The sequence below is a fragment of the Micromys minutus genome, assembly GCF_963924665.1.
Source record: "Micromys minutus genome assembly, chromosome: 11".
Classification (NCBI taxonomy): Eukaryota; Metazoa; Chordata; class Mammalia; order Rodentia; family Muridae; genus Micromys; species Micromys minutus.
This window is the reverse complement of record NC_137980.1, coordinates 15376500-15448588: the sequence shown is the minus strand read 5'-3', so window position 1 is coordinate 15448588 and position 72089 is coordinate 15376500. Positions and strand designations below refer to the sequence as shown.

Below are 72089 nucleotides of genomic sequence, written 5' to 3'. Positions count from 1 at the left end.
CAAGTACTATTCACACATTCTGTGGCTGATCTCACAGACACCTTCACCTTGTGCATTTACCTGTCCAGTTTCTTCTTCCAGCTTCTCGTAAAGTTTGATGCTGTCATAATGGATTTTCTTCAAGTTTATCCCGGGGTGAAAGTAAGTTGTTAAACCTGCCTTAAAAGTGGGGAGGGAAGAAAACACGGAAGTAAGGTGACATCTGCACGTGGTTGGTAACGTCTCTCCTAAGCAGCATTGTCATGAAGAAGTATCAAGTGATGCAGGAAAGGACACACTGGTGGCCATTTGAGACCCCAGAGCAGATAGCTCATCACACAGTGTGCAAAACAGCCTCACCCATAGGAGCCGACTGAGAGCCAACCTACAGACATGTCCAGGGAAAGCCTAAAGGTCACTAGAAAAAGGGCAAAGGGACTGAGTTGGATTGAAGGTTTAGAATGCATGCTGTTGTTGTCTATGTCTTATTGGAAATGTGTGGGACCAGAAGTGGTGAGCTTTTGAATTTGGAAATCAACAAGATGGCACAGTGGGAAAAGATAGCCCGGCATCAGACCTGATGAGTTCTGTCCCAGGATTCCTGGAGCCCACTGCACAGTAAGAGAGAAGTGACTCCTGCACAATGGCCTCTCATATTTATGGCACGTGTTTGTGAGCAAGTGCATGAACACACATATACAAATAAATTAATTAATAAAATATAGATTTTGAATTTTAAGTTTTGGATATTTGTATATATATAATAAGACCTCATTATGAGAACCCTGGTGTATACAAAAAACTCCATTTGTTTCCTAGATATCTTGTGTATGCATTATATTACACAGTATTCCAAATAACTTTGAGCATGAAGCAGGATTTGTGTATTTTGGGCCATCAGAGGCCAGGTATGGAAGTTTCTACTCCTGTCTCTCCCATGCTCAAAAAGTTTCAAGAGTAAAGTTGGTGTTGGGATTCTGTAAACCTCACCTCACAGTTACCTGGCAACAGCCAGGTATACCCTACCCCACAGTTACCTGGCAACAGCCAGGTATGCTCCACCCCACAGTTACCTGGCAACAGCCAGGTATGCTCCACCCCACAGTGGCACCATGAAAGGGACTGCTTGCCCCCCTCTCTCTCTTGATCTCTTCCTTCTCTCTTACCCCCTTTGTCCCTCCTCTCCACATTCCCACTCCCCACTCCCTCTCCATGTGCTCACGGCCTCTACTTCTCTATCCCTCTTCTTTCTTCTCTCTCTCTGCCCCTACCACCCTCTTAACTCCCCTCCCCATACCCTGAATAAACTCTAATTATGTACTATACTGTCCTGTGGCTGGTCCCTCAGGGGGAAGGGATTCTCTACATGGGCTCAACAGAGGCATCCCCCTTGCCCCAATGCCTCACCACACCTCCATGGAGCACCTCCATGGAGCATACCCCCCCACTCTATCTTTTTCCTAACACTTGAAATGATGGAGTTGTAGATTAATGATGCCTAGTTTGTATTAGGAAATGTTGGGAGTGAAGCAAGGGATGAGGACTTGAGTTAGGAACCTGCGGGTATGCTTCCCAAAGCAGAAGTACTGTGGACCAGCCGGTGGGTGGGGTGGGATGGGGGGGTCCTTTACCTGATCCCCAGCTTTCTCTTGAATGAACAAACTCTTTGTCCCTTTCCCAAACTGCAATGTCTCACAACTAGAGCCTGGTAAACAGTTAATATGCTTATTCAAGCTTAACCTGTTCTGAAAGCATATAGGCACACATACACATATTTGCTGAATAAACACTGATTAGTTATTCTTTGGAAAAGATTGCTAAATATTAGAAATGTTGCAGCTCCTTCCATCAACTCTGACAGATGCAATGTAGCATCCAGACCAAGCATTCTAGGCAATTACACAAAGCAAGAGTCTTCTTAATTAGGTATCTGGGGTCTCATTTTTCAGGTAATTTATCTTGGGGAGCTCATCAGAACACAATCTGTTCAAACTCAAATCCATTTAGGAATATTTATAACTTTCTCCTGTGGGAATTTGACTCCTTGAAACTCAAAACTATTCCCATTAACGTTAGTCAACCACCATCTACAGACCAGAAGCCTGAGGCTTTCATCTAGACTTGTCCAAGCATCTAACACCCACATAAGCAGTGCTGCTGACAAAAATTCCACCCCACCCCCTAAGCCATCACGTAGCACAGCTCCTGCGACAGTAGAGAAAAAAATGCTTCCACCAACAGGAACTGCCTGCCAGGGCATTTGAATTATGGTAACTGCTTCTTTTCCTTTCATGTTTTTGATACTGTGTGTGTGTGTGTGTGTGTGTGTGAGTGAGTGAAATTTGCTCATTCAATCAGAGAGCATCTTTAGCCTTTGAGTATCTGCCACTGACCCTACTCCTGTCTTCAATACATCATCATCTGCCCATCCATTGAGGAAATGAATGCTCGTGAATACTGACCAGCATCTTACTAGAGCTTGCTTGCAGCTACAGAAGTGTAATCCTTGGACATATGGTGGGGAGCCTGCTGGCATGCAGGCAGACATGGTGGCTCAGAGTTCTACATCTGTATCCACAAGCAGCAGGAGAAGAGAGACACTGAGCTGGGCTTGAGCTTCTAAAACCTCAAATCCCACCCCCAGTGATATACTACCTCCAACAAGGCCACACCTCCTTCAACAAGGTCACACCTCCTCCAACAAGGCCACACCTCCTTCAACAAGGCCACACCTCCTTCAACAAGGCCACACCTCCTTCAACAAGGCCACACCTCCTACTCCCTCTCAAGTAGTGCCTCTCTCTAATGACCAAGCATTCAATGTCTGAGCCTATGAGGGCCATTTCTATTCAAACCACCATACCAGGCCTCCAGAAAGTTTCCAAGTTTCATTACCTACATCAATCTATTCTGTGCCCTCTGTTCCCCTGCCTGAGGGGCTAATGAATTCCTATCTGAAAGAACTACATGGATTCATCAAAGGCATTTAGCTCAGGGTACTTTGTTTAGGGAACACGTTCTTTTGGTAATACATGGTCAAGAAAATGGTTGATCCTCTTACTGAGAGAGAATACCCACATAGGAACCAGCCATGCTTCTCACTATTCCACATTGCCATGACAGTCAGGACCAGTGTGAATGATTTTTTGGGTTTTTTTGTTTGTTTGTTTGTTTTGTTTTGTTTTTTATTTTAGCCGTAATAGCTAGTTTCTCATGTGGGCTTTTGTTTTTGAATTCATGTTTAAAATTTAGAGCTATCTATACTGTGCCTCTACTGCATTCAAATTATTTGAATCTTTTTGCATACTGCTTATTGTTAATTAAGCACCTGTCTACTTTTGGATACGTAGAGCACACAGTGTCTTTCTCTACTGTGACTTCAACATGGATGTGGTAAATGAAAAGTTTGAGACAAGAGAAAACACTGGTCTTATCCTTCAGGTGCATGGGTAAATGCTAGGCCACAGAGCTAGGGATGTAGGAAGTTTAAAAAAAAAATGCTAAAGAGATGGTTCATTATCAGTTAGGGCTCACGAGGCTGGGAAGGCCAAAGAAGTCTTCATAGCAAGAGACCCTGCTTTGACTTGAAAAAAAGAAACTATCATTTGGTATAGAAGATAGTCTTAGGGTTTCCATTGCTGTGAAGAGATACCATGACCACAGCAACTCTTATAAAAGAAAACATTTATTTGGGGTTGGCTTACAGTTTAGAGTTTCAGTCCATTATCATCATAGCAGGGAGCAAGACAGCGTCCAGGCAGATACAATGTTGGAGAAGAAACAGAGTTCTACAACTTGATTGGAAGGCAGCCAGAAAGAGATTGCCTTTTGCAGGCAGTCGGGAGGAGGCTGGAATTCTGCACTGGGTGGAGCGACCTCAAAACCCATCCCCATAGTGACACACTTCCTCCAACAAGGCCACACCTCCTAATAGTGCCACTCCCTGTGGCCCAAGCATTCAAGCACATGAGTCTTTGGGGACCAAACCTATTCAAGCCATCGCAGAAGTATAGCCTTTCCAAGTGTGGTGTGTGGCTCAGGATGTAATTCCAGTACTAGGAAGTAGAAGATGGAAGATCAGGAGTTCAAAGTCATTTTTAGGGAGTTTAAGACCAGTCTGAGCTATATGAGACCATATCTCAAACAAATAATAGACAGACGGACACACACAGAGATACATGTGCATGCACACACAGTCGAATTCATATCTACAAGTAAGTTCAGTATTTGCAAATGTTTATGGACATAAATTTAAAATAACAAGAAAAGAAAGTTCTTCCCCACCATGTACTGACAATTAACATGTGTGGGAGGGGTCTGCAGGGGTTAGAGAAGCATCCAAGTGGGCTAAGTCATGAGGAGAGTATTGGATGCTGAGTTGTGGTGTGGTCCCTGAGTCTAATAATTCACCTGACTAGTAATCAGGGGCCTCTAGTACCTCAGAAATCTTAACTACTAACCTAAGCCATCCTTTATCCCAGTGGCTCCAAATCTTTTATTCATACATACTCTGATGTTTGCACATAACCACTAAACTATTCTTATCCCTTTATTTACACGTAGCATGTAAATATAGGTTACTACATTAATAGAAATTGTAGCGCATACTAAATGAGCTTGGAATGAGGGAAATATTTCAAGTAATCTTTGTCTTACGTATTGTGCCAGAGAGCTTTGGAATATTGAGCTCATGAATCCCAATTTTGCTAGTGTTCTGATTAACGTATTTCATTATTAAGTTGTGTGTACACTGGATTAACCTGGAAAAGTACAGCCTCATTCTAGGCTTGTTTTATGTCCAGGACTGCTTATTCATTTATCTGTTTGTTTATTTGTATATGTATGTATATACTTCTTTGTTTGTTCTTTTGTTTGAATTTCATTTTAAGCAGTCTCCGTGTATGGCCCAGGCTGGCAGACCAGGCTGGCCTGGAGTACAGAGATCTATCTGTCTGCTTCTGCAGCCCTGGTACTGGGATTAAAGGTGAGCACCACCAACAGTCTGCTGGCATTGAACTTTCAATTCCCCTGTGTATTGGTTTCTTTTCTCCTTGTTGTGAACAAACTCCTGGCAAGGAGGAAGGGTTTGTTTTACCTTCCTGCTTGAGTCTGTCAAGATGGGGAAGGTACCTGAGCAAGATGTGAAAGTAGTTACTAGGTTGTATCTGCCCTGGGGAAGCAGAGAGAGGAGTGTTGGGTCTTAGCTTTTCTTTCCCTTTTTATTCAGAGGGAGCCCAGAGCATGGCATTAACACAATGTAGCAACTCATTAACACAATGTAGCAACTCCCTCACAGATGTGCCCAGAGGGTTGTCTCCGAGATGGTTCTAAAGCCTGTCTGGTTGTCTCCTGCACTTGGCACTGTCTTCAAAAGCTAAGACAGCAGAAGACACCAGTCAGTTCTGCATAGAGCCACGTAGAAGCAGTGTTCTCTTGGGGTGTTCTCTGTGTTTTAAACTCCCTCCTCCATTCCAAGTACTTGCCACTGCACCCACTTATATGCAAAGGTTTCTGCTGACCCCTGACTCTCCGTTCTTGCTACAACTTAGAAAGTATCATGCCCTTTGTATTTTAGATAAACGGGAGCAAATCCTACTGGAATTCCGTATCAGGAAAAAAATTAATAGGCTAAAACTGGTATCTGTTACATAGGAGAGACATCCCCCCCACCCACACACAAGGAGATATTATTTAGTCTAGAAAACCTAACAATAATATCCGCATTTCTGTGATGTATTTTTAAATTAGTATTTTACTTTTACTTTATGTACATAAATATGTGTATGGTTTATGTATGTGGTTTACCCACCTGTATGTCTACGTGAGGTTGTCAGAACTGGAGTTAGAGAGAGCTGTAAGCTGCTCTGTAGGTGCTGGGAATTGAACTGTAGTTCTCCGGAAGAACAGCCAATGCTGTTAACTGCTGAGCCATCTCTCCATCCCCTATCCACATTTCTAAACACCCCTTTTAGCAAGCTCTCTTCCCAATAGGACTGCTTTGCAAGCCAGTTGCCCTGCCTTGTTAATGTGTCTCCTTTCCTTGGAAGGTGCAGGCCACACCTATTTTTTCTCTCCTGAGGGACCATACCTGGAGTCTTCCACAAGCATATCTTCCACATACACAATCTATCATTAAGCTGCACTCTCTGCCATGAAGGCTTCATGTAGCAATCAAAGAACTAAGATTAGCCCACTGTGCAGTGCTAGCTGGCCTGCCCCCAAGAACCTTGGCATATGACACAACATATCAATCATATCCGATGCTACTTGTGTTAGTAAAGTTTAATTCTTTCTCAGGTATGTAAATAAGTGCAGAGTTCTAGATTATCTCTAGATTATCTTCCAATACTCCAAATGGAGCATCTTGGATCTTCCATCCTTGTATCTTGAACGACTGCTGTGACATCATTCCCAGGGAAGAGGAGGACCCTGTCCTCCAGAACCATTTGTCTGTCAGGTACTGACAAAGGAGCTTTGTGGAAGGGAGCCGGACCTCGGTTCCACACGGAACATCCAGTCTCAGGCTATGTCCTCTTCCAGCTCTCCTTGCCTGTGCCTGTGAACATCATATCACAGAAAACATGTCCCAGCCCAGGACCTGCAGGGATGCTGCCTTTGTTCTCACAGTCACATTCAGCTGGTGTTCCACCTTTGCACACTCAATCTGTCCCTAACTATCTCTGGGCTGAAAATCCTTGGTTTGGGGAACTTTTTGATGTCATTCCTGATAGAGGAGGTTCGTGGACTTGTAAAAGCTTTCAGAATGAGTTCCGAGGACAGTTCCTGTCCTGTCCTTTATTCCAAGGGGCACAAACCACTCAGCTGCTGTTGTCTGACTCCACAGTGGTCCCCAAGGCTCTGGCTAAAAGCCTTGTCTACAGGGTAGAGGTACTTCCCCACTATTCTGATTTATCTTTGCACAGAAAAAAAAATTTTTTACAAAGTTAATTGTGCATAAGAGACTATCGTTTTAAAATCTCTGCCTGCTTTCCTTAAAAGAGTTCAGGTTAATACACACACACACACACAGACACATGTATGTATGTATGTATGTATGTATGTATGTATGTATGAGGCACATTTACTGAAATCTCTGGGAATTCTTAATCTACTCTAAAACATTTTAATGTGTAGCTGCCTGCTGAGACTTAGCAGTCAGGAGGTATAAGGCAATATAAGCACCCCTGGGGACCTACTTCCATTTGCTTTGATTAGTCCCTGCCTAAATGTTCTTCCCTGTTTAGCCCCAAAGCCCTTATACTCCTTGCCCCTCTTCCCACTCTATTCAGTGTCCCCTCTTAAGAGTTGTCTCCCAACTGCTTTTGCTGCATTCTGTGCTCCTTACAGAGTTTTCTTCAAGGCTCATGAGTATTTTCTGTCTGTGCCTAAGACCAACTCCAGGAGGAAAAGACTGCATTGTTTCCTTGTGTCCTTACTTTTGAGAAACTTTTTTTTTGTTTGTTTGGTTGGTTGGTTGGGTTTTTTTTTTAATGAAAATGGTCCCCATAGGCTTGTAAGCAGTGGCACTTTTGGGAGATGTAGCCTCGTTGGAGGAAGTACGTCACTAGGGGCAGACTTTGGGGTTTCAGAAGCCCAAGATAAGCCCAGAGTCACTTTTTCTTCCTGGTGCTTGTGGATCTGGATGTAGAATTCTCAGTTCCTTCTCCAGCACCATGTCTGCCTGCATGACCCCATGCTTTCCACCATGATGATAATGGACTAAACTTCTGAAACTGTAAGTCAGCTCCAAATAAATGCTTTCCTTTGTAGGAAAGGGTCGCCATGGTCACGCTGTCTCTTCATAGCAATAGCATTGGCTAAGACAGTGATCATGAAGCCCTAACATAATATAGACCCTTTGGTCGGGGGGTGATAACAAAATACGCACTGTGTGGACTAGTTCCTGTCAATTCGACAGAACATCTGAGAGGAAAAAACCTTGGTTAAGAAAATGCCTCCATAAGATAGGGCAAGCCTGAAAGGCGCTTTCTCATTTAGTGATTGACATGGGAGGGCAGTGACCATAGTCCTGGGTTCTATGAAAACAAAACAAAACAGGCTGAGCAAGCCACGAGCAGCAAGCCAGTAAGCAGCACTCCTCCATGGCCTCTGCATCAGCTTCTGTTTCCAGATTCCTGTCCTGCATGAGTTCCTGTCCTGCCTGCTTTTTCCACCATTCTATGGAACTGTGAGTGGAATAAACCCTTTCTTTCCCAAGTTGCTTTACCTGATGGTGTTTCATCACAGCAACAGTAACCTTAAGGCACACCCGAAGGAAAAGGTGGAGAAAGTAGGCTTGCTTTCAGAAAGGCAACATGAAGACTACATAGAAAATCTAGTTTGGGGAACTGAGGCTGGGCTTAGGGTACTGGGGCTTCTGCAGGTAGGAGAAAGGGGGAGGGACCAGTGAAAGGAGACACCTATGCTGGGAAGACTGGTATACACAGGTGATGGGAGGTATCCATCTTCCCTCCCATACTAAGGATAAGAAGTTAGGAGTAGGATGGAGAGGAGCCGGACTAGACTCTGTAGCTCCGGGAGCACGCATGGACTGATTGTGGACCTGTGAGACCGCAGCCAACCGAGCCTGAGTCTGGGCGGCACTGTTTTCGGGCATTCCTCCTTGACTACCATTTCTATCCACACACCTGGTCCATGCTGAGCACCAAGAGGCCCCGGGAGACAGTTCCTTTTCCTCTCCTAACCACAGGAAAGCTGATTACAGAAAGAGATAGCCAATGATGTCTGGATCTCCAGCGTGTGCATGTGAACGTGTACGTCCCTGTATGTGTACCCCTGTGGGCGTGCATGCATGCATGTGCGCATGCGTGTGTGTTGTGTCGTGTCGGCAATCCTCAAATCTTCCTTCCACGTTCCTCATTGAGTCAGGAGTAACCGCCTAGCATTATGGGACAATTGCCCATCCTTTATCTAAGCCGTTCTCCAGCACGCTGCTTCACGACAGCAATGACATACTGACTACCAGGTGGGACTCCATTACAAAAATACAAAGCAAAACCAGCTCAGAAAATGGAAATCAAAGAAACTTTCTGGAAGTTACAGGAGAAGAAAAATGGTAAAAAGCCAGGATCAAAACCCAGAATACACAAGTTTAACACAAAGGACATCCTGATAACCATTTCCCACTTCCTGGAAGCTTGCCAGTCAGAAACAGGACCCTTTCTGGTGAGTGGGGATCCCAGTATCCTGAAGAGCTCTCTATGGGGAGTTCTGAGTGGGAAGGACTGGTGCCCACTTTTGGGGTTTTTCTCCTTACTGCGTGCCAGGTAGAGCCAGCCGTGAGCTCCGACTTCTCCAGCAGAACCACGTCTCTCATCCCTGCCTTGGCCAGATGATAAGCCAGACTCACGCCCACACAGCCGCCTCCAATGATCACGGCCTCTGCTCTGTCCTTCCATTCTGGGGGAGAGGGTGCGCTTTCCTGTCTGGAAGACAGCATTTTTAACAGTGGTGACTCACTCAGAGATACCAGGTCCAGCTTGGGTCAGATTCTCTCCTCTGCCAGTCTCTGTGACACTCACAGGCTACAACTTCCGCTTAGAAACTTGGGGCGTCTGACCTGTAACTGGACGAGCTGCACTGATAGCAGCTAAGGGACTGTGCAGTGAGGGCAGCAGCTTCCTTCTCGATTTAGACTTTTTTCCCCCCTCATTTAAAAACACATTTTGGGGCTGCAGATCAGCTGGTAAAGAGGGTGCGAGTTTGACTCTTAAGAATTCACGCAAACAAAGTTGAGCAAATAGCTCCCACTGGTAATCTTAGCGCTGGTGTAGTGGAGACAAGGAGATCCTAGGTCTTGCTGGCCAGCCTTCCTGGCCTAATCAGTAAGAGACTCTATTCATAATAATAATAATAACAATAATAATAATGATGATGATAATAAACTATTTGATTTTCGTCTGTGAAAAATCACCTTCTCTCCAGTGCTTCTCAAGTCTTGGTTTCTTCAGTCATCAGTCTGCGGAATGGCCTTTCCTGCTGCGTTGTGAACTTTTAGAAGGCAGGGACAATATCATCTTCATCACTGAAGTCCGCTCCCTCCCACTGCCCACATCCAGGATGTACGTCCAGTGACTACACCAGAACATCTCATGTCTGCCCTACACGGGTCCCTAAAGAATGGCGTCCCAGCATTAGCACTGCTCTCGCTTGACGTCGCCACACTTCCTTTTCTATTTGTCAAGTGCTTCCTCTGTCCCTGCTGTGCAGGGGGCTAGGCGCACCGGGTCTTAGAGCACTGAAGCTTCCGGCAACCCCGGAAACAGGAAGTGAAACTGAATGCCGCCGCAATGAAGCCGTCTTAGGAGCATTCGTCAACAGGAAGGCATGATGGGAGCCCATGACGAAGAATGAAGCTGGCAACCGGGGGACATAGAGGCTCTCAGGCTGCAGGGGCAGTCAGCTCAGGGAGGGCTGGGCTCTGAAAGGCCACTGAGGCTGCATGCAGAGGGCCTCCTATATCTGGCTCCCCTTAACACTAAGGGCTCCCAGTAAATGCTGTGGAACATGACCCAAGAATGTGATTAATTGCCTGGTCCTTAGGTTGCCCTTCCCCCTCCCCCCACCCCAGTCACCAAGCTCTTCATCCCATTGGTGTCTAACATAGAAAGTCACCGTATAAATGAATAAGAATTCTGGGGAGATTCTCCATCAAATAGCCTGTGATATGGTCGGCGACACTAAATTGAAAAGCTATCATTTCAAGAATAAGGTATTTTTTGTGTGTGGTTGGTTGATTGGTTGGTTGGTTGGTTGGTTGGTTTTTTTCAAAGCAGAGTTTTCTCTGGGTAGCTCTGGCTCTCCTGGAACTTGCTCTGTAGACCAGGCTGGAGACCCACCTGCCTGTGCTTCCCAAGTGCTGAGAGTTATTAAAGGTATGTACCACCATTGCATGTTTAAGGGTACATTTTAAGATGGAATCTTCCCTAGAATTAACACACTGTGCCTGTCTTATTAGTCCTTATTTGGGAGAAGATAGTATGTTTATCTGACAAAGATGAAATTGTTGAGTGTCTTGATGTCTAAAGTCTAATCTGCCTTCATAATTTGTCAGACAAGAAACTCACATCTTCTGCACAGGCTTAACCAACATGGGGTGTGACAGTGTATTTAGACACACCGAAGGAAAAGTTGTACAACTTGTAGAAAGAACTTAGAATGATCTCAGTTTTGTTTTGCTTTTTGAGATAGGGTCTCACTGTATATCTTATATAGCCTACGTTGGCCTGGGGGTCCCTCCCCCGGGGTCTCCAGAGTACTGGTTTTTGCCACCACGGCCAGCTTGTCTTACAGTTCTTGGAAATGTCATCTGTGATTACTCTCAATATTTCAGAATATATGCAAATGTCATCTGCATATAAGCACACACACATAATAGCGAATAAAGATTTTAATATTATGTTGTATTTGTCTAGTCAGTTTTAAACAAATTAACCCAAGATCCACCTTTCTATTTCCTTCTGTATCAGGTGCAGTGTCCCAATTGTGATGCTTCATAGATTACAAATCTCTCTTGTGCACACACTCCCTCCCTTGGGTTTGCTCCTATGATACTGGCCAAGCAGAATTAGCATCCTATCTTTGTTGATGAGGGAACTGTGCTCAGGAGGCATAGATGTTTGGGCAAATATGGAGCCAGAACTGCAGTTCTGTGGGCCTTGTAGTAGCCATCTGGAATAAGCCCGCTTGCTACAGGCACCATGTCAAAAATCTGCCCGTGGAAGGATGGGAGGATGCAATCCAATAACTGTTCTTGCGGACCATAGAATGTAAAATACCGACCGAGTCAGCTCACTATCGTGTTTGTTGAGTGACTCTATGAACTGAAACCTCACCTTGCTACCACGGATGACGCCAGGAATGACGTCAGGACAGGAATTTCAAAGGTGCGTAGAGACAGACGCTACGGGAAAATGCCATCTCACACGAATGCAGTTTGACGATCCTACTCTAGGAACCCAGGAAGACATGAAAAACAATCACCCACCACAGGAACATTCGAATCTCACACGAACCTTGCTGTCTTTGGGGGAAATTGTTGCTGTCTTTTACTCTTTCAAATAACCTAATCCCTTCCCTAACAATTTTATTTCTTTTAAAAAAATTATATAACAAAACAAACACAGACTCCCATATCTGCCCAAACACATATGCATTAAAAATGTCAGATTCACGTTCTCTGCAGTAACAACCAACCAGAAACAGTCTAACTGTTAATGAGTAGGCTGCTGCAGTACATTATAGACTATCGATACCATGAAACACTATGCAGCCATTAAAAAGAGTACGGCAAATCGATATGCCCTGACATAAAATAATCTCGAGGACATATTAGCCATTAAGAACAAAACGGTGATAACCACCATCAAGGCACAAGTGCATCAGAGACAAGCATTCAAGTGCATCAGAGACAAGCGCTCAGCTGCTTGCACACTAGACTCTCGCAGACCTATACACACTGCCCACAGATGACTCGCCAGGGGGCTGGGGCCAGAGGAACAGTTTTACCAGGCAGTCAGCAGGTAATTCCCTGAGAACCCCAGCCCATTCCCGGGAGCCAGAAAGCCCGCCTGGCCCCTCTTCCTAGCCCGCAGGCGGCGGACACTCACCCTCCCCGGAGGCCGGCAGAGCTGGGGCGCCCCGGGGAGCCCCGCAGCGCGAGGCCCCGCAGTCGCAGCGCGCCCGGGCGGAGCATGGAGAGGTGGCAGCCGAGCACAAACAGATCCGGGCCTTAGGCGGGAGGTAGCTGGGGTGGGGTGTGGGTGGGAGATGGGGGTTGGGGGGAATGGGTCCTCCCACGGAGGGGCGGGCTCCGGCTTCTCAGCGCCTCCGGACTGGTGCCACCGGGGCCCCGCGCCTGCACAGTGACGGCGACATGGCACCCGCCGGAGTCCCACGAGCTAAGAAGGTGAGTGTCTGTCCGTGAAGCTGCCTTCTAACTTTCTTGGCGGAGTTCAAATCCCGCTTCAGCTACTAGACAAACCGTAAGGTCTTCTTAGCTGGGCAAGAGGGCTGGGTGGTCCAGAGCCTCAGTTTACCGGATTGCGGATGGATTAGCATTCTTGGAGCCCTTACCCAGCTCAGAGCTTCTGCGTTTGCTGGTATTCCCAGTTTGCAGGTGAGGAAACTGAAGCCCAGAGAGTCCGGCAACCTGCTCAGAGTCAGTGTTCACAGAAGAGGGATCTGAGATCAAGGTTCTTGGACTCAGGGGATCCTTCTTTTTCTTTCTTAAGGGAGCACAGGCAGCATGGGCGGTGGGGGAGGTCACCTGCAGGCGTTCCTGTCAGTTTCCCTCAGGTTTGCAACTGCACCAGCCTGGCCCTGGGGCTTCACACCGCCCCCCCCCCCATATGAAGCAAGGACGCCCGTGCAGTTCACACGGGGTGGGTATCGCAGGCCAGTATGTTGCCTTCAGCAGACGCGCAGATCTGGCCCTTCCCACAGCATTAAGGACTTCTTGTGGCCAAAGGGACAGTCAAACAACCAGAAAGGTGTGAACTTGAAAGAGGGGCCTCCCAGGACCCCCCACCCCCAACAGCCCACCTGGACACATAATTCAGAGTCCTGGGGACTTGCGCCTCTGCTTTCCGAAAGCTAAGAAACTGGGAACAGGGGTGACCTACTGATTAGTGATCTTCATAAAGTCCAGGTTCAATCACTAGCTAAGTTGTTAGTCAGCCATTAACAGCTTCGAGTGAGTGAGGACTGAGATGTCTCAGGTTCACCCTAACTGCAACAGAGATTACCCACACACTGGGGGAGACCAGTCAGGATCCTGAGAGACGCTCTCTAATGACAAAAGCTAAAACGTAGGAAGAGCGATTAATAAAAAGACTTCTTTGAAATGTGAGGAACACTGCTGCCTTCCTCCACCTGAGATTCTGTATGTCCATTTTTCACAATTCATTTTAAATTAATTTTATTATATTTACGTATGCACTTATTTATTGTGTATGTGTATGGGCATGCGTTCACTATGATACACCTGTACAGGTCACAGGACAATTTGCAGAAATTCATTTGCTCCTTCTACCAAATGGGACCCAAGGATTAAACTCTACCAGGGACTGAACTCAGTCGTAATGTTTGGCAGCCCTCACCTTTACTCAATAAATCATCTAGTAAGCCTTGTAATTCGCTTTTTAATTTTAACTTTATCTTTTACAAGAGATTTTTCTTTTCAGATAGGGTCTCTGTAGCCCCGAAGGACCTGTAACTCCCTATATATAGCAAGCCAGGTTCAAACTCACGGAGATCCACCTGCATCTGCCTCGAAGGCGCTGGGATTGAAGGCTGCGCCGGTCCTGACTAGTCACATTTTATGGGGCCGGTGTAATGACGCACACCTTTAATCCCAGCACTCAGGCAGCAGAGGCTGATAGATCTCTAAGTCTGAGGTTAACCTGATTTACCTCAGGCTACCCAGGGCTACTTAGTGAGACCCTGTCTCAAATAAACAAAAAAAAGAGGGGGGGTGGGGAGGAGAGTTTGAAAACATTCTGTCCCCATCCCTCTGGGGACTCTGCTCCTGAAATGGCACAATTATCACATGTTAGCCCCTGTTAATATATACCTGGAAGAGAAGGAGAGACCTATGTCTCCTTAGCTGACAGGCACAGGTCCACAGTACCTTTGACTGCTGTTGTGCAATTGGACAGCTGATGCCTCCACCCCATTCCTCAAACCACAGAAGCTGCCCTGCCAGAGAAGCTAGGCAGATAGATGGCGGCTGTTCTAGGCAAAATGACTGTGTCCACCACCTGCCTCGGGGCAAATGGGCTCCTCTGAGGATCAACAGTCTCATCCTGAGAGCAGATGGTGAACCCAGAGGTTTCCAGGTTGGTATAGTGAAAAGAGAGGTATAAGGGGCCCCAGGCCCTCTCTCTCAGCTCAACAGGTATATGGCCAAAACTAGAAATGAGTAAGAAAGAAGAGAGGACTGTCACAGGAGGATTCACGGCCTCTGCATTTGACTCTCCTTGTCCCTGACCCCTGAAGCTGTCATTAGAATTAGTGAAGTGCTGGAGCCAACAAGAAGAGGAAGCTACAGGCTGCCCTGGGTTCAAATATTCACAATCTAGTTATTTTGGTGACAATTAAGAAAAACAGACAATTTTAAATGTTGGCCAAGGGGCTAGGGAGGTGGTTCCGTGGTTAAGAGCCTCCGTTGCTCTTCCAGAGGACCTGGGTTCAGTTCCAGCTCCTATGCCCAGTGGCTCACAGCCTTCTGTAATCAGTTCCCAGAGATCTGCTACCCCTGGCCTTGTAGGTCACCATACCCATATGCCCACAAATACACATGCACACACAAGTAAAATGTAACTAATCCGTAGCTGCAACATAAGGGAAGCCTTAGCTACAAGATGACCCGACACCCAAGTGTCATAATGACATTCCAGTCAGAAGGGAAAAGAGAAACCAGGTGTCTTCCACTTGACTCATTGGCCAGTGGTGTGACAAGGTTATGTGCCAGCCAAGGAGCTTGTGAAATGGGGGAGTTGTAGATATTGTACCCCCAAGCCCTAATACATTGTCCGAGAAGAGCAGACATGAAAAACTAAAGTGACTGCCAGGTTTATCAGCACTTTCAGTAGAGTTTGACCCGGAAAGTGTTAGTTGAGAAAAAAAGTCCCCACTGCTCCTTGACTGCACAAAACAGGTATTTCGATTGGCCAGGAACCGTGCTGTAACGTCTTCCGAAACACTCTGAGACATAATTTCAGCAGAACACAAGGCTGCCATTCCTAAAATGACAAATGATGTTAAAACAAAGGGTGGGGGTGTGGAGGGAGCCTGGTGAGTCTCCATTCTCTTCCCCCAGGGTATTTTGGAACGTCTGGACTGTGGGGAAGTTGTGGTTGGGGACGGCAGCTTTCTCTTCACCCTGGAAAAGAGAGGCTTTGTGAAGGCGGGGCTTTGGACTCCAGAAGCAGTGGTAGAGCATCCAAGCGCAGGTGAGTGCCCACAGCAACGAGGGGTGTATGTGCACGTAGCAGTTGGCTTAAACGCTATGAGGGAAAATCCTCCTCTGTCTCACTGTCTTTCTGTCTCTCTCTGTGTCTGTCTGTCTCTCTCTTCTCAGATCTTGAACAAGCATTGTTTGGAATATACGGGTGGTTCCATTTTTATTCCTTGAATATTTCCCTTGTAGCTATTTGTAAGGATTTTCTTAAGCTGGCATAAAACCACCGATGGTTTTAGACTCATCCTGTGTTCCCAACCCCATCCATGAGGCAGACAGCCAGGCTGTGGGGACTGAACTGTGAAGAAAGGAACGACCCTCCCCTTCATCTTCCTGACTTGGAGAAAAATTAAAATGCAAGAGTCAGTGTAGAAACCCTTGCAATTGGCTGGTGGCATCACGTTGGTGCTTTAACTCTGCCTGGCTTTGTTAATTTTCCTAGAGTGGGGGAAAGAACGCCAAAGAACACGACAGGTGATCAGGACACACACTGGAGATGCAGCTTCTGAGTGATTTCTGCCTGGTTTCATTCATGTGGACATATGTAATGCAAAGCTGGGGTCCTTGCCTGGTTCTTCCCAGGGCCAGCTTGTGTGACGTTAGTCAAGTCCCTTGACCTCACTGAGAACCTGCTTCTTTGTCTGCCTCATGGGGCAGGGATGTGGGCCAGTTGGGAGGACAGATGGACTCCCCCATGACCCAAGTATCTTTAGAGCCCCATGGCTCTTCCTGCAGTTCCCCAGGTTACTCAGACGCTCGCTCGCCGTTGGTAGAGAACCAAGCAGCTTTTTTCCCTCTGGTGCTTCGTAGAAATTTTTCACTTTGTTCTTATGTTTGGACGATCTTTCAGCTAAACTGAAAATGAGGAGTTAGACGGGAGAGGGTGATGGGCAGGAAGAAAAGTAGTAGATGGGGGTTTCCTTTCCTTTTTTGTTGTTTTAGACAGGGTCTCAGACATCCTGGGCTGGTCTCAAGCTTGCTGTGTAGCTAAGATGACCTCTGCCTCCACCCGAGTGCTAAGATTCCAGCCATGAGCTCCCATACCTGCTTTACAGGGTACTAAGGATCAAACCTGGGGCTCTATGCATCTAAGGAAGTGCACTACCAACTGAGCTACATTCCCTACCCCAGAGGGGTGAGCCAAAGAGTAGGGGCAGCCAAGGCTGCTTACCTATGACTCTCCCATTCTCACTGTTGAACCAACCTGTTGTGGGTGTCATGCACAGGCATGCTGCCCTCTGTGTGAGCTTCTTTACTCCTCCCACATGGGTGATAATAGGCCAGCAGCACGCTTCACACATTGCTGTGTTAATAAACTCTAGACAAGGGGTGGGGGAACAGGGAGCCAGCCAGGTCTCAATCTCTGCATGGAACCTACTTGAGGCAGGTCAGTAGGACCCTGCCAACTGTTCCATAGTGTGGCTACACAGATCCAGCAATGGCATTAACCTGCTGCCTTATCACTTCTAGATTTGTAATCCGTTCTGGTAGGAAGGGAAGAGAAGGAGGGCGGGGGCTGCCACTGAGGGCATATGCTTCCGGAATCTAATTTGTAACTAATTTCCAACCGCTTGGTAGTTCGTCAGCTTCACACAGAATTCTTGAGAGCAGGAGCCGACGTCTTGCAGACATTCACCTTTTCTGCCACTGAAGACAAGATGGAAAGCAAGGTAACTGGGATGTGGGGAGGAAGCAGCTACAAGGAATGGAGTCTGCTCGTGCGTGGGAGGTGGTTAAAAATGGCCTCCTGTGTTGTGAGAACGTTGGTTTCTTCACAAAACATGGCAATCCCAGGTATGGGATTAAATGGAGCTGCTTCAGATTGTCCACAACAGCTGACTAGGTTCTGACTCCTGCTCTAGGAGGATCATGATTTTGCCAGCAGCAGATAGTCTGCTATTGTGTGACTTGGAATTCTGGGGGCCTTTTGAGAGGACATTTACATGCTAGGGCCCTGAAAGGTAAGCATGTTGTGGTAGTAGTTTGATTTTTGGTTGGCGTTTGGTTGTGGTTTGTTAATTTCTCATGCACAAAGAAGAAACAAGGAGAAGTTAAATATCCTGACAGTGAAGATGAAACTTGCCAAGGAACTCCACACCCCTAATCAGCAGAAGGTAGTCCAATAATAAATAATGCCACCCCCTTTCCCACTATCCATTTTTCTCTCCTACCTAGTGTTAGGGAGATTTGAAAGGGTGGAAAGGGGGTGGAAGAAAAAGAGAACCCATAAAGGAGCCAAAAGACTGGTTACACTCCTGTACTGAGCTTGTTACCAGATCACATCTGACTCTTGTGAATTCACATTCCACAGACATGTGTGTGAAACAGAGTATCATCAGTTTAGTTGGAAGAGGACAAGACCAGAGAGAACAGGCTGTTGGAAGGGTGATGAAGCCCTTCGGAGGTGTTTCGAGGAGAAAGAACATTTAACTAGATCATTTTTTGCCTTTTGCATTGTTCTTCCCCACCCCTTGTCTTTCTGGAGAAAGGGGGGAGGGGCTTGGGAATTTAGCACTGACTTACAAATGGCAAAACCCAATCTTAATACTCAACTTTGCTGTCTACCACCTGTGTGGCTTCATGTAAGACCATCCGGATCTTCATGGCACGTGGCACTCTGGAAAAAGATAGTTAGTAGTGCTATGCTCAGACCTGTCAGAAGAACAGATGGGATAAAGGATGGGAAACCGTGCGCAAAGCCAGCTGTTAATGATAAGTGACTATGGATGCCCATGTTCATTCAGGAAACCCACATATTGGTTCCCACTAAACGGGAAGCACGGGAACCACCAAGTGATTATCTATGCACTATCATTGTGGTGTTCTCTGTGCTAAGTAGAAAGATGATATAAAGGCTTGGACTCTCTTCTGAAGAGGCTCATGGTCTGTAAGAGAGGGATTAAAATTCAGTGTGGTGGGACTCAAGCATGGCTGAATGGCTAAGCGGACATATTGCTTTCCCAGACAATTCAAATTCAATTCCCAGTACCCACATGGCCATCTTACAATTGTCTGCAATGCCAGTTTCTGGGGATCTGATGTCCTCCTCTTCCAGTCTCCAAAGGCATCAGGTGCACATACAGCACACAGACATAAGAGTAGGCAAAATACCCATATTCCATATCATCAGAGAGGAAGAGGAAGAAGAAGAAGAACAGGAGGAGGAGAGCCACCACACCTCATAATTAGTCTAAATTTGTGTTCTAAAAATCCAGCATGGATATTAACAATAATGGGAATACGAAGTCACTGGTGAGGCTGAGAAGATGGCTCCGTCAATAAAGGACTTGCTGTAAAAGCACAAAGACTTTCAGATCCCCAGAACCCATGTAAAAGCCAGTGCCTTGGTGCGTATCTGTCTGCAACCCCCATCATCAGGGTTGAGGGTAGACAGAGGCAGGCAGATCCCTGAAGCTCTTTGGTCAGTCAAGCTCACTAAATCCATATGATCCAGACTTAGTGGGAGAACTGTCTCAAGAAAATAATGCAGAGGACAATGAAGAAGACACCCGGTGTTGACTTCTCTCTCTCTCTCTCTCTCTCTCTCTCTCTCTCTCTCTCTCTCTCTCACACACACACACACACACACACACACACACACACACACACACACACACACACGTCACTGGGAACAGAGGAAGCTATGTTCACTTCTCGAATGGCAGTTTGCAGGCCTGACTTGCTCCCTTGGTGACTTACTTTATAACACTATTTATAACACTAGGCTCATGTTTCTGTTCTTGCTCTCAGTGGGAAGCCGTGAATGCAGCTGCCTGTGACCTGGCCCAGGAGGTGGCTGATGGAAGGGATGCTTTGGTGGCAGGGGGCATCTGCCAGACATCACTGTACAAGTACCACAAGGATGAAACTAGAATTAAAAACATTTTTCGGCTACAGCTAGAAGTTTTTGCCATGAAAAAGGTGGACTTCCTGATTGCAGAGGTAAGAGTGCTCTTAGAGGAATTGGACCGGGCTGCCCTGTGCCTTTACTTCCTGTGTGTGGACGGTCAGAGGTTTAGGTTAACACACTACAGCTCTCTGACTGGACAGGAAGGACTCTCCCTTCTCTCCCTGATTTCCCAGTGCAGTTGTTGTTGCCTGGTATCAAGCCCTCAACTCAGGTTTTGGAACAACAACAACAAAAATAGCTGTCCAGCTACTTCTATTTCTCCAACACTCTGTGCGCTAGTACAAACCAGTTTAAGGCCTGGGATGGTCTGCGCCTCGCTATAGGTTCTAGGAAACTGCATTCCGAGAACTGTGCTCTCCAGTTGGGTAGGAACATGGTGCCACTGTTTTCACAGCCTGACCTGGTTGTCTTTTTCATTCCTCAATGGGAGTCTGTAGAACTTCTTTCAAGAGTAAAGAAAGAAACTTGGTGTGATGACACACACCTTTCATCCCAGCACTGGGGAGGTAGAGGCCAGCAGATCTCAGAGTTCAAAGCCAGCCTGGTCCACAGAGAACGTTTCTTGACAGCCAAGGACTATCCAAAGAAACTCTGCCTTAAACAAAATAACAAGAACAAACAAAAAGGCGAAGTCACAGGGAGGTTGCTGCTGGCTCCTGTCCAGTTCCTTTAGGTCACCTTTTTAAGGATGGCACCAAAGGAGGCTCCTGGGAAGCACCCCTACAGCTGCCATGAGTTCTCCAGACAAACCACGGTAGGCACCATCAGCAAGGACATCCACGGTGGCTCCATTTCATGCTCCATAGTCTAATTTTCTGGAAACATCTTTCTACTTTTCCTTTTGTGCTTCATGGGCCTCCTAGGAATCCTAACTAGAAGTGATATGAAAAACACTGTCAAGTATAATATATGATAAAAAAAATTTTCAGTGTTAACCCCAGTTTCATAAGATGATCCCCAAATCAATAACTAAAATGTTTATTCATAGGTTATTCTGTGGTGCAAGAGATAGCACATCGGCTTTCTTTGACAAAGGTGTTTGTTTCTTCAAATTTTTAAATTTAAATAGATAACTGTCTTTTAAAGCCAACTGTCTTAGTCAGGGTTTCTATTCCTGCGCAAAACATCATGACCAAGAAGCAAGTTGGGGAGGAAAGGGTTTATTCAGCTTACACTTCCACATTGCTGTTCATCACCAGAGGAAGTCAGGACAGGAACTCAAGCAGGTCAGGAAGCAGGAGCTGATGCAGAGGCCATGGAGGGATGTCACTTACTGGCTTGCTTCCCTTGGCTTGCTCAGCTTGCTTTCTTATAGAATCCAGGTCTACCAGCCCAGGGATGGCTCCACCCACAATGGGCGGGGCCAGGGATGGCTCCACCCACAATGGGCTGGGCCCTCCCCCCTTGATCACTAGTTGAGAAAATGCCTTACAGCTGGATCTCATGGAGGCATTTCCTCACCTGAGGCTCCTTCCTCTGTGATAACTCCAGCTTGTGTCAAGTTGACACAAAACCAGCCAGAACACCAACCTTTAAAATGGCATGATTTTGTTTTACTAACAGTCACAATGTCACCAAATACTGACACCCAAAAAAAGCTCCAGATATTCTGATTAAAGGACATTTACTCAGAAAGTTGTCATTCACATAATCTGCTGGAGACACACCTCTTCAAATGCTGTGTCACAGGCTATCTGCTTGGGCATTTTTGCAACAGTTCTACAGCATGTGGGATCTGTCACTCAGGAATCTACTTTAACTTGAGGCCAATTTTAAAAAGTGCCATCTCTTAGTATTTTGAGCATGTGGAAGAAGCCGTGTGGGCTGTGGAAGTCTTGAGAGAGGTGGGGACACCTGTGGCTGTGACCATGTGCATCGGCCCACAGGGGGACATGCACGACGTACCACCCGGAGAGTGTGCGGTGAAACTGGCGAGAGCAGGTAAATGGCCTGTGTCTAGATGGGCAGGGCAGTGGCTGCTTGGGAAGTGCAGAAAAATTCACTAATATTGCCCGAGAAATAAAAGAACGAAAAGGAAGAGTTGTGTTTATGAATCCTAGTGTAACTAATCTCTAAGCTGGCTTCTAAGACTGATTGATTGATTTGAAATGAGATTGAATCCTTTCTGATCATTGTAGCCTACACCGGTCATTGTTGAGTTGGCTACCGCCCTGCTCTCTGATGCTCTAATCACAGGCAGACACCACAACCAGCGTGGCTTCTAACTGTTGGAAAAAGAATGACCAAGCAGAGGAATGCTCCGTAAGTTGTAATGGTTCTTTCTTGCCTTGCACAGGGGCGAACATCATTGGGGTCAACTGCCGGTTTGGGCCCTGGACCAGCTTGCAGACCATGAAGCTCATGAAGGAGGGTCTCACGAATGCTGGCCTGCAAGCTCACCTTATGGTCCAGTGCTTGGGTTTCCACACACTGGACTGTGGCAAGGGAGGGTTTGTGGACCTCCCAGAATACCCCTTCGGTCAGTTTGGGTGCATATAAAGCCCCTTACATTTCTTATTGTGATTAAGTTAGTACAATTTTATAACATCAGGCCATGTAAGAAAAGAACTTTTAGTGTTAACCAAACAGAAGCTAGCTAAGGAATGCATAACCTTTCAAGCATTTATATTAATTTTCTTTCTGGGATGGGCATGTGGGGATGAGGTGAGGAGAAAACCCAGCCAGTCAAGAACCTGTCACTTGAAAAATGGGGCTGTACTGTCTATTCTTTCTTGTTTTTACCAAATACCTGACCAGATGCCACTTTAGGGAGAAAGGATTTATTGTGGCTCAGAGTCAGAGGGGATGCAGCTGATCACAGTGGGAAGGTATGGCCACAGAAGAGTGAGGTTGCTGGTCACAGGACCTCCATAGCCCGGAAACTGAATGAAACCAGGATCTGGGGTTGCCCAAGGTGATCCGTTTACTCCAGCGAGGATCTACCTCTGAAGATTTTACAACATGTCCCAATATTCCATAACTGGGACATTGTTTTCAAAGACATGAGCCCATGGGGGGAACATTTCACGTTAAATCACAGCAGAGGTGGTAACAGAAACATCAAAATCATTGTATTCTAGGCCTGGAGCCAAGGGTTGCCACCAGATGGGATATTCAAAAATATGCCAGAGAGGCCTACAACCTGGGGGTCAGGTACATTGGCGGCTGCTGCGGATTTGAGCCCTACCACATCAGGGCGATTGCGGAGGAGCTGGCCCCAGAGAGGGGATTTTTGCCACCAGCTTCAGAAAAACATGGCAGCTGGGGAAGTGGTTTGGACATGCACACCAAACCCTGGATCAGAGCAAGGTGGGCTGTTTTTAAGTTGTACTTGTAATTCCTCACTAACCCATTTTCTGTATTGCCATATATAAACGCATGCATGTACAAAGCATGAGAACTCAAGCAGGGCCAAGGTAAGACAGAAGGAAAGCAGCCAGGCTGCCACGCCCCATTCCCAGGGGAGGTCTGGTCAGCCCATCTAAAATCCCATCAACTGAGTGTCTACATACATTTAGAACCAGCAGTGTCGAGTGGTGACCTCTACCTTTAATCAAAGCTCTCATGAAACAAAGATATGCAGAGTCTCTGTGAGTTCGAGGCCAGCCTGGTCTTACATAAGCTCCAGACCAGCCACAGCTACCGAATGAGACCCTATCTCAAAACAAACAAGCAACCCCCCAAAAACTGATAGAGTTCCAAAGTCCAACATCAAGCTGTCAGTAGATGGAGTATTCAATGAAGGTTTTGATTCGTTTCAAGATACATTATATTTATTTATTTATTATCTATAAGTACACTGTAGCTGTCTTCAGACACACCAGAAAGGGGCATCAGATCTTATTGCAGATGGTTGTGAGCCACCATGTGGTTGCTAAGATTTGAACTCAGGACCTCTGGAGCATCTCTCTTGCCCTTTCTTTCTTTCTTTTGCCCAGGAACCCTGGATTCTTTTTTCCTTTGTCTTAAAAGAAAAAGTCATTTGTACTCTGTTCTTGGTTACTTTGTGGAAAAATTTTTTCTTGTCTCATTAGATTTAAAATTATCTAAACAACTTCTTGATTCACTAAAATTCTGAGTAGAGTTAGGAAGACTGTGTTGGATATTTCAGGATGAAATATTATAACAACAATAATAATAACAACAACAATGAGAGGAAGAAGGCCTATAAAAGAAATACATTGTTTCTGAAAGGTGGCCTGAAGCCTAGGGACCAGTAAGAGGATAAAACTATAGAAATATGTAACCATTTAGGCTTTTCTATGCCTGTCCTTGCCCTGAATAATGTCAGGAAGACTAAATTTATCCATGCCTAAGCCTTAAGCTAAGCTTGTTCCCAACTAGCTTGTGACTCATATAATCTGTTCTGCCATGTGGCTGGTTACCTCTCCTCAGTTTCTGAAGTCCAACTTTGTTTTGATGGCCATTTTGTCATCTCTGACCGTTTCCCATAGTTCCTCTCTCTGCCGATGTCCCCCTTATGATCCTGCCTTTTGTTATAGGATGCACATTTTTTTATTTTAACTGAGAGAAGGTGCCTTAGGTAGTCAAGGAAGAACGAAGATGTATCTTCACACAGGGTACAAAAACATCATTCCAACAGAAACAGGCCTAGGGAGATGGCTCAGTCAGTGATGATTTGCAATAAAAGTAGTGAGGGCCTGAGTTCAGACCCCCAAAACCCAGACAAAAGCCAAGCACAGGGGTGCACATCTGAAGTCTTGGTCTTGGTGCCTGGGAGACTGGCACCACTGGCCAGCTAACTAACTGAATTCATGAGCATGTTATCAAAGACCTTGTCTCAAAAAATAAAATACAAAATGACTGGGAAAGTCAGCTGGCCTCTGAGTGTGCACACACACATATACACATATGCACATGAACACACACATGTACACATACCACATGCACATGTGAAAAGCAACTGGCAGAAATATGCAGAGTTCTTCTGGCTATATGTTGAAACAGAAGTTCTGCCTTAGTCTATCTCTCTCTTTCTTCCTTCCTTCCTTTCTTCTTTCATTCATTCCTCTTCCTCTTTAACACACACACACACACACACATACACACTCATAAAAGGGGGGGTGTGTAAAATTGAGTTTGGATTTTTAACTTAATGGTGCATACTTTCCACACCCAGGGCTAGACGGGAACACTGGGAGAACCTGCTGCCAGCTTCAGGAAGACCTCTCTGTCCTTCCCTATCAAAGCCAGATGCATGATAAAGCAATGACAGAAAACTCAGAAGTGACAGAAGAGGAGGAGATGGCCTCAAGCCCCATCTGGAACCTTCCTCGCTGTCCTCAGCCTGCCCTGTTCTTCTGGCCTATGAGCATATATGAGCTGCGGTCCCTTCAGTTTGAGTGACACATCACTTCTGAGCATGCTCATCAGATGCAGTGGAGATGCAAAGGCACCAGACCCCACCCCCACCCACCCCTCACACACTTCCCCTCTGCCTAGTAATGCCACAGGGCTGCCATTTGAAATCATCAGGCATGGCCACAGTTGGCTCACAGGGTGAATTTGACATTCTCAATCAAAAATCAGCAAGAAGCGACCTTTGACCTCGATGAATAATTCTGGTGTCTAAGCTAGGTACTTGAGCGACAATCTCAGTAGAAGAGATGACAAAGCTGTTTTGAGCAATGGCAGGATGACTGAACAACCACGATGCTTTGCTTTCAAAGATGAATTTTGCTTTAAGGTCCTAGAATTTCTAAATACAACTTTATAATTGCGCATAGCTAGATTATAAACCACTGACGGCCGAGGACCATATAACACACTGCTTATATTTCTGTTTAGCATCATAGCAAACATAATCACCAATGCTCAGAGAAACACTTACTAACACTTACTAACTAAACCTCATGAACCTTGGACCATTTTAGAAGTCAGAGATCAAGTTCATCTTGTTCTAGCACTTTCTCCGTTCCTGTTTGTTTTGTACACTCTGCCCTACTTTTTTTTGCTACAATGTAGCAGCATGTAACAATGAGTAAGATTACAAATAATTTCCCTTTCCTAAAATTTGCTGTGGTTTAAATGCCGATTCTTCAGGAACAATGCTAATGAAGGTGCGTTGCTTGTCACCTTTTACGTCTATCACGTTCTGTCAAACTCTTTCCAATTCCCCCCTTCAAGTACTTTCTAGAATGTGAAGTATGGAGTTTAAGGAATTTTGATCCCCTTCCTTGAGACTGGACCAATCCTTCAGTCCTGACGCCACTGCTTCTATAATGCCAAGGATCTGGGATTCATCCACCAGTTCCACCTGGCGGAATGCGGTGGATGCAGTTAGAGAGTGAGTTGTCCATAATCATAGCAAGGCCTTGGAGTCCTCAAGGGTGACCAATCTAAGCCACCGATAGAATGCCCAACTTCCTTTGCAAACCTCTCCAGCCAGGACTCATTCTCCAGAGCATCCCGTAACCTCATCTCCTCTAAAGATCACCTGCTCCTTCCCAAGACACATCTCATTCTGAGAAAGGAACTCCACAGTAACCACACGTCCACTCACTATGGCCTTCACTTGGTCCAAACATCAGGCTTGGGAAATCCATAGAGCGAGCTACTATCCTTTCCACTCAGCAGCTCTTTCTACTCAACAACAGCCCTCAGAGGTCGGGGAGAGGTGATTCCGTGGTTAAGAGCAGCATGCTCTACCTTGGTTCCATTCCCAGCACCCTCAAGGTGGACCATGACAGTCTCTTAATTTGCTTGGGGGGGGGGTCTTATGTTCTTTTCTTGACTCTTCGGGCTCTTGCACACACATGGTGCACAAAGACTCACACACATAAATAATAATAATAATAAATCCCCCCCTTTTTTTAAAGATCGCTGTTAGGTTTCCTAGATCTCTTTTTTTCCAAACCAATGAGTTTAACAGTGTCATTTGTCATGCCATCTGTGTGACAGTCACTTAAGTTCCCTGTCAGCATTCTCTTCTCTGAAACAGTAGAAGCATCCTCACAGAGACAGTGTGAGGATTAAAAAGCTTTAAGCAGTGTCTGGCATTCGCTGCCCACTTACTGCGCAGTGTGTGTGTGAGCAGGGGAAGTCCCCTTGTCCTTATGCTGACTCCCCACAGATCAAAGCTCCTGCCTGTGTCAGCGCATGAGGTGGCCTTGCTGACTAGGTTAAGGTCATGTGAAGAGGGACGTGTAAGGCACTATTAGAAGGGAGAGTGAAAAGGCTACACAGGGCAAGGGCTGCCCCTTCTGGGGTCTGCACAACCCTTTCATTTAGTTCTGTAGCTTTAGGGATGGAAACGATGGAACAAGATGAAAATACAGCTGGCGTATAGTGGATGGTGAAGATGTGTTTTTACATCGAGGTCCATCAACCTATAAAAAAAGGAAAGTCCGCTGGGGCTTAAATGAGCTAAGAGTAGCTTAAGAAGGCATAAGGCCATATGTCAGCTTTCCAAGTTGGCAGCTGTGACCACTGCAGAATGTATTGTTCAGAATGGGGACATTCCAGGATAATAGTAAGAAAACGAAACTTAAACAGATGTTCAGAAGGAATAGGGGAAGATGAAGGTAACAAGGACTGGTGTGAGCAGCCTGTGCCCTGTGCTCCCTTCATGAAACACGCTGAGCCACTGAAAATCGGGTCAAGAAGACTGTTGAATGTGTGCTGTTTTGTTTGATGATGTGTAGCTGGAACGTTATCGATAGGACAAAAGTCACCTCACGTTGTTAAACATGCAGGTCTCGCTTTGGGTGTACAGTTTCAGAGGCCTTGCCTAAGAAGCTGGTGACATTAGAGTTGATAAGGCTCCCAAGAGATAAGCAGACACACCAAACTTACACACCAGTAAAGTTTAGGTACTTTGGGTGCTCGGGGTTGAACACGACTTTGCACATGCTAACTAGGCACTCTACTACTGAGCTATACCTCCAAGCCACAAATTAAATTAAAAAAAAAATGTTTTGAGACAGTGCCCGATTGTGAGGTCCTGGCCAACCTTGAACTGCTGAACAACCTTCTTCTGCTTCAACGTCCTGAGTCCTGAGATTACAGATATTCATGAACGCACCTGACTGCAAACATTCTTCTTCTTCTTCTTTTTTTTAAAGATTTATTTATTATATATAAGTACACTGTAGCGGTCTTAAGACACACCAGAAGAGGACATCAAATCCCATTAGAGATGGTTGTGAGCCACCATGTGCTTGCTGGGAATTGAACTCAGGACCTCTGGAAGAGCAGTCAGTGCTCTTAACTGCCAAGCCATCTCTCCAGCCCTGACTGCAAACATTCTTAAAGAATTGATTTTCTATGTGAAAAGGTGGAAAATCTTATACAGTGATTGAATCACAGTTTAAGAAACAATAGAACATATTAGGGGAAAGAATGTCAACTCCATTAAAAAAAGAAGAACTATCTCTCTGAACAGCATTTCCCCCTTGTTCCGGCAGTACTAGACAACCCATTTAGATAATTTAAAATAATAGAAAAGCAAAGATGAAATAGCTGTACAGAAAGAGTATCCAAAACACTCCTGTAGACCATAAGAGAGTCCAGTAATATGAGGATTAAGTTTCTGTACACAAAAGCCCTTGCTCTTTTATATACACTTGACAACTCTTTTGAAAGTATAATGGAAAATATTCATTTTCCATTTTAGCAAAATAATAACTGTCTAGAAATAAGACCCACCCACGGTCTGTAAGGACCACTGCAGGAGACCAGGGAGATGCTGCTGTGAGATGCTGAGTCTTCGACAAATGATGCACCTGCTCAAAGAAAGGTGCTGAGATGCTCTGAGCCGGTTAACACCTGTCCCAGGATCTCGAGGAAAATACCACCAGCATGGAGGAGAAAGAGGCAGGCAAACTCACGTTCATACCAACCACAGAGGTCAAGGTAAACTTAGAAAAAGAAGTGGTTGCCAAGCAATTACTGTTCTCAACAGAGTAACTACAGCCCTGGGCAGGGGTCTGAGGAGATGGCTCAGTGCTGCAGATAAGGGCACGTGTTGTTCTTCCCGAGGATCTTAGATTCAATTCCTGGCTCCCACATGGAGGCTCACAACTACATTTCCAGATGATGGGATGCCCTCTGGAGGCCTCTTTAAGCCCACGGCATGCAAGTGGTCCACAGACATGCATGCACAGAAAATATGTATATGTTTAAAGTAGAAATAATTTAAAAAGAATAAAATTTAAATAAAAAACACACAGGCTGCCTGTGTTTAAAAGCAGTGGGAGAGAAGCAACGCACAATAGAGGAGAATTTCAAATCTACGAGGGAAAATGGATTCGTTAGAAATGGGGACAATTAATCACCTGGTGCATGCATTCTCTCTCTGTGTGTCTCTGTGTCTCTGTCTCTCTCTCTATCTCTGTCTCTTTCTCTCTGTCTGTGTGTGTGTGTGTGTGTATAGATTTAAAATTGATCAAAGTTTTAACCAAAATTCCATGAAAAAAAAAACATAAAAGAAAAAAAAAAAAAACCTGTTACACCAAAATGTTTAAATCTGTGCACACACACATCCCTCCAGTCTACACAGTGGGTGGTGAAGGTAAATGGGGAAGTGCGGTGGGCATCAGCAAGTCCTCTCCCATGCATCTGAGGTATTTTAGGCCAACCTGTCTCCCACTCAGGCACACATTACAAGGGAGGCACAACATTCAGAGCTCCCTGGCCCATTGGGCACCGAAAGGTGATGTTAGAGGGAGCTGTACCCCGCTGGGACCCAGACAAAACCCTTAGATCAGCACTGGTCCTGTCATCGTCCTTTCTCCATGTTCAGGGGCAGCATAGGACCCTGTCACCTAGATGCTCCGGAAAACACAACACGCAGAGAAGAGACAGCATACCAGGCCCGGTACTGGATCTGCAGCCACTGATCCAGCACACAGTTCCTAACAGAACCTGTGTAATTTCTGACCCCTCCGCTAGTGTCCCTCCCACACAGCCTGACACTCCATGCTCAGAGCAATTAGTTTTCTTTTCTTTTTTTTTTTTTTAAGATTTATTTATTTATTTCATATATGTGGGTACACTGTAGCTGTCTTCAGACACACCAGAAGAGGGCATCGAATCCCATTACAGATGGTTGTGAGCCACCATGTGGTTGCTGGGAACTGAACTCAGAACCTCTGGAAGAGCATTTAGTACTCTTAACTGCTGAGCCATCTCTTCAGCCCAAAGGTTTTCTTTAAAGACAAACAAACAAAAAACTTTCAATGTATTTTTCCTATGAATATACCATCAAAGGCAATGAAAAACGAGATTATCTTTCCCTTAAACATACCCTATTAGAGGCATGAAAAAGGCTTACACTGTGTCTTTCTGGGGCCAGGAAAACAACAGGTGATGAATAATGTGTGTATAGTATTGTCTTAGTCAGGGTTTCTGTTCCTGCACAAACATCATGACCAAGAAGCAAGTTGGGGAGGAAAGGATTTAGCTTACATTTCCACATTGCTATTCATCACCAGAGGAAGTCAGGAATGGAACCCAAGCAGGTCAGGAAGCAGGAACTGATGCAGAGGCCATGGAGGGATGTTACTTACTGGCTTGCTTCCCCTGCCTTGCTCAGCCTGCTTTCTTATAGAGCCCAGGTCTACCAGCCCAGGGATGGCTCCACCCACAATGGACTGGGCCCCACCCCCTTGATCACTAGTTGAGAAAATGCCTTATAGCTGGATCTCATGGAGGCATTTCCTCAACTGAGGTTCCTTTCTCTGTGATAACTGCAGCTTGTGTCAAGTTGACACAAAACCAGCCAGTACAAGTATAGATACGAACTTGGAAGAATCCAAGAGTTTACATCCTGACAAGAATATCTGCATAGGTTTATAGACTAACAGAGAATTTGCTGAATCTACAAATTAGAGAGTAGATTACCTCAATCCACTAAACTCAGAAAAAGATAAGCAAAGTAGTGAGATGTTTTTTCCTACCTGTGTTGACAAGACCAAGAAGTTAAAGATTCATTATATTAATGAGGATGCAGGGGACCGACACTCTAGACATACTATGTAGAAATGTAAACTACTGTAAACTATTTGGAAAACAATTTGCCCATAACTACCAAAATTTCAAATTACACATCATTAGATGAAGAATTTCCTTAGTGAGCTATAACCCATATTTTCATATTTGTTCAAAGGCACATGTCTGGAAACCACCTAAATATCCAACAATAACATATATGGCAGTGAATTTCCAAACATTTACATATATTAAAGCAGAGTCTTTGAGGAGGATTCAAGGTTGGAGAGAGAGATGGCTGTGTAGGTGAAGGTACTCGCCAACAAGGCTGATGCTCTGAGTGTGATCCCCAGGACCCACATCCGAGGAAGAGAGAAAGGACCTACTGAGGTAAGTAGTCCTCTGACCACACCTATGTGCAAACATACCCATGTGTGTGCACACATATGGGGGGGGGCAAGGAAGAGAAGTGGGCATGCTAGATCAGCATGGTGTAAAATAGAAGAACATTCTAGATGTATTATGTATCCCTGTGTGAGTTTCGGACATTCCTGGAAGGAGCATCTCCCTTAGACGAAAGTCTAATGCTAGACAAGGACTCCCCTTCACCCATACCCCGTTTAGTCTGAATTTATTTATGAGGATAGGCATTACCTTCTCTAGGAACTTGGATCAACTTGGCTAGGTATGTAAAGAGTTCTGGTTGTGAGGAGGACAGACAGATATCATGAGCACTGTAACAGCACAGAACAGGAAGTCCACACCACCAAAAATGTACAACAACCAATAATACCAGGATGAAATCTAATTAAGCCAACTAAGAGGACATAAAAATCTTTTTGTCTGTTTTCCATTGCTATAACTGAGTAAGATGACTGGATATTTCTAAAGAATAAATGATCCGGGGGTTGGGAAGTCCCAGAGTATGGTGTCCAGGAATGATGAGGACCATCTTGCTGTCTCCCAGCATGGTAGAGGGCATTAGATGGGATGTCTAGCTAGTGTGTTGGTTGGTATTTGTCTTCTATTAGATCCACTAATGCTAATTTGAGGAGCCCACCTTCACGGTCTCCTGCATTCTGGATCCCATCTCAAAAGTCTTATGTAATGCATCTCTGAATGCGTAAGACTTTGGAGACTGTCTCCATAGGAGCTGTCAAGAAGGAAGCATTCAAAGGGAAGCACTGGGGCAGACCAAGATAAACACCACCAAAGGAAGCAATTCAGTAAAGCGTGTTTTTCAGGGAGGTTGGTTTCTTTTACATGCCAGTGTCAGGGGAGTGTTCATCTCTAGTCAGTCCCATATGCCTGTGAGGTTTCATAGCCACGATGCAAGCTTCCTCAGAGCAGGGACTGGACCTGTACTTTGCTGGTGCAGCAATTCCATTATTAACAGTGCAGTGTAGTAGTTATACACTGTGTACTATTTTGTTATTAGCATAACCAAGAGGATATTTGAGGGTTATGGGGAAGAAATCTGTAGGTTATGTGAAGGTCCTATGCCATCTTGTAAGAGGGAGTTGAACATCCCCAAGAGACAACCCCATAATGAGCTGATGTGCTATGTAGGGTCGGATGGGCATCTGTTTGGGAAATGATGCCGACCTAGGAGACGTCCCATGGGAACAACCACAGAAATTGGAACATGAGTAAGGAATCAAAAATAATTCCAGTAATGCAACAACATGGTCTTACCATTTTTGGAGAAAAAAAATTAAGACACATACTAAATGTTAAAATATTCTTTATAATTTACCTCAAGTATTTTAGCATACAAAGTGTCCTTTTCTTTTTCATGGAAGATCTATACACACACACACACACACACACACACACACACACACACACACAAAACTGATGATCAGTGAAACTAAGAAAAACTGGTTTGAGCCAGCTCTTTCCAGTTCTGCAGTGGTTATTTGTTGTCCCAGAGAGTTATCAAGAAGAGCAGATGGCCCTCAGATAAACCAACCTGTGAGGAGAAATGCAAACCAGCAAATAGTTGGCAGAGAACAGATCGAAGAACTAAAGGGAAACCTGGGGTGGAAGCTGCGAGGGGTGAAGGTCGACTGGAAAAACAATTCCTGCTTTGCCTCGGTCATAGCCGTGGCCTGACACCTTCTGCAAAAATCACAAACCAAGTTAGGCAACTCGTTTTGGCTGTACAGTCAGCTGCCTTGAAGACAAGCACATAACTGTTTAATCAATAATGAAAAAGAGGAGTTTTGGAAGAGCACACACACACACACACACACACACAGCTTCCTGACCTTGGGCTTTTTCTAGTGCCTTCAGGAGGTCAGGGAAAGCTGACTACAGAATCCTGGCCAGCACGTTTTAGACCTGACCTCTGTTATCTTGGTAGTGCAGCAAGACAGGTAGAGGAGCTTGGGAAAAGTGACAGAGCAACACCATATTGTGTGGCTGGGTGACAGTGACGTTGAGGATATTGTGTTAATCCCACTGCACGAGAGTAAGACTGCTACCACAAAGTATGAGCCAAATTGGAATCAAGCTTGATTCTTTTTTTTAAAGATTTATTTATTAATTATATTAATAAGTACACTGTATTAATAAGTCTTCAGACACACCAGACGAAGACATCAGACCTTATTACAGATGGTTGTGAGCCACCATGTGGTTGCTGGGAATTGAACTCAGGACCTCTGGAAGAGCAGTCAGTGCTCCTAACCACTGAACCATCTCTCCAGCCCCCAAGCTTGAGTCTTAATGAGGTACACCCATTGTATGGCCAACAACTGTCTCCTGAGTCAAGTTAAAGAGAGTAGCCCTGGGTCCATTCCTTGGGCCCCTTTTAAGGGGTAAAATCGCAAGCAAAGCAGGTTTACAGAAGAGCGCCAACGGGGCCATAGGGAAGTACAGAAACTGTCAAAATCAAAACAACAACAAAACCACACGTTTGCCAGGAAATTTGCAACTAGGGAGGGAAAGGGAATGTCAGGATGTTCTCAAAAAACAACTCAAGGTCATGGTTTGGGCCAGGTCAGGCTCCAGTAAACAGCCTTAAAAACAGCAACTCAGCTTTTTTAGTTAATGAACAATATAGCACAATGGCTCTTGCCTTCAAAATGGAGTCAGGCAGGTCCCTTACCTGCTAGTTGATGGGGTAGAGGGCATCAGGAGGGTCAGGCTGAAAGGCTGAACAAGAGGGATGGACAGAGGAAGAAGGCCCAGACAGAGTAGACAGGAAAACCTTACGGTAGAGGAAAGAGTTCAGACTTAAGATGAACAATTAAAAAACAAAAAACAAAAACAAAAACACAGGCCCCTCTAATAATACAACAGTACTACTTAAAATATGGCTAAAAAAGTATGAGGACTATTTTGTATGTTGGTGACTTTGGTTGGCTGTTCTATGCACGTGTGTGCATGCACCTTCATGTAGTATAAGCATGTTTGCCTGTGGGTGTGTGGAAAAGCCTGTGTCTAAGGCAGAGATCGATGTCTGATGTCTTCTACTGGAAAACAGGGACTCATGAGTCATAATGGCTGGTCAGTGAGTCCCAAAGATATATGTCTCCACACCTCACACGTGCAAACACACGTGTGTCACATCCTACCCCTGCTCCCAGCATTGGAAAAAAAAGACCCTTCCTTCCTCCCTCCCTTTCTTCCTTCTTCTTCCCTTCCTTCCTTCTTCTTTCCTTCCTTCCTTTCATTCCTTTCTTCTTTTTTTCTCCTCCTCTTTTTCCTCCATCTTGTTCCTCCTTCCTCCTCCTTCTTAATTCAACTCCTGGGTCTTGTGCGTTGCTACCAGGATAAGCCCTGAGCTTTCCAATGGAAGGCTCTTTTTTTTCTTTTCTTTTCTTTTTTTTTTTTTTTTTTTTTTTTAGCAGTTATGTGGTAGTGGGGGTGGGGGGCAGGGTAGGGGTTAGGGTGCCGTAGGGGCAGGTAGGAGGTATTGCTTAGCATCCTGAACAGTCCCTCTGAAAGTTCCGGCCCCTGTCAAAACTCAGCAGAGGAAATGGAGGGAAAACTGGCGTTTGCATTGTGAACTCAGTTTTGTATCTTTCAAAAGAGAAAGAGAGGAGTCTGGCCTCTTTCCTGGTTTCGCTGTGACCACTGGCACCCAGCTTTACACACAGAGGGAGGAGCATGAAGATTATAAGTGAGGCTCTCTAAGTGGCTAGGAATGCCTGCTATAGGGAGCTAAGGATCCCAAGGGATGCTCTGCTGGGAACAGGTCACTGCGCCTCTTAGCTCTGCCATCTCCAGCCAGGCCTCGGACAAGTGCCCTAGCTTTGGCAAGCTGCTTATCTCTCATCCTTAGGAAGAAGAACTGCACCAAACCCCTCGGCCATGGTGCAAACCAGGATGATTCCTTATTCATATAGGCACAACTGCTCACGACATCTTCCTAGATCCAATGTCAGATCTAAAGCAATGTGGGCTCTTAGAGACCTCACTGTGCCTAACGAAGTACAGGATTGTTTTCAGATCTGAGCACAAGATATTTTGAGCAAATAAATGACTGGTTTTTTTTTTTTTTCGTTTGTTGTTTTATTTTTTGCTTTTGTTTTTGTTGGTTTTGTTGTTGTTGTTGTTTTGCTTAGAAAGTAACGATTTATTTAGATCCTGGTGGCAAAGAGGATTACTCAAGAAATACACTTTATCCATCAGTGTCCTCAGTTGCTAGCGACAGAACTCTCTATAACTAGTTTAGGCCAGAGAAGGATTCTTAAAGTTCACTTGGAAGCCCATTGCTGCTGATGCTGGGTACCGTTTCCTTTTTAAACACTGGACATGAGTCCACCTCTACAGACTGTGTTCTCCTTGGCTCCCACTGGACCAGGCTCCTCCCACCTCACTCCACCCGTGGTTTGTTTCTCACTGGGTCTTAAATTTCTGCTTCTGGTTCCTAAGGCAAAGACCTAACACTTCCCAGATGTTAGGAAATCTGGGGAACGTGTGGATGGGGCCTTAGGAAGGTTGTACTCCCCCAAACTGTCCCAAGACACAAAAATCTGACAGACAGACCTCATGACCACATGGAGATTCAGAAATCAGAAATTCAGGCTGTGTGACACATGCCAGTAGTCCTAGCTCTTAGGAGGTAGAAGTCAGAGGATCAGAAATTTATCTATAAAAGGATGCTTGAGGCTAGCTTATGATACATGAATTCTATCCCACCCACTAAAAAAGTTCAAGAAATGATGGTACATTTTTGTAATCTCAGCATATTGGAAGCTGAGTCAGGAAATTCATAAATATCAGGCCAACTTGGGTTTCAGGCAAGATGAAACTGTCTCAAATTTTTCTTTCCAAACAACTAAAAATATCTCTATGACATTATTATATTAGCCTCTAGTCATTTATGAGATATATTATATTTAATATATAGTTGAGGTTATAAGCTAGGATTCAATTTAGAGATAATGACTACAATTTTTTTAAAAAGGAGGAAAATCCATTAAATTTCTCAGATATGTTAGGGACTATAGGATCTGATTTAAAGAGTGTCTACATTCAGTTATTGGACCTGCTTAATTTGTTTTTGTAGATTTTCTTTGAAATTAAATACTAAAATAGATATCTAGCATTTAAAATTCCAGTGGGGCTCTTTTTACTGGTTCAACTCCATTAATACTGATGTGAAAAAAACAGAGGCTCAAAGAGGTTGTCAAGGACTTACTCAAAGACAGTGTTGGAAGGCCTAGTCATTCCCTGTTTTTCCCAGAATCCTTTTCTCAGACCTCCCCAACACAGTCATCAGGCAGGATGCTTGGCTCAAATGGGCCCAAGCCTCACTCCCTTCAATATCTACCTAGAAAGGCTACTTTGGCTTGCTATGTTCTCTCCCCTCAGACCTGACAAAGGAGTAAAATCAAACCACTGCCACAAAAACCATAAAGCAAATATCTGACTCTTTTGTTTCTGCAGTATGTGGAAAAGCTGACAGGGCCAAACAGGAAGTCTGGCCTCCCACAATTCCCCCATGAGCTCATGACCCAAAGAGGCTCACTGCCTCTCAGCAGTGAGGCCCTGGGGACCAAAACTTAAATCACAATGGACCCTTGAGAGGCACTCAGAGCAGAACCAGATTGTGGTGGTCATTAATGTCATTCTCCAGGGTGCCAATGTCAAGGCCCAACCTCCTCCTCAAACCTCTCCTTGGCCCCACACTGGAGGCTAAGACCACAATGGAAGATGACTGAATTCCTAACCCACACTCGCACCTACTCCGGGTGAAGTAAGACAGAGCAGACAGGTCAGCATGTCCCAAGGAGACCACTGGCCTGAGTTTTAAGGGATGAACAAGAAAGCTGGACAAGAGACTGGTTCCATGTGGAAAAAGTCCGGAGCAACACAGTTTTAGCTTCTTGCCCAACACTGTAGAGTCTGAGGAGAGTGCACGGTTCCTATTATAATCTAACTTTGGTGACATTTTAAAAGCAGAGTAGCATCTCTAGCTCTCTGTCACACCCTGAGTTATAAAGGCAGGCATGGGAAACTCAACACAGAAAGCAAGACTAGAGTCTTGGCATCATATCAGAAGGAAATAATACCCACTATGTAAAGCCTTCTAGATGCATATATAACTTCTCTGGAGCTTTTCCAGAGCATAACAATCAGCGTCGGGCCAAAGAGAAGGGGAAGGGGAAAGGATGCCCTCAAAGGAGAAAGAGGAAAGAAGGTAATGGCCAGGCATGGGATAAGAGCCCTGTTGAGTAGAGACTGTTCCCATGCTAGGTACTTCCTGCCTAATGTCATTTGAATCATTCAGCAAGTGCTGTTGACAGCCAGGTGTGGGCTGTATTTTCATCTGACAATTATTATTTGCTTATATCTAAAGAATGGTGCTATGGTATATTAATAACCAATAAATGGAAAGTAAACACAAAAGTAAATGTATTGGAAATCCCACAAACCGAAATCTGTACATTAATATCTTATTTAGTGGGTAGAGCAGTTTCTTCTCTCATCTACATCTGGAAGCTTCCTTAAGTAGGGGCAAACAGAGGAGGGGGGTAAAGGAGGGGAGAGGGAGAGAGAGAGAGCCCAAACCCTGCTCCAAGAATATATCCACTTGTATAAATATTCCCTCAAAGCCTGTATGAGAATGTTTATGGTGGCCAAGTGGTAGTGGTGCATGCCTTTAATCCCAGCACTCAAGAGGCAGAGGCAGGCAGTTCTCTGTGAATTCAAGGCCAGCCTGCTGCTCCCAAAGAGGATTCTCTGAGATTATCACAGGGAAGGTCATGGAAGGTCACACAGCCCAAGTGGGGCCTCCCCCAAAAGCTCCCACAATAGGTGTGTGCTTTTGTGCCCAGCCAAGCTTCCTATACTTTTGAGGTTCAGCAGACAGTGGGCAAGGACAATATTGGCTCTTGAGAATGTATTGCTACTTTCATAACTTGGCAGAGGGCTGCATTCCTAGCAATAAAGAGATAACATACCAGTCTCTCTGAAAGCAACTCTTTACCTTGACACAGCTCTTATCAGCTCTCTCTTAAAACCCAGTCTTTAGACGCAGTGGACTAAGAAACAGAAATGAGAGTGGTGTGTGTGTGTATATGTGTGTGTGTATGTGTGTGTGTGTGTGTATGTGTGTGTGTATGTGTATGTGTGTATGTGTGTGTGTGTATGTGTGTGTGTGTGTATGTGTGTACATGACCTCTGGCATTCACACCCACATACAGCATGCACACCTATACATACAGTAACAAACATAGCACACATGTGTGTGAGTGTGCATACACACACACTTTCAGTAGAGGCTGAAAAGCACAAATCAGATGTATATAGACACTGGGCATGGTAGGGATGGCACACAGGAAGGGGTGAATGCCCTACACAAAGGAACCACATTTTCCTTTTCCATAAACATTGGCTTTGCCAAAAGAAACATGGACATTGGCTACACTTCCGTGTCACCAGTTTGCAAAGAGCTCTCTCTACACAGGTGTCAAATGTTATTAAACCCGGTGTTAAAACCACCTTCAATAGTTTAAAGCTCAGTGACTTGAGTTTTAATAAAATAATAATAATAATAATAGATCTGAGGCAAATTAGTTTCACATGTATTGCTTTATTTATTCAGTCATGCATTTATTTCTCTAAGAGGTGCTAGAGGTCAAATCCAGAGCTTCCTGCATGCAAGGCAAGCACTATACCACTGAGCTACCCCTCCGCCCCAACTGACTCCATTTTAAAGGAAATCATAAATGAACAGGAGATGAAGACCCCTGACATTTCCCATCTACATGTTGATTAAAAGGACATTGACATATTGAAGTGCAATATCATTTATTTCCTCATTGGGGAACACAAAAGAGGAGGTACCTTTTACCTCTAGCTCCAGGCACAGTGTCTCAGATCCTGCCTTAGAGGGCTTCATGTTTGTCAAGTGGCATTTAATAAATGCTCCTGAGGTTCTGGACAGAGCAACGCATAAACGGAAGCCAGAACAATAATCTCTCTTTTGAGGGTTAAATTTCTAGCATCACTCAGCAAACTGCGGTTTTTAGCATCCAACATGGAAATAACAGGTGGATGATGCTTCAATCGAGCCAGTTTAGAGGTGGAAGAAAACGGAGGACAACAAACTGAGGGGCGGAGGAGAGATAAAAGTCTTTCAACGGATGCCTATAAACTATGCGGGCAAAGTAGGAGTCGGTGAGCCTTCAAAGAACAAAGAATCTCCGCATTTGGAGAGGAATTTAATAAACATGCTTATTCTGAAATGGACATAGCATCCCCCCAGAAAGATGGTGGACTGACAGGACCGGTTACTTTCTGGGCTGGGAGAGATGGTTCCGCTGGAAGGAATACCTCCTGCTTTTCCAGAGGACCTGACTTGGATTCTCAGCACCTCCATCCAGATGTTAAAGCTCCAGGGGGTGTGACTTATTATTGGTTCTTCATGGTCACCTGCACTTGTGAGCACACATACATGCACATATACATAAAGTCTTTTTTTAAAAGATGGTTGTCTCCAGAGCAAGGACTTGAATTTGCAACAGCAGCTAGGACAGTCTTTATTTTTAATTGCCGTATGTTTATAATTTTATTAAGACTTTGTGATTTGTTTTCGATTGAAAGCTACTAGTTTTTGTTTGTTTGTGCATTGCCATTTTGTCTGCATTTATGTCTGTGTGAAGGTATCAGATCCCCTGGAACTGTTGCAGACAGCTGTGAGTTGCCATTGTAGATGCTGAGTATTGAACCCAAGGCCTCTGGAAGAACAGCCAGTGCTCATAACCACTGAGCTATCTTTGTAGCCCAGAGCTACTAGTTTAAAATCCTCACTGTTCTGCAGGGTCTGCGTAACTCTGTAAATCCATATAAGGCCCTCCAGTGTCTAGAAGACCACAGTGCACTTCACCAATACGGGTTATGACTGTTCTACCCTGCAAAGGCATTAGCTATTACCTACTTAGCTTCTCCAGGACACTAGAAGATGTGGACCCTGCCAAAGATGCCATTAATGTATACCTCGTTCTTCCTGACTCCCGATGGTGTATAGGGTTGTAGGATGGGGGCAGCAGGGAGGGGCAGTAAAACAGTCTGTCACCTGAACTAATTTCAATACATATTTTCTCCTTTTCCCACTTTTAAGTTTTGATGTATTTATCAGAGGGAAATAGACTTTTAAAAAAGTTTTCTCCTTGTATATCATTCAAACATCACTTTCAACTTTCACCAAGTCGTTATCTGCTGCTGTAATTCCTTCCGCCTGTGCGGGATTGAGACCAATGTTCCACGTGAGAATATCCTCCTGTGCTTATTTGGATAAAAGGTTCTGAACCCTCACTCTTTCATTGTCTTTAAGTATTTACTAGTATGTTGGACAGTTTTTGTAAGTGATATTTCTAGTGTTTTTAAACCATCATGTTATAGTTTTTTTTTTTTTATATATATTTAGGAAACGGTCATAAATCACCTACAGGTTAAAAACCATCAACAGACAGCCCTGGAGCCTGCTTCTGGTTCCTCTCAGGGTTGCTTTGCTCTTTTGTTTTTCATTGGAGATTTAAGGTCTTCAGGGTCTTTTCCATTTTGCCCTTTATTTGTTAGACTCTGCTTGTCAGATGGTATAGCACTCCTACTAGAAGCCACGTTACCAGGAACTGCAAAGCCTGCCTGTAAGAACAAACCCACTTCCTGAGGATTGGCGTCAAACGCTTCTGCAAAGTTCCTGTTACTTTAGGCAGATGTAGATCATGCAATTTACACTTTGGGAGAAGTTCTTGCCCGGCATCACATCTTCAGGCAATGATTGTGCATCTACAGCCTTTGTCAAATATTTGGGCACTCAGTGGAATTCTTAGGGGCCTGGCCTGGCAGCTTAAGCGGGTCATGGGTACTGATCAAGGTCAGAGGCCTGCTAGTGGCCAAAGGTCAGTGTGCCGACGAGCAAGCAGCGACCTCGGTATTTTTTTTCTTCTTATCTTACTTCGCGTTTCCACCCATCTAGGAGACCAATCTCTATATCTCCTACCGCAGGCCGCTTCCCAGCTAGCCCCTGGCCTGATTCAAAGACTGGTGGGCGTGCTTCCTGCCTGGGGCCATGGTGTTGGACCTGGTCAAGGCTGGGGAATCCTAGCTGCTGTATAAAGAGACCGGCGGCGGCCAGGCAGCACAGACATTGCTGGGGGCAGCCTCCCTTCAGTCTCAGCACCGCTCACTACTCCGGAAAGATGGCACCGGTTGCTGGCAAGAAGACCAAGAAGGTGAGTATACAGGGAGCCCGAGGGTGACCTCAATACACCAATCAGCTGGGTAGCCCCAATTTCAGCAAGCGCAGAGGAGTGCTTGGAGCCTGACTGTGGCCCAGCATCCTCCTAGTTGGCAGCCTCAGGTCAGAAGGGACACCCAGAACTTTTGTCTGACCTGGGGCTTCTCCTACATAGTGCATTCTGTATGGTCTCTGGCCCTCGTGCACTCCTGGCTCCACTTTGGACCTTGTCGTACCCTGAATCTGTGGAGTGATTGCCTTCTGGACACAAGGCACCCCCGCGGCCACTTCGGATGTCAGGGCGTCCCGTTCAGCCCATCAGATTCAGCCCTTTCGGACCAGAGAAATATCCCAGAGAAGCTGTTCACGGACCCTGGGGTGCAATTTCCCACAGTGGGAGGTGGCCCTGGCTGGTGGCTTGCGGGTATCGCTGCAGGAGGAGCAGGCAGCTGCAGAGCCCGCCTTACCGTCCCTGGCTCGCACCACCTCTCACCCAACACCCAGCTAGCTGCCACCAGGAAGACAGGACCGTGTGTGTGTGTGTGTGTGGGGGGGGGGTGATGTAGGTTTCATCTGCAGCTCCAATGGCCACAGAAAAATGCCTAACATACCCCAAAAATACAGTTTCAGAAACGAGTAAGACCCTGAGAAAGGGCTGCTCATAGAATTCTAAAGAACAAAATGCCCGCTGGACCCAGGAGCTCAGTCCAAATCTGACCTGTGTCAGGGAATGGAGGGATAGTCGGGGAAGGGGTAATACGCTTGGCTCTGATATCAAGCCCAGCCACAAGACTCCTGGAGTTGGCTAGGAGACAGATAGAGCCAGGCTGGCTGTAACCCTCAGCGCTCCTCTGCTGGGAACCCACCTGGTGTGCCCAGTTTGTAAAGGGACAAACTCCAATTCAAAAACAGATCCGGAGAAGAAAGCTAACCCTGTTAAAATGTAAACATCATACCCCAGAGGTTAGAGGTGCAGTGTGAGAAGGGTATGTGATCCAAGTAAGGCTTGATTTACTAAATGAAGTTCTTTGCAGACTACAAAGATGGCTCATCCTACACACACACACACACACACACACACACACACACAGACACACACACACACACACACACACACACACACACTGTGTGGTCTCGTTTGTAAAACCGTAGATTATAATCCATTTCCCAAACTCCAAACTCAAGCTTACAAACATCACCAGCTTCTCTACTAGGGTTTAATAGGACATGAAAATCCCAGCACTCAGGAAAGAGGCAAGAGCATAGGAGTTCAAGACCAGCCTAGGCTACACAGTGCTACAGTGTCTGAAAACACAATATAGTTGGGGGGAGCAAGATGCAGAAATCTTTAGAGAATGACCAAGAGCTGAGTGACATAGGGTTGCTTCCCCAGTACCCCTGTCTCCATGTAAATGTTAAAAAAAAAAAGGGGAAACAATATGCATCTATGTATTTATGTTATATATGACATATAGCTTTATATCACTATCACATGCATATACTTGTTAGTATATGCATATACTTTTGGTTTGAGATGTATTTAGACACACTGTAGTTATGATATATATATATATATATATATATATATATATATATATATATATATATATTTGGGTTTCAAAATTCACATGAGCAATTCTGTATCTTTGTAGGTGTTTATTAACTCACGGACCCCAGGCTTGGCATACATCCCCATGCAATTCCCATTTGCACAGTGAAATTGTGGATGGGTTCTCTCTGAGCACTTGCAGTCCTTGGGGTGAGGGTGGGGCTATGGAGGAGAAGAGTTAAAATGAAGGAGGCTCTGCAGAGATACCGAGGGGTTTTAGTGCAAAAGCCTGTGGATCCTCATGCTGTTTGTGCGGCCTGTGTTCTCTTCACGATTCTAAAGAGCCACTGGTTTGGCTAGGAAGTGGGATGTCACAAGCCTGCATATATTCCAGTGTATCCTCCAGAATGATTCACTTCCTTTTTCAGAGCTGTCTCAGCCTCCCCCACCTCTATTTGAAATCAATCCTAAAAGCCACTCAAGGCTCAGAGAGTCATTAGGACCTTGGATAAATTATGTAGAGACTCTGGGCTTTAATTTCCTGTTCCTACAATCAGAACAAGAACCTGAAAAATTGGGTATGTTTAATTTAAAGTTCGTGATTCTTAGAAACTGCAAAAACAGTTGTACTTGTAAATTACTTTTGGTTCTATAAAAAAAAAGTTCCTATTCTCAATTCAAAATTCATCTCTTGCACCTGAGCACAGTGGCAAATGTTATACTGCACTAAAATGGAGTAGCTATGGAAAGGGGCCTAGAAATCATCTCGTGAATGCTATGCCCGGCTCTCTCCCCTGTTCTTGGCACGGGGTACAGGGTATACATTCTTACAAACTCCTGGGTCCGTGACAGACCTGCTGTGGCCAGGAGTGCCAAGAACGGAAGCCCATAAGTGATTTGACCACCTCTTTTCTATCTGTACCAGGTGTCTCATGGCTTTTCAGTTTTCAAAAATACCGTGTTGCATTCTGTTACCCTAAACTCTTCGACAGTGTTGAGCCTCCCTCTGGGTTATTAAGGTAAAGAACGGCAGCTGTTGCCCTTTAAGAGCATGTGCTACCCATGATGCATCTCTTTTGCCTAGAGTGCAAAAGGCCCTGGGTTAAATTTCCTGCCCTTCTCAAAGAGGGAAAGGTTGGGCTCCGTCAGAGCGGCGGGGGCAGCAGTGACAATTCCGTGTGCTCTTTATAAGGAACTAGAGGAAAAGGATCTAAGGTTCCCACCCTCCCCAAAGGACAAACAATTAAGGAATTTGAAATCCTAATTGCCCTAATTTGCTCATTATTTACTGTACACGTGAGCTGAATTATTACATTACACAAATGGAAAATGTGGGTTTTATTTTTATTCTGCTTGGGTTGTATAACCCAGAACCTCAAGCCTGCTAGGCAAGAGCTCCATCACTGTGCTCTACCAGACAATACCTTGTCCTGTGCACTGAAAGACATCACATACCCACAAACCTACCACAAGCACATGAATGTACCAGTGTCTAGTAGCTGAGCATTCCACCATAATTAATGTATAAAATGCATATATACTTTCCTGATGCTGATGCAAAAACACACCACTTCAAAGGGATGAGCAGTTTGTTCAGGAGTCACTCTGAGTGTCTAGGGCTCAGGAACCAAATTCGGGTTACTCCAAATTTCATGTTCCTGTGTCAAAACAGTTTGATGATACAACCAGACAGCATTCGTAGCCCTTTGGCTGGTTGGAAGCTAGGGGTCTGTTGGAACATTCCAGAAGACTTACATGTACAGAGGAGGGCTATGTGCCATTGGGTTCAAACACACCCCAAGAAAATTTGGCTCTGGATTTGCAACATTTCAACCTCTCCATATCACCGAAGCTTTGATCAGCCAATCGGCCTCACAGAAGGTGGGAACGTTCACTCACACCAAGACTGCTAAAGAAATTATACTTCTCAAGAATATATATATACTTGTAAAATCACTAAAAATAGAATTCATCTTTGAAACTCAACTCCTTTCTCTTCTGTAACTTCAGGGGATCTTAGAACGCTTAAATGCCGGGGAAGTCGTGATTGGAGATGGGGGATTTGTCTTCGCGCTGGAAAAGAGGGGCTATGTCAAGGCTGGACCCTGGACCCCGGAAGCTGCAGTGGAGCACCCGGAGGCAGGTTGGTGCCTGCTCCATTCTAAACTATGATCATGTGTGCTGTGTTGAATGAACTGTGAGAACAAACCATGACACAGGTTGTCCATCCCTAGTGCTGCCCCTGGGCACTGCCATCCATCAATACAGACTCACAGCGCAGAACACAACAGCTCTCTCTGCCTGTCAGCCACCACCTGCCCCCTGCCCTTCACTTTGGATGAGTCTAGAACTTGGATCATTGTATTTCTCTCTGCCATTCTCCGCCTCACCAATCTACATGTCTTCAGTGTTCATACATACAGACAATCCACTTGGCAGTTTGCTAATGCCCACACCTCCTCTCCAGCGACCTTTCCCTTTTGTGCCTCAGCCATCCACCCTACAATTTGCCATCACTGAGAGATACCCCACTACGCTGTGAGGACAGCAAACTCCTTTGACACTCCCCTCCTGTCCTTCTGCTCCCTCTCTGTAATTCTCCTCCAGCTCATCGAGACACCCCCCCCCCGAGATCCCCCCCCCCCCGTGTCTGTCCTTCTCATACACTTTAGGATCCGTGGTTCCACATTCCACCCCTCCATTGTATATTTGACAAACTAGTCCAGTTCACCCTACTGTAGCCCAGGTCTGTTTGTAATCAGGAATCTACCTGCTCTATACATAGCCCATGAGCCTTAGCCCCAAAACACCAAACAGTGGTGACCAGGAAGGAATAACCACCACCTTTCTCAAGCAAGAAGGAAGCACAAGATTTACTTATTTATTCTATATAAGCACACTGTAGCTGTCTTCAGACACACCAGAAGAGGGTATCAGATTTCATTATAGATGGTTGTGAGGCACCATGTGGTTGCTGGGATTTGAACTCAGGACCTTTGGAAGGGCAGTCAGTGCACTTAACCACTGAGCTATCTCTACAGCCCAGAAGCACTTGTGACTGGAGAAATGTCTCTGTTGGTAAAGTGCTTCCTCCTCAAGTAGGAGGACCTGAATTCCACCCCCACACAGGCCACATATAAAAGCTGGGTGTGTGTAATTCCAGCACCGGAGAGGCAGTGGTGGGAGGATCCCTGGGGCTTGCTGTATAGCATGTCTAGCCAATCAGTGAGCTTCATGTTCAATGGGAGACCCTGACTCAAAAATCAAGGTAAATGAGAAATCCGCTCAGTATCAACCTCTGGAGCATGCACACTCACACACACACCCACAAGCACTCACACAGGCACATACGCAGGCACACACATAGCAGAGGAATGGACAACTTCTTTGGCCCAGAGCATTCTGGGAGGAATCTGGGTTCTCAGAGTTCTTGGGTGAATCTACCCATATGTTTTACCCCTGTCTTGAGGTCCCATTTCTCTCTAATCAGTGCCCCGACTACAGCATAGCAGGCCTGACTGGTTGATAAGTAGGCCTTTGGGAGCTTGGCTTCTGTGTAATTTTGTCCAGGGCAAGATCCTCCGCTCAGTCTGCTCTCTGGATGCAGGAGACGCGCCTCTACCCAAGCCTTCCCCACGCTCTGCCTCAAATGGGGATAACTTACCTGTAGTCGTTCATTCTCTTCCTCCAGTCCGTAGATGGTACCGGATATAGATATAACACGGTCCCAAACCCCATGCATTCACCTGAGAAACTGTTCCTTTCAGAGGCAGCCACCACAACCTTTTAACTGTGTCAGGGGCTTTCAGTGGGGGAGGGTGGGATACTCATTCGTGGCACGGAAACAAGGCTCCGTATTATTACCCTTATTGCTATTGTTTTTTTATTCTGTTGCTTTGAGCTGGTTTGGGTACATGAAGCATGCGCCCTGGCTTTACTCTTCTGGGAGGTGCACGCTTTTCAAGAATGAAAGGAAACTCCGTGACAATGAATCACTTGGTCTATTCTTGTCTGCCACAGACTGAAATCCCATATGGTATCTGACTCTGTCAGCACCCCTCTATCATGCCCAGATGACTCAGCGTGAGCCAGGAAAGACATATCTGTAGCACATAGTTCCTGGGACCATCCTTACAGGATGGTGGCTGTGTTTGCCTTTTGGGGGAAGGAGATATATAACATTGATTCTGAGGGCTAGGGATGTAGCTGAGTATTTGACAATTTGCCTGACTACCCAAGGCCCTGGGTTCAGTCTTTCCCAGTGTGCAAAAAGAACAAAGTGCTCATGTTCTGAACGGAGGGGTGATTGGTTGTGTGCATATTTTCTGCACATAAAACAATGTATCTATCTATAGGTGTTTTGTTGTTTTTTTTTTTTTTTTTTTTTTTTTTTTTCTAAGTTTGAGCAGTAGCTAGAAATGGCAGAGGCCCTGACAAGCTGAACCTGATCAGAAACATTTCTTGGGAACCGAGCAAGACCTGGATTTTCAGTGCTGGGGGCAGAACTGAGAAAGAGATGGATGGATGTTGCTAGGGGCCCAGGATCCCAAGCAAACAAAGTGGAGATCGAATGTGGGCGTGCAGGTTGCTTCGAGAGAGGCATGTTGCACAGTACTCGAGGTGGACCCTAAAGCCGGCCCCCTTAATCAAATGATACTCCATCCCGGCTCCCATACTGGGGATTGAACTCAGTGCCTCACACATGCTAGGCTTGTGCTTTAGCACTAAGCTACTTCTTCAGCCCAAGATTACGGTTTATTTATTTGCTTAGTTTTGAAAGCCTAGGCTGACCTGAGATTCAGGACCCTCCTGCTGAGCCTCCTGCTGGCATCACGGAACCGCACACCCAAGCCTCACTTTACCTTTTTAAAAAACAATTATTTATTTCATATACATGAGTACACTGTAGCTGTCTTCAGACACACAGGAAGAGGGCATCAGATCTCATCATAGATGGTTGTGAGACACCATGTGGTTGCTGGGATTTGAACTCAGGACCTCTGGAAGAGCAGTCAGTGCTCGTAACTGCGGAGCCATCTCTCTTGCCTTCTCTTTCTTTCTTTCTTTCTTTCTTTCTTTCTCTTTCTTCCTTCCTTCCTTCCTCCCTTCCTTTCCTTTTTAACATCAATATATATGACCTACTGACACTAATACTTTGGTGTTACTTGGGGTCACATTTGGCTCCAGAGTGGTATTTCTGCCAACATATATTCCACTGGAGAACTATCTTCGAATCTGTAGAACTGTTAGTTCTCAACCTGTGGGTCTTGACCCCTTTAGAAGGTCAAATGACCCTCTCAGAGGGGTCACCTGACACCATTGAAAAACACAGATATTTACATTATGATTCATAAAATCGACAACAAAAATAATGTTATGGTTGGGGAGGTACCACATCATGAGGAACTATATCAAAGGCTGAGAACCACTGTTGTGGAATGTGCTTTGGAATTTCAAAAACATGGATTTCTCAGCTGGGTATGGTGGTATATGCCTTTAATCCCAGCACTTGGGAGGCAGGTGGATTTTTGTGAGTTCTAGGCCAGTATAGTAAATTCTAGGACTGAATAATAAGGGGGGGGGCGGTGGGGAGAGAGAGAGAGAGAGAATGAATGAATGAATAAATGAATGAATGAATGAATGAATGAATGAATGAATGAATGAAAAAGCAAATTAGTTCAAAGTAAAGAGATATATATCATCAGTTATTTTGGATCATTGCCCCCTAGGAAAACCTATGAAAACATAGATTTTCTGTATTGTAGAAGGTTTTCCTGGACCGTCTGGAACTCCACCCACAGATGACCTTGGACTCTCTGATTATAAATCAAGCCATCCTGGAGCTGGGTCACAGTCTGCATTCCTACAGCCACTCTGTCCTCCCCACCCCCAACAGCTCTGTGTTTGCATGACAGTCAGGAACTAGCCTTGAGTTGTTTTTATTTGATTCCTGTGCTAATTAAAGTGAGCTTTGAAGCTTAGGAGTGGGTTTTAAGCTCTTTTCCCACTGAGAGCAAAAGTTTCCACCGTTAAAAGAGGCGAAAATCCTGAAAGAGCTGGCTTCACGTTTGGGAAGCTATTTTCTAAAATACAGAAGCTTTTTTTTTCTCTTGGTAGTCCATCTAAAAACAAAAACACAGGTTTCTGTCTGAGTTCTAGGCATTCCATAGGAGCATAAATACAGCTCCAGCCTTAGGCTTTATCTCCAGGGTCCCCGCTATTTTCCTGGTCTCTGACATAGCTTCCCTCAGCTGCGTTTTATAGAAGCCTCTGACATCTCGGAACACACTTCAGAGCTCAGCAGGATGGCTGGCTCCTTCCTTTGCCTGGTTCATTCCACGAACAAACAAACACCAGGTTTCTCCTTTTATATGGGGAGTGTTTCCCATCTCTCTCAGCACTGACAGCTCTCAGTGAGGCTGAAAACAAGAACCAACCAGGGAACCTTCAAATGGACAAAAACAGGAAACAAAAAGTGATGCTTGAATCCCACCCCAAACCAGCCAGAATATCTGTGGCGTTGACCCTCCCTCAAACCCATCACTTTTTAAAAAGTGTGCAGGGGACTTGATGAGCACCTTAGGAATAGAGGCAAAACTTTAGAGCAGAGTAATGCTCTTCTAATTGAGTATCTATCCAACCATGAAACCACTTGTCATTCATCCAAAGCCTTATAGTTACAGTGTTCCAATTTTTATTTTATTGAATTTCCTCCCCTCCCCCTCCCCCTCCCTCCTCTCTAGGAGGCCAGGTGAAGTCATCAGAATCCCTGGAACATAGTGACAGGTGGTTGTAAGCTTCCTAGCATGGGTACTGGGAACCAAATACAGGTCCTTTGTAAGGTCAGCTAGTGCTCTTAACCACTGAGCTATCCCTGACCAACACCCAGATTTATCTCTTAATGCTGGATGTATTGATTTACCACAGTAATCCCAGCACTTGAGAAGTAGAGGCAAGAGGATCCGTTTGAGGCCATCCTTGGCTATATAACAAATGTGAGGCTAGCTTAGGCTATAGGCAACCTGCCTTAGTTACTTTTCTATTACTGTGACACTTCCTCCAACAAAGCCACACCTTTTAATCCTTCCTAAATAGTTCCACCGAAAATTAGATTTTCAAGCATGATACTGTGGGGGGGGGCATTCTCAGTCAAACTTTCATAAGACACTTTCTCAAAAAAAAACAAAAGAAACAAACAAACAAAAAAACAAGCAAATAGAAACCTCTTTCAAAAAAACACTAGGTTGGAGGTTGGGGGAAGGATTGTGAGAGGTGATGGAAGGGGACAGTGAGCAGGATGTAAAGTGAATACATTAAATAACAAAAAAACCCACTGGATTAGTCCCAGCTATCACCTAGGATCCAGAGCTCCATCTGTGGGGCACCAGGCTAGGAGGCCACTTATCCTCTGCTCTAAGCCCTCCATTTCCACTGTATCTACTGCCACTTCTCCAACATCTCTTCGCTGTCCCATGTAGATTCCCGTCATTCCTCCAAATGCCAAACAAGATGCTGCTTTGTGTTTACTAAGGCTGTTCCCACCACAGGAACTCTTTCTCACCTCCACCCAGTGAAAACCTGGAATTCTTCAACTTGCAGCCCAGTGACTTCTCTTCCCATGGTAGAGCATCTCATGCAGAACCCATCCACACGGCAGTTGGTCGGGTGTCCTTGGGTAGATCATGAGATTTCCCAAGGACGAGACAACAGATAGTTCCCCCTCCTGCTAGTGCCTTCCATGGTGAGCAAACTAAACCAAGAACACAGGGGCCAGTACAACACTGTGAGCCCCCTTCTCCCTAATCACCTAGCTATCTAGCCATGACAGCATTAAGGAAGGCTCCAGGAGACCCAGATGTCCCCCTCCTTAGGCCCTGACATGCAAATGACAAGCTCTGGACCTGCCATCTTGATGTTTGTTTACCCTGGAGCCTCCAGGTTGGTGACTGAGTGAAATCTTACAGCCTTGCTTGTGCGCTCTCTCAGTTCGCCAGCTTCATCGGGAGTTCCTCAGAGCTGGGTCGAACGTCATGCAGACCTTCACTTTCTATGCCAGTGAAGACAAGCTGGAAAACAGGGGGAACTACGTGGCAGAGAAGATATCTGTGAGTACCACCCACCAGGACCACTACGGCTGAAGGGCGGCACAGACCACTCACAGTTCCCACAGAGGAGCCAGGGCTTTGTTCTGTTACCAGAGTGAGAGACTCAGGTTTGAGCTGCATGTTAAGATTAACCGGCAGGCATTGGTGAAGCAGATTAAAGGTGGGTGCAGTGTGCTCTGTCTCACATTGCTAAGCAAAGTGGCATCGTCACAAGTACATACATCTCCCTTCCTTTTTTGAGAAGAGCTCTTAGTATGCAGCCTGGCTGACCTGGAACTCACCGAGGTCTGCCTGCCCCTGCCTCCCCAGTGGTGGCATCAACCGCAGCAAGCCAAGCAATTCAGCTGCGGTCGCTCCTAACACTGCCAAATCATTTGTCCGTCAGGAGGAGATTCGGTCATATCTAAAATGGATTGGGAGTTCTACAATCCCAAGTCTAGATGACCTATGGTGCTGGGTGTGCTCGATTTTTTGTTTTTGTTTGTTTTGTTTTGTTTGTGGGTTTGGGGATGGTAGTGGATTTGTTTTGCTTTGTTTTTTAAAGGTGGGGGAGGGCTTATTGTTGTCTGCAAAGTAAAGGGTAGAACCTAGTACCTCACACATGCTAAGCAAGAGCCCTCCCCACAAGCTATCCCTCATATTAGGCGGGCTTGTTGGCCCCGCGTGCTCCTAGCCACTCAAGAGACTGAGGTAAGAACATCCTTGAGCCCAGGAGTTAAAGGCAGCAGAATGTGACTCTATCTGAGCCAAAAGACAAGCTGGCCTGGGCTGTGCATGCTGTGATCTCAGCACTTGGGAGATGAAGGCAGGAAAGTTGGGAGTTCAAGTACAACCTGGGCTAAATGAGACTCCATTTCAAAACAAACGCAAACAGAAATGCCATCCTCTAGGCCTGCTCAATCTTCAATGTCTAAATGATTAGAATGCTCCTTGCCAGACAGGTATTTATCATGGGAGAAATGCACAGTAGTCATGAGTTTGGTTGTCATCCAAATGGAGGTTTAGTCACCATAATTATTAGTCAAGTACGGATGTAAAGTGCAGGTTGGTGTTAGAAAATTCCAGATTAGTGTGTAGAAACCATTATCCTCTCACAGACTGTTGACCATGTACTGCCTCCTAGATATTACTCCTGCATCAATGGCTGTTTTCATGGTTGACCTGTAGCTTTACAAACTGCTAGACTCGATCACCCACTGACCCACATAACCCTTGCTTCCTAGGATAAAAACCATGACTTTAAAGATAAAATTGAAAGGCATGTACCTAATAATTTGCCTTTCCAGTTTCACATTGTAAATTTGGACATGCCCCCCCCCCCCCACTTACCCACTTTAGGGGCAGAAGGTCAACGAAGCTGCTTGTGACATTGCTCGGCAAGTGGCTGATGAAGGGGACGCTCTGGTGGCAGGAGGCGTGAGCCAGACACCTTCATACCTTAGCTGCAAGAGTGAGATGGAAGTCAAAAAAATATTTCACCAGCAGCTCGAGGTCTTCATGAAGAAGAATGTGGACTTCCTCATTGCAGAGGTGAGCAAGGAGGGACCAATCAGGTCCTTATCCTCATGAGGCCAACATGGGGTGCTGTTCAAATCTCAACAAGGCGCAATGATATCTATGTAGCTTTTGAGATTTATTTTCCCATCTAAGACTTCTACAAACTTTGACTTGGTTCATCCAGCACAGCGGTTTTTGAACCTTTTGTCTTCTAGTCACACTAAGAAAATTGTCGCTCCCTTCTTTTCTGGGTCAAACATACTTAGGACTGAGATAGTACTAGACAGTCTCTCAGATTATAATAGAATGGTATTCTTGTTGTTTTGTGGGAAACATGACTGAAGTGTTCTTCCCTTCGCTGATTTCAGTATTTTGAACATGTCGAAGAGGCCGTGTGGGCAGTAGAAGCCTTAAAAACATCCGGTAAGCCCATCGCAGCTACCATGTGCATTGGGCCTGAAGGAGATCTGCACGGCGTGTCTCCTGGAGAGTGTGCAGTGCGTCTGGTGAAAGCAGGTACTGAGATATTTCTAGCAGTTTGCCGCCAGTGACACTTTTAAAGTAACAGAAACGAAACTGCACACTGTTCTGGGCATCCATTCACAGTCTGATATATAGCAAGAAAATAGACATGGAACACCCACAAATTTCCTTTGTAAACAGGTGGAGGGTTATACATGTTCATGTGTGTGAATGGCAGGGGGTGTGTGGCATCTGTGTGCACATGTGGAGGTCTGAGGTAAACATCAGGGGTCTCCCTCAAGCTCTTCACCTTACTTCTTAGGACAGGGTCTCTCACTGAACCTAGAGCTCACTGATTAGCTAGACTGGCTTGATCCCTGAGCCCCTGGAATCCACTTGTCTGTCTTGACCACACATCACTAGGGCTAGATGTGTGTGTGGTCACGCCCAGTTTTCTGTGTGGGAGTTCAGGATCTGGACTTAGGACCCACTAGGCTATCTCTTCATAAATGGATGGTTTTAAGGAACAGGAAAATATCATTCTTGAGTTCCTCAGCCACATATGTATGGAAGCCTTTTGAAAAGGGTAGTTAGACATAACTGAAGGTTTAATGCCTAGAAACAAGAAGAAGGTTTGGGTGAGACAACAGAAATGTTAGAAGAAACTGTGTTTTATTTAAACACATCTCAGGTCGAAGCTCTTTAAACATTAACAACTTGGAAGTTAGTTGTCTCTTTGCCAAAGTTTTTCCTTTCTCCCAGTGGCTAGCTTGCTTCATGTAATTGGTATAATAAATCAAAAGAAACTTTGATATGAAATACTGACCACCTAATGTATCTTTTTATCCAATTTCTGCTCCTGACATTGGGTTTCATTTCAATTAGGGCAAAGTCACAGGCTGTTTTCTAAACTGTCGCATTTTAAATCTAAGTTATAACTCAGTGTCAGGGGAAGAGGGAACACATTCAATGAACTAGAGATAGGCTGTTGTTTTAATTTATGGTTCTTACCCATCTCCTGATTTTCCATAAACAATCTTTTTTATACTTGCCATTAACAGTAACAAATATTTGTATTTAGGAAGAAAATTGTAGAATTCTAACTTTTACGAGAACTATAAAACCAGAGGGGATAAGTTAGCTGTCTTCAGGAAGATCCTTGGGGACTCCATCATTGCTGTGGTAACCGGCAGGTGGGCTGGGCCTGCAGGTAGCCCTTTCCCGTCATTCTGCTGGCCTTTTGTATCCTGTGCTCCAATTATAGCCTTCAAAGGTAGCCTCATCTACATCATTTGTCTGTTTAAAATCACCCTCACTGGATTAACATCCATGAAGGTGAAGACTAGGTCTTCTTGGTTCAGCCCTGAGCGTTCATTCTGTGGCTAAAACAGTGCCTAGTACATCACAGATCCTTAAAACATCTGTCTAATAAACCCAGCCCATCTTGCAATGCTGAACCCAAATTCTACCTCCATGGATCTGATATGAGCATCCCTGGCCCCTAAAACTTACACTATTCAACACTAGTTACTACTCAGAATATCTTCAGTTGGCATTTTTCCATCTGTGAAAATATTGATAGGTCAGGTGTATTTAGATGACACCACACTAAACTTACTTGTGCATGGGTCTCCACTGTAGACATAGCAGGGTCTTTGGCTTGTTCTTGTATCTCATTAATATCCAAGAAGGAGGTGTGATGAGTAGCCACTACCTAGTATAATTCATCATAAAACCTTATGTTCATGAGCCAAACCTTGGGAAGCCCTAAACTAAAATATAAAGTCTGTGATGTCAGAGACCAAATTCTATTTATATTTTCTCTTATAAGGAACCTTACATCTAGAAAGGATCTAGTAAATATAATATAATCAATTAATCAGTATAATTAAAATTAAGCAAGGAAAGAGAAGCTATGGTTGTTCCCCATTCAAAATCAAAGTCAAAAGGTCAAGATCCAGGTGAAAATGGGTGTGGTCCACACCTGAAACGCCAGTGCTGAGGAGGCTGAGGCAGGGGGATCCATTAAGGTTTGAGACCAGCTTGGGCTACAGGGTGAGACTTAGTCCCACAAAAACTCTCAAGTGAAGACAGTGGATAAACGGAGGTAGGATCTCTCATAGAACCTATAGCTTATCAGTTAGGTTAGGCTGGCTGGCCAGCAAGCTGCTGGGAGTGGCCTGTCTCCATCATACCTCGGCAGACGTCCAGTGCAGTGCTCACAGGCTTGCAAGGTGATACCAGCGGTTTGGCACCGGCACTGGGATCTGAACTCAGATCTTCTTGCTTTCACAGCTCACAGAGCTGTCTCCCCCAACTCTTTTCTCTTTGAGTTCAAAAAGAAGAAAGGAACGCTCTATTTGGGAACCCTCTCTTTTTGAGCCGGTAAAACTATTGGCAGCATCCTGTTCCTTCGGATCTACTGGATGGCAAAATTTCCAAAGCCATACCTAAGCAATTGTCACAATTGGTTATCCTGTTTCCAGACACCGTTAAGGGCATAATGACTATAAACATCTTTTTTTTTTTTTTAATGAGGCATTTAAACGATGTTTTGTCTCATTAAATCAAACATCACAACAACAGATTTCAGAATACAGTAAGGTGACAGCTCTGTGCTGCTTCTGGTCTGGTAGGCTGTCAGGCCAATGAGCATTTTGTCCACATGATTGAGAGGTGTTAAAATAGTCACCTCAAGTTAAAGACGTTTCCTGAGTTTTTTTTTTTTTTTTTTTTTTTTTAACCACTAATGCTAATCACAGAATTCTTTTTTGATAACCGATTAAAACAAAAACCAAACCAAACAAAACAAAAAACACCTTTCCCTAAACGACTTTCTGCTGCAGTGCCCTCTGTGAGCTTATTGAATGAGCCTGGAGAAAGGGCACATTTATTCTGGCCTCTGACGCCGTACAATCCAGCAGCTGGGAGCATTGAAAAATCACTATGCTTGTCACATCATGTCACACGATGAGAAACCGACTTCTGAAACTTACAGGAGGGGGGGAAAGCCTCTAATAATGATTAAAAAGATGGACAGCCCTAGGTGCCCAAGTGACACTTCAATTATACCAGACTCTCCCAAGCACTTTTCTCAGAGAACGCTCCCTGGCTGCTCTGGAGCCGCTCTTGCTCACAGGTGACAGGTTCTGTGAAGACCAAACGCTGCCCTGGAGAAGGAGACGGGAGGATGGACCCCCGCCAGCGTCTGTGGTCTCCTGCACACTAACGCGTCCCCCTCTCTTCCAGGCGCCTCCATTGTCGGTGTGAACTGTCACTTCGACCCCAGCACCAGCTTACAGACAGTGAAGCTCATGAAGGAGGGTTTGGAAGCTGCTCGGCTGAAAGCTTACTTGATGAGTCAGCCCCTGGCCTACCACACCCCTGACTGTGGCAAACAGGGATTTATTGATCTCCCAGAATTCCCCTTTGGTAAGAGAGACCTTTTTATAAATTGTCTCAATATCTTCGCTTGAGAAATTTCAAATGAATTTATACGGCCAGAGAGCTTTTGTCTTGAAAGAGCAGTACATGTAACCTCCTGTCCCCTAGTATCTGTCCCTGCAGACAGAGCCCCCTTTATTGGGAAATGGAAGGACAAACAGAACCACTAGGGAACAACAACCACAAATTTAAGTGTGGAACCAGAAGGGACAACCAGTGACTTGTACCTTAGAAGTGACAAAAAGCTGTTCTCTGCCATGAATGCGTCTGTAGAAAGACCTTCCTGGTTCTGCCTCTGTTGCTGAAGTTAGTTTAGAAAAAAAAAAAAAAAAAAAAAAAAAAACACCTTTCATCCTTATTTCTTTTAATTACAAAAATAAGGTTGAATTAATTACTTCCAAAGCCCTACTCCTGATTTAGAATTTTTATGTTAATTTGGTGCATGTGCACATGTGCGTGTTTACATGTATTTATGTATTTATCTGTGGAGGCCACAGGAGGGCATCAAATATCCTGCCCTCTCACTTCCTACCTTTCTAATTATGTATGTGTATGCGTGTGTGTGCACACACACACACACACACACACACACACACAGAAACACACGTGAGTGCAGGCACAGGCAGAGTCCCGATCTGGAGCTGAAGCTATAAACTGTTATTTATGAGCTGCCCAACATGGTCCCAAGCCAGGCCCTCATGCCCGAGCAGCAAGTGATCTTATTCCCTTAGCTATCTCTCCAGCCTTTTGTTTTATTGATTTTTCATTTTGCATAAAAAGAACTCAGACATAATATTATTTATTCCAGGCCTAGAGCCCAGAGTTGCCACCAGATGGGATATTCAAAAATATGCCAGAGAGGCCTACAACCTGGGGGTCAGGTACATTGGTGGCTGCTGCGGATTTGAGCCCTACCACATCAGGGCGATTGCAGAGGAGCTGGCCCCAGAGAGGGGATTTTTGCCACCAGCTTCAGAAAAACATGGCAGCTGGGGAAGTGGTTTGGACATGCACACCAAACCCTGGATCAGAGCAAGGTCAGTACCTACCCACTCCTGCTGCCCTTCCACCATGTCCAAGCAAGGCCCTTAAATGTCCCTTAGTCCCTGGTAAAGAGGATTGCTCAACTCCTCCTCCACAGCCTCTCCCTGAGCTACCTGTAAAGCATCTTCCCAGGTGACTTATGGAGAAGGCTTAAGATAGACTGCAACTTAAACTCATGCAAAGGTGAGTCTGTGGTCCAGTGAAGTACAGTCCACGAGGTGTCCACTACTGCTGAATTTAAAGAATGACACTGAGTGTGCTGGCACAGGCCTTGAGACCCAGCACGAGGGAAGCCGGGGCAGGGGGACTCTGAGTTTGAGGCCGGCCTGCTCTACAGAGTGAGTTCCAACCTTGCCTCAAAAATAAAATAAAATAAAATAAAATAACAAACTAAGAGTTGAGTCTAACTTAGGCCTGGGGCAGTTCAGTAGGAGAGTGGCTTCATGACACATATTGAAGCTTGAAAAATAAGCTCCCGGCCACATTTTGAAAAATCAGAAATTGAGTATAGCTTTGAATTAATAATTAATATGAATGCTAAGTGTTTTGCGTCACATTTTTCAGAGCTGGGAATGGGGTTGTGGCATGACGGGCAAGATCTTCCCTCAGAGCTCACATTCCAAGGGAGGAGGCAAACAAGGGAACAAGTCTGGTTCCAACTGTTAGGAACCTCTGATTTCGAAGAGAGTCTCACAGCGGGGAATGGCTCAGAAAATCATGACGTGATATTCCACACTTGTATTCCCAGCACTTAGGGGGTGGGAAGGAGAAAATGGAGCTGGAGGCCAGCCTTGGCTACAGAGTGAGTTCTAGTCCAGCATGGTCTACATGGGACATATACATTGAATAAAAAGGGAGGAAGCTTGAGAGAGAGGAAGGAATGACTCTGCCAACTAAGACAGCATCTCAGAAAAGGCTCTTGAAAGCTGGGTTTTGAAGGCTGAATAGGATCCCACCAGGTAGAAACGAAGGACAGGAACCCCAGTCCCCACAGAGTTAGCCTAAAAGACAGAGAAATAAATGAGGACGCTCCAATGACATGGTTCAAGTACAGAGAGATGCGCAGCAGTCTAGGCTCTGACCTAACCGTCCGCCGCAGCAAAAAGCAGAAGGGCGCTTATGAAGAATGCTTACAGAAGCTGCGACCAGAGCTGAGGTCTGCAGGTTGAGTTACATTGCCAGACAAAAGGGCAGCCTGGTGGGAGGCACTAAGAGTTAGGGGAAGGGAGGGAGAGGGGGAGGAAGGAGATGAGGAGGGAGGGAGAGCAGGGTATAAGTCTGAGAATGAAGAAGGTTTCAGAGAAAGCAGACTCCAGGACTAGCAGGGGTAGGTCCACTATCATCCGTGTGCTCACTGATGCCGTTCCCAAGGCGATGGGGAACCTATGGCAGGGCGGGATTTTCAGGAGTTCAGCAGAGGTGATGGCCAGTGTATACTTTCTAGCCCGGCTACCGGATCTGATGAGGGCTAAAGCAGGAGGAGAAGACAGCAGTAGGACAGGGGCAGACGGAGGCCAGCCCCAGCCACAGGGCCAACCTGTCCCCAGACAAGCTTAGATGTGGGTGCAGAGAGAGAGAGTGGCAGATGAACATGGGGTGTGAGCAATGTATGTCATACACACACAGCAAACACACACACATGCACACAGGGTGTCATGGTGAACACACACACATACATTCTAACAGAAGTTCTCTATGTAGCCATGACTGTCGTGGTCTGTAGACCAGGCTGGCCTCAAACTCACAGATCTCTGCCTCCCAAGTGCTGGGATAAAGTGTGCACCACCACCCAGCAATACAAGATTTTAAAATGTGGCCAGGACACCAGGAGAGAAAGGTTATACACTAGGTATAAGAAATCCTGACTCTAAATTTTAGACTTTTAATCTCTATTCTTGAGTTTAAAAAAAAAAAGACCTAAAGGTTTAAGGGGTAAAATGCCTTAGTCTGGACTCACAAGCACATATTCAAAGCCACACCTCCAGAGACTAACAAAGGCTCCGAGGGTGTTCTGGAGATCCTGGTGTGTACCACGGGTGGATTGTGGATCCTGATGTGTGTTTTATTTCCACAGGGCCAGAAAAGAATACTGGCAGAACCTTCGAATAGCTTCCGGCAGGCCGTACAACCCTTCGATGTCCAAGCCAGATGCTTGGGGAGTGACCAAAGGAGCAGCTGAGCTGATGCAGCAGAAGGAAGCCACCACCGAGCAGCAGCTGAGAGCGCTCTTCGACAAACAGAAGTTCAAGTCTGCACAGTAGCCACAGGGCAATGGTTTGGAGTGAATTCTTCCATGTCTGGGCTGCAGTGTGTACCCAGAAGGAGAAGGTGGCTCTAAGTCAGTGTTGTTTGGGTTAATACCAGCTCACACCTATGATCGGCGCTAGTTAGACAAAATGGAATCACAAATAGCATGTTACAGTTACACAGCTGTTTTAGAAATTTACTAAGAAGCAAAGAAAGGAGAAGTCCACAGTAAATCCTAAACAGATCTAAGTACCTGCCATGTGACAGGCATACAGAAGTCACTGCAGCAAAGAGAAAGTCACCCGGATGTCAACCCCATTTCAGGTGGGAGGACAGGACACAAACCACCATAAGTGACATAGTAACTACTCAGGGACCATATACATGACACAGCAACCAAGGTCATCTAAGGTGCCTCTGGCACTGGGTCCCAAGATCTTTTGAGCATGACCCTTAGAGAGATACATTGTATGCACCAGCCCTGTAAAACTTAACATGTAACCACAGAGGAAACAACTGATCCATCCTGTAATTTTCTGTTCTGTCTGCTTCCATTCCATCTCATTAATTAAAAAAAAAAAAGATATGCTGGTTGAAAACCTTTAAGACAAGTTTGTTTTTTCTGTTTTGCTTTGTTTTGTTTTGTTTTGTGGCCCATTAATGGTCGTGATTATTGCTGTGGTAAATGTATTTTTATAAAAAAGCAGGCATATGGGACTAGTTGTTAAACTCCAGACCACAGAATCCTGACAATCCCAGAATTCTCTCTATTCCAGACTTGATTTGACCACTAAGAAACACAGGCATGGTGGGGTGGGGCTGGGAGGGACTGGAGTGGATAGTTATTCTCTTTATGCTGGTCAGAACTGGACCCACAGAAGTGCTTCAGTGAACTAGCTGGCTTTATCACTTTGGTAGCTTAAGAAAAACAAAACAAAACAAAAAACACATTTGCATTTGACAGGAGTTTCTTGAGCAGTGGTTGTCAACCTGTGGGTCACGACCCTCTGGAGATTCGAATGATCCTTTCTTTCACTGGGGTTGCAGATTAGATGCCCTGCATACCAGATATTTACAATTCAATTCATAACAGCACCAAGATCACAGTTATGAAGTAGGGGCTAACTCATTTTATGGTTGGCGGGCACCAAACATGAGGAACTGTATTAAAGGGTTGCAGCGTTGGAAAGGTTGGGAATCTTTGTGCTAGAGGAGCAGAACAGAATGAATCTATATTAAGAGGGGTTTTATTAAAGTGGTCTATCTATTACAGCGATTTTCAAGCTGTGGTCTGGCTAGTCCAGCAATGCCTGTCTGCAAGGCTGGATATCTCATCTGGGTTTTGGTACTCATTAAAATCCTAAAAAAGTACAATTCCAGTGAACCTGTCCGTGAGAGTGAGGACAAGCAGGCCCAAAGTGAAAGCTTCCTTCTTCCACATCCTTTTATATAGACTTCTACAGGAATGCGCCATCCATATTTAGGGTGGACCTTCCAACCTCAAATGATCCAGATTTAGGATGGGTTTTCCCCGCTTGAAATGATCCAATCAAGAAAAGTCCTTCACAGGTGTGCACGGCTGCTTGGGTTTCAATTGGTTCCAGACGTAAAGCTAACAACTAGGATTGGTCATCTTAGTGGTTTATGCTTTTCTTCACAGCACTCAAGGCACTGAGATTGTGAGTTCAAGACCAGCCTGGTCCCCTTAGCAAGTTCCAAGCCAGCTAGGGCTACATAGTGAGAGCCTGTCTCAAAAAAAAAAAAAAAAAAAAGTAAATAAAAGAAAAAAATTTAAAGGACAGGGCTGGAGAGATGGCTTGGTGTTTAAGAGCATGTGCTTCTCTTCCAGAGGACCGGACTTAGCCATGCGTGGGCAGGTGTAAGGCCATATACCTGAGCATTGGCACCTTTATTGGGGCCATAGCCCTAAAGAAAATTGATTCTCCCAGAGAAGGCATCCATTGCCAATATCTCTTCAGCTAGGGGTGAGACTTCAAGAGTCCCTCCCATACCCATGCTAAGGGTTTTGGCTGGATTGATCTTGTGCCGTCTTCCACATGTGGTTACAACTACTGTAAGAGAATGTGTGCCATCGCCTGTTGTGTCCAGAAACCACTGCTGTGCTAACTAGTTTTGTGTGAACGTGGTACAAGCTAGTCCTTTGGGAAGAGAGACCCTTGACTGAAAAAGTGCCCCCACCAGATTGGCCTATTGGTAAAATTGCCCGAGGGGCATTTTTTTTCATTGATTATTGATGTGGAAGGCCCAGCCCATTGTATGTTTTGCCAATCCTGGACAGGTGGTCATGGTACCTATAAGAAAGAAAACTGAGCAAGCCAGTCAGCAGGGTTCTAACATGGCTTCTGCATCAGTTCCTGCCTCTAGGTTCCTGCCTTGAGTTCCTGTCCTGACTTCCCTGGATGAAGGACTAAGCAGGATGAAAGGGACCCTTTCCTTTCCAGATTATTTTTGAGCATGGCTTTTTATCGCAACAGTAGAAATCCTAACTAAGACACAGTGGTTCATCCACTACCTCTGGCTGTTACAATCTTTCCACACCCTCTTGCCTGATACCTGAGCCTTAGGGAGTGAGCTATGTTCCTCCGGACTGAATACTCCACAGTCTAACCAGAAAGTGATTGGTTACTTTCACAACATTCATGCCACGTTTGCAGGAGGGATGGGGGTGGGGTGCGGGGAGGGGGGAGACTGACTGAGGACACCTGGCCTTGCCAGGCCAGTTTGTTACTGTAGTTCAAAACTGTAACCTTTTCAGCTGTGAAAAGGAAGCAGCTGTCTTTGCATGCTCCAGCCTTTGGCCCTGCACCAAGGACATCCTACCAGCAATTACCACTCAGTGGACCTTCAAAAGACCTCATGAAGTTGAGAGGGGAAAGGGGAGGCAGGGATAAGGTAGAAGTTGGGAGGGAGTGGGGATGGATTTAATTAAAATACACTATGTGCATAAAATGTTCCAACAATAAAATAGACACATGAGAGAAATGAGACTGTTTTGATCATACTTGACTCACTGTGGCTCTGTGATTCTAGTCCTGTACAAAATCTCTATACCTCAATTTCTCCAGCTATAAAAATAAAACTGCAGCGCTGTTTACTGCATTGGGATGTTAGAATATTAAAACAGATAGTGTGTACAGAGGGAAAAGAAACTTGTAGAATTCTCTAGCAGGTAATCCCCTGTCCCCAGAACACAGAGCTAATGCATTGTGAGCCCAACCTGGTTTTCTTTGCCAACCGCTATCTTCTATTTCTCTTATATTCTCAAAGCAAGTCCAGTATTTTTCCATCTTAGGTGATAAAAAGGCTCCTGGACTTACAGTTGTCGTACTCTGAAAAATGTATTTTCCTTTAATATTCTCTCCCGAACTTTATTACAGCACAAAATATTACAGCCTTTCATCATTCTTATAGCCTTTGATTTAAAAAATGTCATCAGAAGGAACAGCTATGGGTAAGCTATTCTTGAACTGTATATCAACACTGCCTCCTAGTGGTAGGCTTCTCATTTGACTTTACAAAAGATTATTCAACCTCTCCTCCAAGCACATATTTCATCCAGAACTCCTGTTCATTAAAAGGGAAGGCTCATTTAAAGCCTACAAGTTAAGTACATGTTTTCTTTTCTTTTCTTTTCTTTTCTTTTTAAAGTGGAACCAGAGCGGTAGCTTAGACATCAAAGTCCAAATGCTCCCTTTTAAGGGCAGAAAGCTAAGGTGAGACGCCAAGTCAGGAAGCACTTCTTGTTAATCCAAGGCTGCCAAGAAGGGATGGGGGGGGTGGTTAACTTAGCTTCTTAGGAGAGTGAAACCAGAACAGTCGGTTCCCGAAGCTAAGGAGACATCCTTGGCCCGGTAAATAAAAATCCTCGTAGTTTACTCGGATTCGGTATAAGCTGAACAAACTTTTCAGATTATGGCCTGACATTTCTTCGAACTTCAGCAAAACACATTTGCACAGTACATACAAGTGAATGGTCCTGGACCAGAACAAATAAAAAACTTCAGTTCCCAACATCTCCTGATGGGGGCAGCAGCTCGCCAGCAGGAAATACCCGAAAAGCCCTGGCTTTGCTTTAAAGACCTCTTTCAAAGGCATAGATTCATGTTACTTGGCAGAAATGTCTGTATCCCTTTTTGTTTTGGTCAGGTTTTATTTCCGAGTCCTAAGACATGTGAATCTTTGGATAACATCCAGGATAGCTAACCCAGCAAGAAAAGCCTTATATGTCTTCAACCAGGTTCCCTAGAATTCCACCCCCCAACCCCCGCTTTGAGCACGCTCACGTGCGTGTCAGTTTTACAGATTGTTTTCCCAAATAGCCACCATTACTCAACAGTTTGCCCTCGGCCACTCTGGAACTTCCCACAGGCTGCTTACCAAAGCAATAGAGAAAGAAAAAGTCAATTTGAGGGAGGAAAATAGAAGCAGCCACGAGGTCCTTCAGGAGAAAGCATGGGTGATCTCGTGAAAGAGCTGCCAGATGAGGAGGTTCAAGGTTCTTAACATCTTCATAATGAATGTTCAGCATCTTTTAACAAAACATCGAAGGCATTTAAAATGCAAGGGTTTGTCACAAAAGGCAATAGGTAGGGCAGGACACCCTTGATACCTGTAGAAATTCACAGGCATGGGGAGGGAGGGAGGAAGGGAGGGAGACAGAGACAGAGAGACAAAGACACAGAGAGAGAGACAGACAGACAGATAGACAGACAGACTAGCCAAGCTATATTTTACTCATGATAACCCAAGGCTGATCATGCAGGATTCTTAGGATAAAAGCGGTTATCTTTAAAGTGTAGTGAAATATTTGTGCTGCTTTAAAAAAAAAGACTGATTCTGGTTTGGTTACTGTTGTTGTTGGTTTGGTTTTCAGCGATTAAAATTGAACACAATGAGTTTACTCGTGAATCCCTCTGATTCCAATCCTGAGGGAGGCTGAGGCTGATGGGCTACAACAAAGAAAGAAAAGGGAGGAGGAGGGGGTGGAAAAGGAGGAGAAGGAGGAGAAGGAGGAGGGATGATGGGATGGGAGGCTCTCAGTTGTATTGGATTCTTATTTTAGCTTTATAGTTTGTCATTAAATTTAATTAATCTGTATACCATTAAAGTCATGATAATTTTAATGAGTTATTTGAACTATGCTTACTTTTAAATTTGTGAGTTTCCTATGTACATTTTTACATAAAAATATGCTTTTACTTGTTTGTTTGATTGCTTGCTTGCTTGCTTCGAGACAGGGTTTCCTGAGCTGTCCTGGAACTCACTTTGTAGACCAGGCTATCCCTGAATTCACCTGCCTCAGCCTGCCTCCCAAGTGCTGGGTTTAAATGTGTGCACCACCACACTCTGCAAACATAAGCTTTCAAAGGAAAGAGTTGGCTTATTTTTAACAACAACAAAAAATGTATTTCCCTAAATTCCTAAAATACCTTTAGCAATCACCAGTTACATGAAAATTACTAATGTGCCATTTATCGAGTGTACAGAGTTGTTTTCTGAGCCGGGTTGGTCAGGCCTCCTTGGCCTCATTCTGTACTTATTTGTTTGAATTTATTACTGGGCCTTGGAGGGAAGAGGCTGAGAATCTTTAAAATAGCTCAGTACTTTCTCTGGCTCAGCCTGGACGGTCTTGCAATTATTTGGACTTAATGAGATTTTACTGTTCTTTGGAGAAGTTGACATCATAAACTTCTGGCCTGGCTTGGTGGGTCTCACTTTGGGCCACTTCTCAAAAACACCAGACAATGAAGCAAAAAAAGGAAAAAAAAAAAAAAAAAAAAAGGTAGCAGGCCCTTTAGAGTCATGAGTTCTCCCAGACTTGCTGTGAGAGGTCCAATAGGTCACCCCTCTGCTCTGGCTCCTCTGGACTTTACTTCCTCCTCTGTGAGGTTACAAAGCCTTAGACACCGGAATGTCACCATTGTCTCCCTAATTTGATGACACCAGTGAAGAGCAGCCTCAATCTTTGTCAGTATGTACCGAGTGCCACTCGGTGGTATGTTTCCAGAAGATTTATTTGTTACTTATTCCCCTGGCTAAACAGACATCAGACTAAACTAACCATGTTCGGGGTGGTGGGGGAATGTCATCACAGTGTAACCTTTGCCTGGTACTGAAAACAGAAACCATCACACATACAAACCAAGCACTGTTTCTTAAGGGGGCTGGGTCTGTCTCCGGGGCTGGGAGGTTTTTGTAAGTTTACATAAGCAGCGGAGGTTCTAGAAACTGCTATGAGAAATAATCCCTGTTTTAGAGTTCTGTGTCTTCCTGGGAAGAGACAGAGCAGGCTTCTCACATTTGGGGCAGAAAAATGAAAGTTTGGGAATGAGAAACCTCAGGATTATCCTATCTTGTGACGCTATTTTTGGCAGCATGATGATTCCCAGAGGGACGCCTCCGGCCTGGACTGATCCGAGAACGTAGGCCTACGTCAGTGCTGCCTGGTGACCCAAGCCAGCATGACTACCTGGGCCCCACAATCCTTCTCAAGGTTACCCAGACAGTGATCCCAACCTGGACCAGGTCCTGTATGACTTCTGCCGATAAGTGGTACCTTCCTCAGAACCCTCTCCTTCTCTAGGCTAGGAGTGACTGACTGGGAGAGGCATTCCGGAGCCCGAACTCAATGACACAGGACCACTCCTGGTTCCTCGCCTTCTGGTCTTAGTGCCCTTCTGCATTTTATTTTCACACCCCTTCATCTGCATCCTACCCGAGAAGCCCTGGGAATCACATAGGCTTGCATTCCAGGAGGGGACCCCAGGGACTGGAAGATTCTCATGAGCCAGCGGCTATCTCTGTCACCAAGTCTGGTGAGAACGGGTTACCTACCGTGGGACTCTGGTTTGGAGTGTTTTCATCTCAGACACAGGACAAGGTCAAGGTTCCTGGCCACAGACGTTCCTCTGCTGGCCCTTGCCTTCGATGGCTTATGGCTTCCCTGTGGCTCCAGCCTACAGTGTTGTTCACGATGGTTCACTCACCCCTCCCCAGGGTCTCTTCCACGTGTCATATCATCCTCGGAATGTTTCTACCTTCTCCTCTGAGGTTACAGTGTCAACAGGCTATTACAATTGTCTCCGGCCTCAAGGAGACCATGCCATTGCGGTTTCTTGGCTGGCGGGACGTCATGTGAGGTGGTGAAGGGACATTCCTCCAGTGCATGAGGCTTCTCCTCTAGTCTCATCCAGACCCGCTCTCTCCTAAGAAGGGATGTGGCAGCCAGGAATGCCACCAAAATCTAAGGAGGTCACAGTTCCCTGCCAATACTTGAAGAATTAAAGGCAAGTTTAAAAGATGTGTTCTCTCACACTCACACTATAAAATTCCAAATATCGGGGTCCGGAGAGATGGCTCTGCGGTTAAGGAAACTTCTTGTTCTTCCACAGTTGGGTCTCCAGCACCCACATGTAGCAGCTCACAACTGTCTTTAACTCCAGCTCCAGGGGATCCAACACCATCTTCTGGCTTCTGCAGACGCCCCACATACATAGCATATGTGTATGTTCAAGAAAACACACGCACACACACAATTTTTTAAAAGAAACTCAAAGTGGTAAATTTGACAGACATGTCCTGTGTGAATGACTAACTGGAAGGTTCCAGGGGGGTCTTGGGAAGATCTGCGCTTGTCTTCATCAATGGTTCACCCATGATGATATGACGTCAAAGTCACGCCACAACCAGCCTTAAACAGACAGTGTTGGAATGCTACAAAAGCAAGACCATAGTGTTCCCAAAGCCTCTTGGAATTGTGGGTAACATTAGCAGTGTTACCTTTTTCTTGCCGGGAGAGATACAAATGTAGAATATTTGCCAACAAAGAGGCCTCTCTACTCTTCTCCCTCATTAGGAGCAGGTAGGCCGGCCATGTTACACTTCCACAGACACGGCTATCAGAAAGTTAATAATACTTACTCTAGATTATTCTTCCAGATTTCCGGAAGGGACTGGCTTCCTGCCATTCATGCCTCGGATCAAATTCTTTCTAGGAGGCCCTTTTCAGTGCTCGAAGTGGTTCACCCACTCCAGTGCCTACCTTTGTCACCTGGCCAACAGCCTTGCTCTCTTCCTTGAGAGTGTTCACAACATTTGCTTCTTTCCTGTCACCTGCAGTATCGCCTTGGGTCTTTCTTTGCCTTGAGCCCTGTGAGGACAAAGATGCTGTCCTGCTCACCTCTTAAATCAGTTACTTTTTAGGTCTCTGTGACCAAAGACTTGTCAGAGGTAATATAAGGGAGGAGACATTTATTCGGGCTCATGGTTACGGTTATGGGAGCGGAGGCACAGAAGAGTGCATGGCAGAGAATGTGGCGGAGGCTCTTACACTTGGTGGGTCAGGAGGAAGAGTGTTAGACAGGCACCAGAAATAGATCCCATATTGAAGGGATGCTGGGTAGGCTGCGTGTTAAGCATCACCTTCCTGAACATCAGTGGGAAACACATTTTCAAAAGCATGAGCCACCTCAGACGTCCACATTTCAACCACAGCCTGCTGTACGTAGCTCCTGCACATTCAAGAAGTCCGGCCACATACAAGGGGCTCACAATACCATTTGGAAAATAATGATGCTTCTACAGAGGCATAGAACATGGAAGCCTATCAGTGTGGGGATGAGAGCCAGCATTTTACATCAGAGGAAAGCAGATAGGTAGACAGACAGACAGACAGACAGGATGGACCACTCATTAACTGCCTGGAGGTCCCAATTTCGAAAGTCTTTCAGTTGTAGATAATACAGTGAATCATAATCTCAACTTTTGTAACTAGAAATTTTTCATAATAAAAAAGTAAGTAAGGAGTCTCAGGGCTCAGAAAGAAGTCTAAGGGCACTGCAGATCACCCACTCTGAACCAAGCAAGTCACATGCCCACTCATTTCTCTCAACTCGGGTGGGAACGCAACCCACTGAGCTGGAATTCTGCCAGAATGCAGTCCCCGCACCAAATCCTGGGTCCCAAATAACCTACCCACTCCAGTCTGTAAAACATTTACAAAGAAATTTGCACAGAGACCAAACCCTTAACAATGCTGAAGCATCGGGCTGCCCTTCTGTTTCAGTTCCATTTCATGACAGACTGCTCGCTTGTTTTTCTACTTTCTACCAAACTGCCCAATGGAAAAGATTCCCGACAGCTCCTCCAGCTGCTGTGACCAGCCCTCTCTCTGCCCACCCTTCTCCTTTGAGGCTTCTGCCTGCCACCACCCACAGTCCCCACGGCCTTGTTCTTTCTGGTTCTTTCCTAGCCCCACCCCCAGCCCCCAGTCCTTCCTGCACTATCAGTGAAGCCTGCGGGCCTCCCTCCAGCTGATCCAGCCCACACACCCCTTCCCTGCCACTTTGCTCCAACAGTCCCATCCAGCCAAGCCACCCTTAAAACAGGATTGCTTCTCGTTCTAACAACCCTGGTTCGAAGTTAGCCTTCCCTCCGTGGCAGTGGTTCTCAACCTGTGGGTCACAGCCCCCTTTGGAGGGTCAAATGACCCTTTCACAGTGGTTATATATCAGATATCCTGCCTATCAAATAATTACGTTAAGATTCATGACCGTAGCAAAATTACAGTTATGAAGGAGCAATGACATAATCCTATGATTTGAGGGTCACTACAACATGAGGAAGGGTCCCAGCATTAGGAGGGTTGGGAGCCATGTCTCTGTGGTGTCTAGGGCCCATGCCTTACCTTCCAGTCTTTTCACATCCTTCAGATCTATCTTATTCCGCTCCTTTCTTTGGCTAGGGCTTTAGTCTGGTATGTTAATGTTAGAAACCAGCCAGCGGGCTTCCCTGGGTCAGGATGAAAAAACTCAATTCCTGTGCCCGGAGGCTCCCCGGGTGATTTCCGAGGGCAAAGTGGACAGCCCCTCATCATCCTGTACCCACTACACTCGCCCGGGTGGGGGGGGGTTCATCGCTGAACACGTTCCTCCTCTCTTCTCCGCGGTGTGTTCTCGAAAGGTCTCCGTCTTGGAGCCATCCCACCCGCAGTACACTTAGTTCCTACACGAAGCGCACAGAGCTCTACTCAAACGCGCCCACTCCCCAGGAGGGGCAGGTCTCACCTGAGGGGCTGTGCGGTGGAATTTAAAGATTACCAGGAAGTCAGGGCAATCTGCCAGCCTACTAAGTGTTGAAGGAAGAGCAAGAGCTGTCATCCAACAGGCACTCGACGTTTTAAGATGAATGACTCTGATTGGCAGGTGGGATCGGCCATCTAGTCCTAGTCCAGCCCACTTAATGGAGCCAGGGGGACACGGGGACACTGACTGGAGCCAGGGGGACACGGGGACACGCTACAGAAGAATGACTGGTCGCTACTGAGGGAGGCAGACTGAAAACTCTGAAGTAGCAAAGCACCTCAGACAAGCCTGGGGTTATTTACTGCTTTTCCTCATGGAAGACTCGAAGCTGTTAAGAGCCCTGCGTCTCTGAGGAACCAAGGCATGTTGTGGTAGCCGGGAAGGAGTAGAAGACTGAGGCCCAGAATGTGGCAGGGCGATCCTCCCTACTGTGTGCCAGGCCAAGTGAGACACAGAGAGTGTAGCAGGCCGACCCTCCTGACTAGGTGCCAGGCCAAGTTCATCCACTTCCCCTGAACAGCTGCCGCATCTTCTGTGGTTTCTGTCTGCAACCTGCAGGGCTCCACAGGACTCATCTTGGACTGGTACATTACCAGAGCAACGAATTACTGTTTACACGGTAGATGAGAAAAGAAGAACAACACAGGAACTGTTGGATATCTGAAAGAATGTGGGGAAGGAAATGAGAAAAAAAAGCTACCAAAACAAAACAAAACAAAAACAAAAACGCAAGCCCACTAGAACAGAAAAAGGACTTCAGAAAAGAAGAACAACACAGGAACTGTAGGATATCTGAAAGAATGTGGGGAAGGTTAGAAAAATGAGGGGAAAAAAAGCTACCAAAAAAAACAAAACAAAACAAAACAAAAACAAAAACGCAAGCCCACTAGAACGGAAGGACTTCATATACCTTTAAGGTATAGACAAGCAACTGGAATTCTATCTGTCACATCATCTGCTTGGAAAACAAAGGTGACACATCTTACCCCTGTGAAACATAGGTGCTATGTGTCTCCAGGTGACTGCCCAGGGGTAGCCACCGATCGGAGGCATGGCTATCAGGATGAATCAGAGCTGTGTAAATTAGCCAGTGAGTACATTGTAGGCAGAAATACGTGTTAGGGAGAGACAGGAGCCTTGAATCTGTGGGAAGGAGTGGGCGTGCAGAGAATGAAAAACAGCCAGGAAAAGAACAAAACAAATTCCCAGTCCTTTGCTTCAAGTGTGTGTGTGTGTGTGTGTGTGTGTGTGTGTGTGTATCTGGGCCGAGTTTTCAAACAGGATCAAAATGGCCAACAGTGATGTCAGCTAAAGGGCCCAGTTGAACCCAGAGAGTGAGTGGCCTGTGTGCTTTTCACACCAGGCGGCACAAAGACTAAACAGTGGTGTTTATTTTGAAGGAAACTCAAGTACACATTTCCTCAAGCGACTCAAGGCTGTTCATGCAAGCAGGCGAAGTAGGTAATCGACAAACCTGTTCCCCACTTTCAGGATTTGTTAAGCTCTCAAGCTGTAAAACCCACACACCCAACGTAGTGCTTGGGAACAAAGCACAGGACCTAAGTGTGCAGAGCACATTAAACCAAGGGTCATGGTACACACCTGTAACCATAGCCTAGGAGACGCTAAGGCAGGAGGATCAGGAATGTGAGACCAGCCTGGGCTACATGAGGCCCTGTCTCTAAACCAAATAGAAAAAGAACGCATTGGCAGTTAAGGATACGCATGCAAAGAGGCTCTGACTGGGCTGTCTCTCAAGGCTCACCCTCTCAGACGTCATTTCTTCTCTTCCATGTTCCCAGTACCACTCCATAGGCAGTGTCCTTGGAGGATGTGGTCAGAGGCAGAGGGGGCTGGCGAGAGGGGACTAAACACAAAAAGATCCCAAGGGAGACCTCGGAAGTCTGAGACCTGAGCCACCCACCTTGGAAAGTTGGAGGGGTAACCTTTCAGCCCATCCAATAACCCCAAAGATATAAGAATATGATCTGGCAATGATGTGTTTTCTACAGACCTGATGACTTTGATCTCAACAAGACTCTAAAGTCATGGTCTCCCATGTCCCCTCGGGAATCTTCAAAGATGTGAGAGGCGTTTTTCCTACTAGATCATTATGTT

General features: G+C 45.4%; 3 protein-coding genes across 3 annotated transcripts in view; 2 read left to right on the top strand and 1 right to left on the bottom strand.

Annotated features, from left to right (window-relative positions):
* The window catches only part of DMGDH (dimethylglycine dehydrogenase), a gene marked incomplete at both ends in the record, with an annotated part of 70716 nt that extends 58022 nt beyond the window's left edge, over positions 1-12694 (bottom strand). Inside the window, 3 exons of the mRNA XM_080925606.1 lie at positions 61-159; positions 9257-9425; positions 12609-12694. Coding sequence (XP_080781732.1) covers positions 61-159; positions 9257-9425; positions 12609-12694 — 354 coding nt within the window. The remainder of the gene's footprint in view (positions 1-60; positions 160-9256; positions 9426-12608) is intronic.
* Positions 12695-12874: 180 nt separating this feature from the next.
* On the top strand, positions 12875-25093 carry LOC308427344 (S-methylmethionine--homocysteine S-methyltransferase BHMT2; the record flags this gene model as incomplete). The annotated part of the gene is made up of 8 exons (XM_080925499.1): positions 12875-12907; positions 15821-15953; positions 17540-17631; positions 19712-19903; positions 21665-21812; positions 22168-22350; positions 22952-23180; positions 25012-25093. The coding sequence occupies 8 exons, from the start codon at positions 12875-12877 to the stop codon at positions 25091-25093; spliced, it is 1092 nt and encodes a 363-aa protein (XP_080781625.1).
* A 16389-nt stretch (positions 25094-41482) lies between these two features.
* On the top strand, positions 41483-59882 carry LOC308427343 (betaine--homocysteine S-methyltransferase 1; the record flags this gene model as incomplete). The annotated part of the gene is made up of 8 exons (XM_080925498.1): positions 41483-41515; positions 45080-45212; positions 51056-51174; positions 52513-52704; positions 53040-53187; positions 56383-56565; positions 57386-57614; positions 59696-59882. The coding sequence occupies 8 exons, from the start codon at positions 41483-41485 to the stop codon at positions 59880-59882; spliced, it is 1224 nt and encodes a 407-aa protein (XP_080781624.1).
* Positions 59883-72089: the final 12207 nt, after the last annotated feature.